Here is a 72,089-nt window from a genome sequence, read left to right on the forward strand (position 1 = left end):
ACCCACAGTGGGAACCTGTCAAAAACCTGCCAGCAGGGAGTGTATTCAGAGATAAACTGGGTGGAGCCAGAGTAAAAGTAAAACAGGGATGTAGCGGGGGGGGGGGATCTGGGGATCCGCGACCCCCCCCCTTCCCTTAGAAAATGAATGGTGTGTGCTGCGCGCCGCCGCACTCAAGCCCATTATAATGGTGGCACTAGTCTGGACCCCCCCTCTTCCTAAAATCCTAGCTACGTCCCTGGAAAAGATTATTTAGTTGTTCTGTGTACAATATGGCCATAGGAGGAGGAACATTTGCATCATACAGCCATTATTTCTCTCCAACTTGAGTGAGGCACATTCTATCAGTTCTTTATCAGCTAGCCAAACCAGAATGGACAGAGCACTTTGTAACTGAGCATCCAATCATTGGCTCAATAACTGAGATTTAGGACAGGGAGAGGGGATATAGTCCAGGAAGAGTCTAGAGATCCAAAATGAAACACCTGTAGGTCTAAAGACCCAAAGGAAGGGGTAGGAAATATGGGCCTTGAAGCTGCCTATCCATACTCAGCAATATCTTGAGAGTAGACAGACCAACAAATCACCTGGTCTGTGAAATCTTCTCTACCATAGGAGAGGGTATCCTATTTCTATTATAATGCATATTTCAACATGTTTGCTTATACTTACACATTGACACATGGAAATGTTACACAAATTTGGGTACACTCTACTTTTGGGGGATTCAAGCAACCTGAAGCTCCATATTTCTCCATATAAGCCTTCATGAGCTCTAAAATCCCTGAAAAAGACTCTCATTTTTGCCACCTTCACAGACACATTTGGGTAGGGACATAAGAAGATCTTCTCAATGGTTGCTCCTCATCTGTGAAACTCCCTTGCCTATTGTCTTTCTGTTGTCCAGCCAAATGAGGCCAGAGTGGCCCCCTGCCTATAGTCCTTCTGTCTGCAGGCAAAGATCTTTTCACACCAGCAACAAGTGACTGGCTGTCAGGAAAGGGTTTCTATCAAGTGTATCTTAAAATAAACATTCATATTTTAAAATCCTTTGTAATCCAATCATATTTTATTATTATAGTGTGTTTAAGTATAATAGTGGTTTGAGTGTTGGACTATGACTCCGGAGACTAGGGTTTGAATCCCAGCTCATTGGGTGATCTTGAACAATTCACACTCTCTCAGCCTCAGAGTATGGCAGTGGCAAACCCTCTCTGAAGAAACTTGCCAAGAAAACCCCATGACAGAGTCACCTTAGGGTTTCCGTAAGCTGGAAGTGACTTGAAGGCACACAACAACAACAACAACAAACTTTTTACTGTACTTTTATAATTTTATCTGCATTTGTTTTATTTTCTTGTAACCCACCTTGGATCCCAGTTCTAAGAGACAGGAGGCATAGACATAAAATCAGATTTGTTATCTGCCCAATGGGAATGTTCAAAGCCAAAGGAATTCCCCCTGCCTTGCCTTCAGCAGCCCAAAAGCTGCAGCCCTCTTCTCCACTCATTTCTTCCCTTCTTTTCCTTGGTGTATCCCCAATTTAAATCTTCCAGTCCGTGGACCTGAACTCATTGCTTGGCAGAGGTACAGTGGAATGCTATGCATGTTTGCTCCAACATAAATCTTGCTGTGTTCAGTGCTTGTTTTCCTGACACATTATGTACACAGTTGATAGGTATTATGTTCATTACATCCACATATATGTGCTTAGTTACACCAAACAATCTGTCAGAACCTGTGTTCAGCTGTTCATAAAAAAGACCTCTCTGTACTCAGTTCTGAAATGAACATAAGTAGCTCTCCCCAGCTGAAACAGCTATTTCTTTCATGGTGGATCTTTCCCCATCTCTAAATAGAAATATTTCTGTACAGATTTCTACTGTCTTTTAAACCCTTGATTCTGCAGCTATGATCAGGGGTCCTTTCACACTACACAATTACAGCACTACATTCCTTCCTACTGTCCCAATTTGACAGGGACAGCCCAAATTAATCTTCTGTCATCCCACTTTTCAACTTGTAAAATGTCCCAGTTTCTCTCTCCTCCTTCTGCTTTGCTATTTGATCTTCAGTTTACATAAATGCAAACTGAGTTAAAATGCAAAAGTAGTTTGCACTCATTTACCTCAGTGGAGGAGATGAGAAATAGGAGGGGATGGAATTGCCCTTCCCCAGGAGGCTCAGACTTTGGCCCACAGGCACACTGCTGCAGCCTCTCCTTGCTTGCATGTTCTTCCTCGATAATAACCGTTCCCATATTTTTCTTACATTTTTTTTATTTTTCACATATAATGATAAATAAAATTTTAGTAACTTTTGCCATCTTGACCACACCCTGATATTGCTTGGTCACATGTTGCAAGTTCTGGTTCTCATCTGGGAAATATTGGAAGATATGGCACTAGTATTCCAGTGTAACTGCCATGGCTGCATTCTATAGAACTCTGGGATTTGCAGCTTGGTGAGGCACCAAAGGAGCTCCCTGGCTGAGGAATCCAGATGCCCCTCCCTAAACTGCAAATCCCAGGATTCTATAGGATGTTGCTGTAGCACAGTACTTCTCAAATAGTGGGGCGGGCCCCCGGGGGGGGCGCGAGGCTAGGATACAGTGTTATGCAGAGGTGTACTTATAACAATTTTATAGACAAATGATATTATTTACAGTCGCGCGGGGGGCGCAAAATGTTTTCTTCTTCCTAGGGAGGGCATGACAGAAAATAATTGAGAAGCACTGCGTGTAGCAGTTAAAGTGAAATTATAGTTCTCTAATGATGTGGGGTGGGTCTAACCAGCCAAAATACTCTGGGCTGCTGCCGGAGTATTGTGGTTCAGGAGCAGCTGGGGCAATGCTGGGTGGCTGTCTACATTATTATTATTATTATTATTATTATTATTATTATTATTATTATTAACAACCTTTATTTATGAAGCACTGTAAATTTACACAGCGCTGTACATACAATCTTTTTAATTAGACAGTTCCCTGCCCTCAGGCTTACAATCTAAAAACACATGACACAGAAGGAGAAGGGAGTGGTGGAGGGAAAGGGTAAGAGGTCCAGCAGTTCCTCTCTACCTCCAAGGCCTGGACCAAGGCAGATGGACTGGATCCCGCTGTGCCATGTGGCACCACCACTGGTGGGAGTTGCTCCAAGGCCACAAACGAGGCGCCCAGTGTCAATCACATGGCTGGGATCCTTGTCAGTGGCGGCGGCATTAAGCAGCACAGCAGGACTTGTGATTAAACAGGTCACCAGTGTCACTCCAGAGTCAGGAATATCTAGAGTAAATGGTAAATCTTTTTAATCTGGTTCAAGAAAAGGATGGGACAGATTCAGTGTGGAACTGGCTTCATGTTTTAAGACAGTCCATACTTGCATCAGGGCATTGTCCCTACATTATGAGGACAGGGAAAACTAGTTCATTTTGCTCAGGTAGACATGCCCATAGTGTGAAAAGGCCCAATTGTGTCATTATTCTCCACTTCCTTGCAATGTTTACAACACAAAGGGGTATGCATTAATAATATGTGGAAATGGAAACATGTACATGGAAACATTGTACATTGCAATGCCGTACTTGACAAAGACACCTCGTCCACATATTACTGTTTAGAATGGCAGATTCTTTAACACTTTCCAGGGCTGGTCTTCTAGGAGCCATGACGCCCCTGTGTTGGCGAGAGGCCCAAACAATTTAATTCCCATTTGTCACAACCGTGATTACGCTGCCATTATTTTTAAGGAAAACACACTTGCTGAAGAGAACTCAGGAAAAATGTATTTGTCATTCTTTCTGAAAGGAAAAGATACACAGGAGGAAAGAAATGTTGTGCCACAAGGGAGTGGAACAACAAAGAGAGTTCAGCAGAAAGTTCAGTTTAAAGTTCTGGATGTTTTTGAATCTGCAGTAAAGTTTGATAGTAATGGGTGTACTATATGTGGCTTCAAGCTTATGCTGAAGCTGCGTAACAAGTAAACAAATGGCATGCACGACTGCGGCGCATGCACCACACCACTCTGTGAGCACACAGTATTTACAATGGGTCGCAAGCATACGTGAAATTTCCCTTATGCAGGAGGGATACAAAACAGATACCCCATATAAGGGAAGGGCCCACTGTATTAGTTGCTTTTATATCCCACTTTCCACCAATGAAATCAAGGTAGCATCCATGGCTCTGGTCTGCCCCACTTTTATCCCCACAGCAATCTCAAAAGGAGAGTCAGACCCAAGGCACCTGGTGAATTTCCCAGGTCAGTAGGGTCTTGACCTTGCATTTCCCAAGTCCTTGTTAAATGCTCTAACCGCTATACATTCTTATACAACATGAAGGTGTGGAGTGGCTCCCCTGGTGAGAGTTTTGTATGGCCTTGACATTAAGGGTGTGGTAGAGAACGCTAATAGATAGCTGGTTTTCCATGTACATGGAACATACATAGAACAGCATTGCCGATTTATCTATTGCAGAGCTGATTTGAAATTGAAGCACAGGCATGTTGTAACTTTAAGCTAACAACTTGTGTGCTTGCTTCTGCAGCATTATTGTGCCTACTCAGCATCAAAGACTGAGGACATATTCATTTTCACACTTTCCTGACTGCAAGCCCCTTTTCCACATCCATTTCTGAATATGACATACATTTAAAAAATATTCTTATGCACATCTGGGAAGTGATTTTTACCCATTATAACATGATATTTACACTTTCCCCTAATAGATTCATTTTGTGTATGGTTTTCCTTAATTATATTACATCTTTGCATTGCCAATTGCTTTGCAACATTCCAAAGAATGCACATTTCAGCACTCATTTGAGAGGTGCGAACTGGGTAACTTTATGTAAAAAGTCAGAGAATGATTTGCTATCCGTCCTTGCATGTTGTGTATATTATTTCTTTTTTCTCTTTGTTGTCTCCCTTACTATTAAAATTTAAATTTGGGCAGAGTGTGATGGATGGATTTTTGTGAAGGTTCTCTTGTAATGAATCATGGCTAGCTAAGGTGTTATTTTTTTAAAAAAATCCAACAAAGCAGAGTGTGGAAACGTTATTTTTGGACTATAACTCCCAGAGTCCCCCAGCCAGCATGTCCAAAGGGTTCTTGGAGTTGTAGTGCAAAACATTAATGTTTCTGAGCTCTGCAATGAATGGACTACAATACTAAGATAGCAGAAGTCCCCAGAATTCTTTTGTCCAAATGAAACTCTCCGATAAAACAAGTTAGCCCAATTTGTGATTAAGCCAAATCCAATGGACCAGCCATAAATAGTGACCTGCCAAGACCTTTTGTCACATGCTTGGATCAGGAAATGGTCAAACACTTGAAAGATCACTTTGCACTAAGCGAGAGCTGGGAAGCTGTGGCCCTCCAAATGTGAGGCTGAAGTCTCATCATACATTCATTAAAACATGGGGAATAATTTATTGACAGTACAAATTGTTTGCCAATGAAATAAACTGTCTCAGAAAGTGAAAAACTCTGTTTCTTTGGAGGCTTTTAAACAGAGATTGGATGGCCATCTCTCAGGAATACTTTAGTTGTGCATTCCTGGATGGCAGAGGGTTAGACTAGATGCCCCTTGTGGTTCCTTCCAGCTTTATGATTCTAAGATCCTAGGTCTGCTGAGGGTTGTAGGTGAACATCTGAAAGGCTAGTCATTTACCACCTCGCATATAAAAGCTGCCCCAAACATCATAGGATTTTTGGGGGAGAGAACCGTGAAAATACAGAGAGAGCCATGCACCCTAAGACCTTCTTCTTGCCATGGTGAGGTGATGGTGACATTGTGTTCCTTCAGACCTTCTGCTTACATGAAGCATCACATACACTACCAAAGGTCTATCCACTTTCCCAGGTCATTGTGGGAGATGGCATGAGATCAACAGGAGTTCTGCCAAGGACTATGGAGTTTGGCCACAGGTTTGGAATCTTCCGAGGCAACGTTTTTTCTGACCTCCACTCTCCCCCCCCCCCCCCGCGCTCCATTTTTTTTTTCCAAACTCACATACACAGCTCTCAGATCGGATGGGGGTATTGTTTCAGAGCTTGAAACCTGTCCAATATTTGGCCTTCATTTCCCAACGGCTCAGGAAACATTCTGTTCTCACACTCTAATGGCTGTTCTCTAATGAGCGCATGAAAATAACAAGAAAACTAAAAACTAAAGCAATTTTGTTTTTAAGAGAGTAGGGGTGGAAGTGGGGGGAAAGAAATGATTAAAAGCCAAGGCCTCTATTTTCTGATTCTGTGAGGAATGACAGAAGGTTTTTAAAAGCTCACCTTTGGAAAGGGCAAACGCTGGAGTCTGGTTCTGCAGTGTAGCGATTCATTTTTAATTATGTGTTTGTGGGTAGCACCTACAGAATGCCAGGAACACACAGATCCACTCTGAGAAACTTCCATAAGGATCAAAGCTTGCAGAAGTTACTTTCTTAGATGAAAACTTCATGAATCCCCCATCCAGCACTTAGAATCCACTGGCCCCTGGCCATGCAAATAGGTTAGCACGTTCTTCCTTGCTTATTCTTCCTTCCTTTCTTTATGCATGCTCTTTTTTTTCACTTCCTCCTTGAGTTTATCAGGCAGCCACATTAGCTTTTTCAGATCTTTCTCTCTTTTTTTCTTCTACCATGGAATTGCTTGAGATTGTACTTTTTGCAATGTCTTCTTCAAGAGACCTCACCTGTGCTGGGTGCCTTTTTCTTTTAGTATCTCTAGCCATGGGATTCTACTCAGGATTTTCCTGAGCTTTCCTGAAATCCAAGGTCATGGTCAACTAAACTCTACTTTGGTCTGTCCCACAAGCGTACATTTTAGCATTACATGGTCACTTCCCCCAAGGTACCAACTGCTTTGATTGCAGTGTCCTTCCCCTCCCTGTTGGTTAAGCTCAAGCCCAGGATTGCTGATCCCCTTTTAATTCGTCATCTAAGTTGCAGTAGCGATATAAAGAATACTCATCAGTTTTCTCATTCTTGATTAGAAGGATGTCTTAAGCCACTGTCCATTAAGAAAATGGGCAATCACTGAGAATTTTTTTTTCACATTTCAGGGGGGAGTTTGTTTAAAATATTGGGTTTGTATGTTCAAAAGAATTATGCAAAGAAAACAGTACATTTTGTATGGTTCTTGGGGAGGATGCAAAAAAAATTTTTTTTCCTGCAATGTTTTCACAATAAAGTTCTGAAGTGTGAAAACTCATTGACAACAGTTCAAAACCTTTTACAGTTTCATATAGAGAGATGAAAACTTTTGAAAGTATTCATGCATGCAATAATAAAATAAGCAATGATTTACATAAGTTGCCATGAAGCAAAAAAGAGGGGACATCTCTAACTCATCAGGAAATCATGACAGGTACCTCAAAAATTGACAGGATGTTTTGCGTTGCCTTCCAAGTTGTAATGCCCAGTTTTAATTTGATATCCTTATTCAAAATTCAGAAGAGCAAAGGCAGTGGGGCTGCCATATCTCCTGGGACAATCATGGCAGATGTTTCTAAATCTGACAGAGTGGTGTTAGCCATTTCCTAAGTTTCGGGTCAACTTTCCAAACAAGCAACTTTCTAGAAGCACAAATTGGGATCTGCCATAACTAATTGGGAAAGATTTTTTTAAGGGCCAGAAAACAAGAGAAACTCTCTGAAGCACTACTTCTAAGATTCCTGAGACTGGGAGAAAAGGGTGTGCAAAACACTGCTGCTAAGATTCCTAAGGTTAAAAAGAAGGCAAGAAGATAGGCCAGGATTTTCTACGGATCTGCTGGTAAGATTCCTAAAATAAAAAGGGGAGTAGTAGAAAAATAGAAGGCACCATGGGCCCTTTGGAGAGGGGGGGTGTTATTAAGTACAGATTAGGAACCATTAGGTATACTTCAGCTTTATCTCTTGTGTGTGTATCTGTGTATGTACATACACCTATATATGCCTACATCTGCTCAAGACTGCTTCTTAAAAGAATAGAAATATCTATGCTAGTTTTTTGCTGAGTGCACAGGAATCTGGTGGCAATCTGTGGGTAATCTTATTTCCACTCCATGTTCTCACAAGGTTTGCGTGCTGCACACAACACAGAGACTATTTTGAAGATTTAGGTCATTCAGAAAGCTTTATGTTAGCATTGCCAGAGAGAAACCAGAAGAGTATAATGCCTGAAACTGGATACTCCTTGTGTTGCGAGGCGGTTCTTAAATTAAGGGAAACCCTTTTAACCAAAAAATGTGGCCACTCTATCTCATTCATCTGAGAAATCTGTGCCCTCAAGTGATGAGGGCTTTAGGCAAATCAAAATCTAAATAAAGAAGAACTCAGTTGGCCAGCACTAATCCTTGGCTAACCTTCATGTAACACAGTGGAAAAATATATTATATGGATGTTGTTACATTCCTTCCTAGAATGTAAGAAGAAAAAATCAAAACTGAATGAGAGGTCTTGATACCAAATGGCAGAATTCCATTGTTTTGTTCTTAAACATGCTCTCATGTCAAGTTAGGGGAAATCATAATTTTAACTGATCCACTAATTACATAAATTGTGTTCCATTGTCAAAAATGCATTTTGAGGATTATGAAACATGGTCTTTAAGTCAGCTAGATGGACTCCAGATCAAATATGTACAGTGATTCAAACTGGCTCCTCCCAAAAGGTAGTTTGGAACATATTTGTAACACAGTATTCTTGCAGGCAGAAGTCCATCAAGTGCTGGAAATAATAGCCCAAATTGTATAGAGAGAACTGAGTGAATAGTACCAAAACTATGTACCAGAATACAGTAGTAGGAGAGGGGAAAAACTTAAATAAGCAGCTAGGGAGAGTGACCCATGGTCTTAGATGTCTCTTCACTAATGTAAAGAACATAGGAAATAAACAAGATGAACTCGAACTCTTAAAAGAGCAAAGCAAATATAATAGGCATCACTGAAACCTGGTGGAATGAGTCTCATGACTGGAATGTAGTAATAGGAGTTTATCACACGGGGGAAATCCCATGCAAAAATGGGGGTTTAAATTGGAAAAAAACTGCAAAAGTGGGTTGATTTTTACACAATGTCATTGTTAAACTAATGTTAACCCAAACAGGAAGTGGAGGGAAAGTAGACAAAATCCCAAAAGTAACAAGGAACGGCTTTTGTTTACTTTCCATTCAGGTATGACATGTGTGAAAATCAACCCACTTTTGTGGGGTTTTTCTACCTTTTAAATCCCGTTTTTGCACAGGCTTTCCCCCATGTGATAAACTCCATAGAGGGGGAATAACCTATTTCAAAGAAATAGGTCAAACAGCAAAGGAGAAGGAGGAGGAGCATTATATGATAAGGGTAAAAACTGAGGGGGAGTGAAACAACATTCTCCTGTTAACTGACACATGACAATGAGCTTTATTTTATTCTAGATTTCTTGCTAATATTTGTACCTGTTTGTAAAAGGTCATTTTGAGTGTGTTGTTTATATTATTATTATTATTATTATTATTATTATTATTATTAACCTTTATTTATAAAGCGCTGTAAGTTTACACAGATGTTTGGTCACCGTTATTGTATTTTATCTTGTACTGGCTGTATGCTGCAATAATAAATGATTGATTGATTAACAGTGATGTACAGTAATTGTGGGGATCTACTATAGACACTCAACTCAGACTGTGGATTTAGATGATGCCTTCCTGGAAAAGATCACCAAACTTTCAGAAGCAAACAGTGCAGTAGTAATGGGAGATTTCAACTATCCTGATATTTGTTGGAAATCAAACTCTGCCAAGAAATAAAGTCCAACAAATTCCTTTCTTGCCTTACAGGCAATTTCATTGTCCAGAAAGTGGAAGAGGCAACAAGGGGATCAGCTATTTATGTCTAATCCTAACCAACACTGATGACCTGGTTAATGGGGTGCAAGTGGCAGAATCCTTAGGTGGGAGTGACCATGTTCTCCGGGAATTTCTTATACAATGGAAAGGGGAAGCCAAGCATAGTCACAAACATTTTCCAGATTTTAAAAATGCTGTTTTCAGTAAACTTAGAGAAATACTGCCAGCAATGCCATTGGCAGAAAGGAAGAAAGGTGTTCATGAGGGATGAGAGTGTGTTAAAAGTGAGGTATTATATGCAACATTTCAAACAGTTCCAATGAGGAGGAAAAGTAGGAGATGTCTACAGAAACCAGGATGGATGTCTAAAAAACTTTCAACTGAGCTAAGACTCAAAAGAGACATGATGCACAAGAAATGGGGAAAGAGGGAAATCACCAAAGAGGAATTCCAACGAATAGCCAGCACATGCAGTGAGAAAGTCAGAAAAGCTAAAACTCAGAACAAGTTCAGGCTTGCTAGAGAGGTTAAAAACAATAAAGGGGGCTTTTTTGGTCATGTCTATAGCAAAAGGAAGAACAAGGAAATGGTAGGTCCATTGCATGGAGAAGATGACAAAATACTAACAGGAGACAGAGAAAAGGCAGAACTACTCAACACTTTATTTGCCTCAGTCTTCTCCCAAAAAGAGAACAGTGCTCAATCTGGGGGAAAATGGAGCAGATGATGCAGTAGGGGAAATGAAGCACACAATAGGTAAAATAATTAATAATAATAATTTGTTTTATTTATATACCGCTATTCCAAAGATCATAGCGGTGAACAGCAAGTAAGCTAATTAGCAAGTAAGCTAATTTGCCCCCAACAGTCTGGGTACTCATTTTAGCGACCTCGGAAGGATGCAAGCCTGAGTCGAGCTTGGGCCCTTTTTGCTGGTCTTGAACTCGCAACCTTGTGGTTTTGAGTGAATGGCTGCAGTACAGGCATTTACCCACTGCGCCACCAGGGTAGTATAGCAATGCCTGGCTACTCTAAGAAATTTATCATCCCAGCCTGCTGTCTCACTGCAATCATGTTAGTTTAAGGAAATGGAAAATATTGATTTGGAGAAATTCGTTATCACACTTTTGTGATACTCTGCAATAGTGCTAAGGTGCTAAGGCAAGCTATGGTTCTACACTTTATCTTCCACATGGCCTCCATAACCCTGTCTTCCTGCCCTATGCCCTACCCAGCATGCCTTTTCATTTTTATTATTTTTATTTTTCTGCAATTGTACAATTATGGCAATACAATGAAATTAAAAAGAAGAGAAAGGGAAAATGGAAAGAGAAAGGAAAGGAGCTTTCTTGAGAATAATGAGAGGGAGAGGGAGCTGGGTGGAGGAGTAGAATCACAGCCACTCACACATATAACTTACTGAAAAGCAGAACTTCAGCGCACTTAGCACATGGAAATTCATAATGGAAAAGCAACACGATTGGGCGGCATTGTCAGGTTTTACCCAACAATGAAAAGGAACACTCCAGGAATTGATGGAATGCAAAGGAGCAGCAGGATGGACACAATGTCATGTGATGAGTACCAGCAAAAGACACTTTTATCCTGCAGAAATTCTGCTGTGCTAGCCTCATGTGATAAAGTCCTAAATGAATACATGTCCCCAGTGCCAGGTGAACTACACTCAGCCCTCTGTATCTACTGATTCTTTATTCACAGATTCAAACACCAACAATCTGAAAAAATCCAAAATGTATAAATTACAAAAAGCAAACCTTGATTTTACCATTGTACATAATGCACACCATTTCACTATCTATTGTATTTTATGAACTTGAGCATTGGTGGATTTTGGTATCTGGGGTGGGGGGTGGGGGTGGTTCCTGGAATCAAACCCCAGCAGATCCCAAGGGCCCACTGTACATCCAAGGGAGTTAAAAGAATTGGCAGTAGTAATCTCAGAACCACTGGCAATAATCTTTGAGATTTCCTACAGAACAGAAATCCCAGCAAACTGGAGAAGGGCAAATGTTGTCCCCATATTCAAAACAGGAGGTGGGGGAAAGAAGGCCCAAACAATTACTGCCCAATCAGCCTGACATCAGTACCAGGAAAGATTCTAGAGCAGATCAATAAACAGACAGTAAGCACTTAGAAAGGAATGCTGTGATCACTAAAAGTCAACATGGGCTTCTCAAAAAGATTAATCTTATTGCTTTTATTTATATAGAGCATTACAAGCTTGGTAGATGAAGGGAATGCTGTGGATGTAGCATATCTTGATTTCAGTCAGGCTTTTGACAAGGTCCCCCATGATATTCTTGCAAACACACTAGTAAAATGTGGGCTAGATGATGCAACTGTTAGGTGGATCTGTAAGTGATTGACCAACGGAACTCCAAAGGGTGCTCAGCAATGGTTCCTCCTCATCCTGGAGAGAAATGACCAGTGGGGTGCCACAGGGTTCTGTCCTGGGCCCAGTGCTATTCAACATCTTTATCAGTGACTTGGGTTATAGAATAGAGGGTATACTTATCAAATTTGCAGATTACACTAATTTAGGAGGGGTGGCTAATATCAGGACCAGAATTCAGAAGACAGGATTAGAATTCAAAATGATCTTAACAGATTAGAAAGCTGGAGCAAAATGAATTTCAACAGGAGGAAATGTAGGGTACTACACGTGAGCAGTAAAAATGAAATGCACAGAGATAGGATGGAGGACACTTGGCTTGATAACATGACATGCAGAAGGGATCAAGGAGTCTTAGTGGACAACAATCTGAACAAGTCAGCAGCTTGATGCAGCAGCTAGAAAAGCGAATGTGATTCTAGGCTGTATCAATAAGAGCATTATGTCTAGATCAAGGGAAGTAATGGTGTCACTTTATTCAAAGACCTCACCAATAATACTGTGTCCAGTTCTAGGCACCACAATTTAAGGATATAGACAGCCTGGAACACGTACAGAGGAGGGGAACCAAAATGGTGAAGGGTCTGGAAACCACTTAAGGAGGTGGATATGTTTATTCTGGGGAAGAAAAGGTTAAGAGTTGGCATGATAGCCATGTTTAATTATTTGAAAGGATGTCATATGGAAGAAGGATCAAACTTGTTTCTGCTGCTCCAAAGACTATGACAAGGAGCAATGAGTTCAAAGAACAGAAAAAGAGATTCCATCTTAACATTAGGAAGAACCTCCTGATGATAAGAAATGTTTGAAGGTGCAATATGCCACCTCAGAGTGTGGTGGAACCTCCTTTGGAGGATTTTAAACAGAGGTTGAATTGCCATCTGTCTGGAGTGCTTTGATTGTGTCTTCCTGTATGGCAAGGGGCTGGGCTAGATGGCCTTTTTGGACTCTTCCAGGTCTGTGATTCTATTCCTCTTCTTCTGCACTTCATTTTAAGAGGCATATAACAAGCCATTATTCTGCAAGCATGGGAAGCTCTGTCTTGCCTCAACCCAAGTTTCTATCCTGCAGGCTAACCCTTTCCCTTATAATAGGTTTTTGTTTTGTTTTTTACTTTGGCTATCTCCTTTAAACTTTGCCCTAATGCTACAGAAGCTATCAGCCATCACTGTTTGGAAAGGAAGGAATCTTCCCAAAGGAATTGGTCTATCTCATTCCCACCCCCATCCCTCAAGGGCAATTCAGAAAAAGATATAAAGATCACACCTAGAACAAGATTCCAGTGTAAAAATCTGACAGAACAAGCTGAACAGCTAATTCAATACATTGTATGCCATCCAGCTCTGATATCGCACAAAAATGCAACTGAGAGTTACAGCACAGCCTTCAAACTTTGCTTCCACAAATTAGACACCTAACTGCTTGGATTGTAAAGCATACTGGATTAATCATGAGTATGAATCAATTTTAAAACCTTCCAAGTGATTTTTAAACAGTTGCCCTGTAATGAATCAGGTAGCAGTTAACCCGCAGATAAGAGTTGTGTGTGTGTGTGTGTGTGCGTGTGTGTGTGTGTGTGTGTGTGTGTATTGCCAGCAGGCAGTTCTATAGAACATGAATAAGGAAGATAGGGCTTTCTGATAACCAAAAGGGAGAAGGGGAGCAAAAGGAGAAAACAGATGGGCATATGCTGATTTAAGATTTCAAAATGCAAGTTTAGGGGAAACTGCTGTAATTTAAACATAAACATGACACATTTCACTATAGGAGGAGGTGACCTTTCTGCCTATAGGAGGAGGTGACAAGGGCGGGTTACAAACCGCCGGGTTGCAGCACTCTCCCGCCGCCGCCGCTTGCAGCGTCCAGGAGCCACAGCAGCCAAACCACGTGTCTCCCGGACACTCCAAGGAAGGAGCGCAGAAATCGCACTCCTTCCAAAGCCAGAGAAAAGGCGCACTATGCGCCGCAGTGCGGCCTCAATACATCACAACTGGTAGCTTTGAGGACCTTAGACATATGGTTCTTTATCTTTAAAGCTGCCTTTGGCTACCCAGCCCTCCAAATCCAGAACACCTTCAAACGGAGGACTTTTGTTCTCTATCTTCTATAGGACCCCTAACTACCCAGAAGTTGCAGTCTAGTTGCATGCTATAAGCCTGCTCTGCCGTATTTGGGGCCCTCTTTCTCATTCTGTTGCACAAGACACTGCATTTTTATCTCAAAGTCCTACAAGGCCATTTATTATCATTAGCCAAATGGAAAGCTGCATCCACACTGCAGATATAGTGCAGTCTGACACTGATTTAACTGTCATGGCTCCATCCTATGTGCTCTCAGAGAATGGTAAATATAAAACTTCAAATCCCAGGATTCTTTAGGATGGAACCATGGCAGTGCAAGTGGTGTCAAATTGCACTATTCCTGCAGTGCAGATGCAGCTTAAGGCAGTTGGTTCCCCCAGCTGGCAGGTGCTGGTGGTAAAACAGAGGCAGTAGCTCCTACCTTCACTTTCTATGTATCCTTGAGCCCCACAGTTATGGCGGGAGATTCTATCCTCCTCCTGTCTTTAGGAAGGATGAAGCAGACACATTAGACAGCAGATTTGGTGTGTCCTGAAACAATTAATGTGCTGTTTTGGTTGTGTTTTGAATCCTGTCAGTGATGGGGAGAGGTGCAGCATTTGTGGTATTTTCTGCCTCAGGTGCCAAAATAACTTGGCTGGCTTTGGGTACCAGGCACCTTGATTTTGGCATGCTGGAGGGGCAGTGTTTTCTGTTCCACTTCAGGCAGCCCAAGGGTTCAGGGCAGCCCCATAGTTAAGGAGGTTTGTGGCAGAATTCAGATAGCTAGCCATGTTAGTCTGGAACAGAAGTATGCAAAGGGATCTTATAGCATCTGAAGAAGCAGACTTAAATCTACGGAAGCTAGGAACTTCTTCCTTACAGTTAGTCTCAACAGTGCTACAAGATCCCTTTGCATGCTGCTATTTTGGTGGCAATTCCTCTGAATTCATTACTACACACTATACACCTGCTTTTCTTATTTGAAGACATCCAAATGACTTTCAGGTGCGTACCAATTGTTGTAGAGAGCCTGCGTGATGTAGAGCTTTGAGCACTGGACTGGACTCTGAGGACTAGGGTTCAAATCCTGGCTTGGCCACAAAATCTCACTGAGTGATCCTGGGCAAGTCACACTCTCTCAACCTCTGAGGACGGCCACAACAACCCAACCCCCCCGAAGAAACTACCCAGGAAAACTCAGTAATAATAAGTCAGAAACAACCTGAAGGCAGACAAGACACTCACATCAATTGTTATACAGTGAATATATTTTATTAGCCACCTTGGGTCCCTCCTGGAGTCCTGGGAGAAAGGCAGCATACAAATGAAATACACTTGCCCCTCCATATTTGCTAGGGTTAGCGGCACAAGACCCCCGTGAATATGGAAAAACCACAAATAACAAAGACACCATGTTTTTACCTGTGAGGACACCTCTCTAGGGATCTCTAGGTCCTCCAGGGCAACTCTGTGGCCAACGTCTGACAGACACTGACCAAAGAACTGCCCTGGAGGAGCTACAAAGGCCTAGAAGAGTATTCTCTCTAGGAATCTCTGGGTCTTTCAGTGGGACTTTTGGTTAAAGTTGACCATAGAGTTGCACTGGAGGACCTAGATATTCCTAGAGAGAACATATTAATCAAATCTGTGAATAATCACATCTGCAAATATCAAATCGGCAAATATGGAGGGATGAGTGTACACTCATTCCTCCACCTTTGGGGCTTTGACTTCTGTGGATTTCAATATTCACGGATTTGATTAATATGTTCTCTCCAGGAATACCTAGATCCTCCAGTGCAACTCTATGGTCAACTTTAACCAAAAGTCCCACTGAAGCACCTAGAAATTCCTAGAGAGCCACTCCACTAGGCCTTTGTAGCTCCTCCTGCATAGTTCTTATGGTCAATATCTGTCAGATGTTGACCATAGAGTTGCACTGGAGGACTTAGAGATTCCTGGAGAGGTGTTCTCTGAGGTAAAAAGAACAGTGCTTTTGTTATTTGTGCTTTTTCCACATTTATTGGGGCCCTGTGCCCCTAACTCCAGCAAAGGAGGAGAGAGGAGTGTGATTAGAAATACATAAAAACAAATATTATTTGTATCTGTGAGAAAACTTCCTAAACATGCCAAAGAAGGCGCAACCTTTCTGTTTTATTTCTCAAAACGCCCTCCAGCAACGAAGATGTTCTCCACCTTTTATTTTTCTTCTTTTCTCCCTCCTTTCCCTTCCCGCCAGAGACAGGCTAAGGGCCAGTCATTCTTTCCATCCAAGTCATGAAGAGGAGGGAAGGAAGGAAGGAAGGAAGGAAAGAAGGAGAAAGGCCGAGCCCCAGAGAAGAGAACATTGAAGGGGAGGGGGAGGGAGGGGAGTCAGTGGCAAAAAGTTGACAGCCTTGGGTCAGCCAATGGCAGGCTCTGGGTGCTGGGCCAGGCCTTGTGTGTGTGTGTGTGTTGTGTTGTGTGTGCCTTTCCCCGCCCTCGCCCATGAAGTCATGCGAGAAATATGCCATTCCTCTCCTAAAGCAAGAGAGGAAAGAGGAGGGAGGGAAGGGAAGCCCAGCCTAGAGGCAGCAAGTGGGGAGGCCTCCAACTTTCCAGTAGGCTCCCAGACAAGGCTTTGCCCACTGCCCACTAGGCTGGGCTTGACTTAGGGCCCCTCTTTTGGGCACCTTTTGCTCCAAGAGCTTCCTAGGCTTGGAGGTGCCACCATGGGGGAAGATGGGCTGCAAGCCGAGAAGAGCAGTGGCTACGTTTCTCCCAGCTCCGAAGGCCCCCTGGATGCCAGGAGTGCCAGTCCGGTGCCCTCCTCGGGCAGCCGCAGCCCCAGCTTGCAGCAGCCCCATCCTCCGGGAGAAGCCAGCCTCCGGGAAGGCTCCCCGCAGCAGCAGGTGAACGCCATCACGGTGCTGACCCTGCTGGACAAGCTGGTGCACATGCTGGACTCGGTGCAGGAGAAGCAGGAGCGGATGGAGCAGCGCCAGGGCGAGCTGGAGGGCTCGGTCAAGGGCATCCAGAGCGACCTGAGCAAGCTCTGCAAGCACCACACCTCCACCTCCAACACGGTGGCCAAGCTGCTGGAGAAGTCCCGCAAGGTCAGCGCCCACACCCGAGAGGTCCGCGAGCGCATGGACCGCCAGTGCGCCCAGGTCAAGCGCCTGGAGCACAACCACGCCCAGCTCCTCCGCAGGAACCACTTCAAGGTCCTCATCTTCCAGGTCAGCATTGGGATGGACAGGCTGGGGGGGAGAGGCAACAGGGGCCACCCATCTCCCAGCTGCGGTTGAGGGCCCTCAAGAGCTTCCCAACTCATGGCCCCACAGATCCTGGGGTTCCCTTGGCAAGATTGGGTTTGGGGGGAAGAGTCACTAAGAGCCACCCAGCTCCCAGGAGGAGAAGGGAGACGCTGTGGTTGAGGGCCTTCAAGACATTCCCAACTCATGCCCTGACATTCCCTTGGCAAGATTTGTTCGGAGGAGCTTGGCCATGGCCATCTGAGGCTGAGAGGGAATAACTTGCCCAAGAGTGGGAGGACCAGACGTCCTTCTTTTTCCGAGACCTGTTCTCCATCTCATTATCCTGACTAGTTACCACCCATTTCCCCAGAGGGACAGGAGATGTTGTGGTTGAGGGCCTTCAAGACCTTTCCATCTGATGGCCCAACAGATCCTGGCAAGATTTGTTCAGAGGAGGTTGGCCATGGCCATCCTCCCAAGCTGAGGTTCAGAGGAGGCTGGCCATGGTCATCCTCAGAGGCTGAGAGAATAACTTGCTGAAGACTAGGGAGACTAGACATCCTTTTTCCAAGACCTGCCCTCCATCTCATTATCCTGACTAGTTACCACTCATTTCCGCAGAGGGACAGATGTTGTGGTTGAGGGCCTTCAAGAGCTTCTCAACTCATGGCCTGAAAGATCCTGGGGTTCCCTTGACAAGATTTGTTCAGAGGAGCTTGGCCATGGCCAACCTCCCAGGCTGAGAGAGTAGGTAACCTTCTTTTGCCAAGGCCTGCCTTCCATCTCAGTCCAAGAACAATTTCCAAAAAGGTCTCCCACTTGACAAAGAAGCAAACATTGATATCACTAGGAGTGTTGCAAGCCTTAGTTTGGTCATGCCCTCCTTTTTTTCTGGGAGGTCCTACATTTAGCCTCCTTTGCCGTCAGGACATCTCATCACCCTGACTAGTCGCCACCCATTTCCCCAGAGGGACAGAAGATGTTGTGGTTGGAGGCCTTCAAGAACTTTCCAACTGATGGCCAATAGATCTCGAGGTTTCCTTGGCAAGATTTATTTAGAAGAGGTTGGCCATGGCCAACATCCCAGGCTAAGTGAGTGAGAGACCTTTTTTTGCCAAGACCTGACTTCCATCTCAGTCCAGGAGGAATTCCAAAAGGTCCTCCACTTGACAAAGAAGCATGCATTAATATCGCTAGGAGTGTAGCCAGCCTTGGTTTTGTCATGCCCTCCATTGGGGGGGGGGGGAGTGACCTACATTTGGTGGTGCTTTGGCCTCCTTTGCCATTAGGACATCTCATCACCCTGACTAGGGGCCACCGATTTCACCAGAGGGATAGGAGATGTTGAGTGCCTTCTAGATGTTTCCAACTGATGGCCAAAAGTGCTCTCCTCTATTTTATCCTCTCAGTAATAAACTCTTCTAGAACATGGCCACATAGCCCAAAAAACCCACAAAAAAACTATTATGGCCAGCAGATCATGGGGTTTCCTTGACGAGATTTATTTAGAGCAGGTTGGCCATGGCTGTCCCCTGAGGGTGAGAGGGTGTGACTCACCCAAGGCAGGGACATGTCCTCCATTCCCACCTTCTGTGCAAGAAGAATTCCAAAAGGTCCTCCATTGGGAGCATGACAAAGAAACATGCACTGATATTTATAGGAGCATTTTGAGCTTGGATTTGGTAGTATCCAACATTTTTCTCTGCAATGTCCTACATTTTGGCCTCCTTGGCAGGTAGGACAACTGATCACCCTGACTAGGGGTGACTCATTTCCCAGGGGGGAGAGGAGATGTTTGTTGGGAGCATTCAAGTCTTTTCCAAAGGATGGTGAACCTATCCTGGTGTTTTTTGGGGGAAATTAGTTCAGAGGAGGTTTGCCATGGCCATCTTCTAAGGGTGAGAGAGAATAACTTGCCCAGGACAAAGTGACCAGATGCCCTCCTTTTCCAAGATATGTCCTCAATTCAACCTTCTGTCCAAGAAGACTCAGAAGCATGTGCTGATATTTATAGTGTTTTGAACATTGATTTGGTTATGTCCTCCACTTTTCTGGAAGGTCCTACATTTGCCCTCCTTGGCAGTTAGGATATCTGGTCACCCTGGCTGGAGGCAACTTATTTCACAGGAGGAGAGGAAATGTTGTGGTTGGGGGCCTTCCAGTCCTTTTCAACCTATGCTGGGGTTTCCTTGGCAAGATTTGTTCAGAGGAGGTTGGCCATTGCCTTCTCCTGAGGCTGAGAGAGTGTGGCTTGCCCAAGGTCACCAAGCACCCTCATCTTCCAAGTTGTAGTCCAACACTCAAACCACTACCTCCCAACTCAGTGAGGGAGGTCATGGGCCTGAATTTGCAGGACCTAAAGCAGAGCAGTAAAGGACAGGGAGTCCTTGGAGATGTCTCACGTTTGCCATGAGTAGGGGCCAACTCAAGGGTAGTTAACAACAATAACAACAACAAATATTCCCTTTATTTTAAAACAACTGTGATGGGAGAGTAAACCTCGTTTTTGTGCTCTAAAGTGATAAGGTGCCTAGTTATGACACAACATCCCATTCTTTATACTTCTGTAGACTATTTGTAGTGGCCATAAATAAGGTGCTAAACCTACGCCATCTGAAAAAACAACACTCAAACTATTGTGCCACACTGGCTCAGAGAAGAAACAGTGGAACTAAAAGTTCTTCCCCCATGTGCCTACTTTCAGAAAATATGGATTACCAACCTGTCCCTTTTGTTGTAGTGATTTATGACCCTGGAGACCAGGGTTCTATTCCCCACTCAGCCATGAAACCTACTGGGTGACGTTGGACAAGTAACACTCTCTCAGCCTCAGGGGAAGGCAGTGGCCTCCCAGAACAAATCCTGCCAAGAAAACCCCATAGCAGTTTCGCCTTAAGTCAGACTTGACTTGAAGGCACATGCCAACAGAACACCACATAGTTTGTGAAGTTGAAGGCTTTCATGACTGGCATCCATAGATTTTTGTGGGTTTTTGGCCTCTGTGGCTATGTTCTTGAAGAGTTTCTTCCTGATGTTTCACCAGAATCTGTGCCTGGCATCTTCAGAGAATGCTTGCCTGGAAAGAAAATATAGTTGTTCAGAGGATAAAATCGAGGAAAGCCTTTATTTTTGAGTTACCTGTCTCATTTGATAGCCTTCCAAAATATGTATCCTAATCCTCTGAGGGGATAAAATGGAGGACAGAATTTATTTTAGAGTTACAGATGTCCCACCTTTCCTTTCCTGTCAATGAGCCAGAGCAGCTAGTGTGGCTCTCCTTATGCTTTCCAGCACCACATTATCCTCACAAAGGCAGCACTGTGAGGTAGGTCAAGCTGCGAGAACATGACTGGCTCAAAATCTCCAAGGAAGTTCTCTGGTTCAGTGTGGAGTTAGATCTCCCCAATCCCAGGTCACTATTTTAAATAGTACACTGGGAACCACAACCAGTACCCTAGCTTTTTGGCAGAAACCTGAGTCATAAACATAATAACATCAACAGCTGCCTCCTTCCCTTCCCTATAGACCCCACGTATTTTTCCTGATGCATTCAAGGTCTCTCTTTCACGCCCTCAACTTCTTCCATCCTCCCAACATGCGCAAAGGAAGCAAACAGAAGGGATCAATCCCAGGGATCAGTTCTGACTGGGAGTCACTGCCTCTGTGATCGTATCAAATGTGAACTGTGGTTACATAGCACATGCTCAATGGCACAGTCTTGATCTTTGCCAGGGTCAAACTGAGACACAAAGAAAGGAATCCTAGTCTCTCAACGCTGAGGTATCATGTCTAGTTCAAGCCATTTTCTGCAAACTGAAATAGGTATGAATCATCAAAACTCTCTGCCTCCAAAATTCCACTAGACAAACAGAGGCCACACTGTTGTGCTCTGGGGTGGGCGAGGATCCGTTAGATGTTGGCACTGCAATCCAGCCCTACCCAGAGACTTGGAACACACTCTCTATTGAATCCTATCTAGTTTCCTTGCAACAAATTATTGCTTTTCCTCCCCCCGTTTGGTTTAATTAGGCAACGATATACAGCTCAGGCATCATCACTGCATTACAGTTTGGTTCTAGGCATGTTTACTCAGAAGTACATCCCGTTGAGTTCAGTGGTGTTCACTCCCAAAGAAACTTGCTTACCATTGCAGCTGTAAATATTCAGTGATCAAATTGTAAACTGCATTAGTAAATAAATTAGTTTTTAAAACATCTTTCATGTTATCCACTGCTTGGTTAAGTTTTGTTTGCTTTTAATCATCATTTTGTGTGGGTTTTCTGTTTGGAAATACAGTCTGTTTGGTTTCTCTGAAAATAATATAAAGGGATAGCAGTTACATTTCTGGAATGTACTTCCTATTTTTGTGCCCTACAGAGAGGTAAATAAGATGTGTTCATCAGACTTCCAAGCAGTTGCAGGTTGCAATCTCATTTGGAGCTATATCCTTTTAAAAATCAATGGTGTTTTCTTCCCAGTTGGTTAGAATTTCTCTGCTGAGATCATAGGCTAGGTTTTAAACTTCACCCTTTCCTGTTTGTCAGCTAATATAATTTTCTTTTCTTGTTTAAAAACCCAATTACACTTTGCTCCTGGCTGTTTTAAGAAGCACTCCTGAAAACATGAGCTGTGCTTTAACAAACTTTGTCATCCTGACAAATTATTTTCGCCTCCCTCCATTTCTCTTAACTGTTGTTTTAAAATATCTTCACGGCATGAATCTTTCTAAGTTTTCCCATTTACTCTGCAACGGGCCATGTCCTCTAATGAAACCTCAGTCTCTGCTGTGTACTTTCCCAAGATGTGGACTCTGGTATCCTGGACATCTGTCTGTAATTTAATGTTGGTAAATATATTATGTTGTGGTCTAGGCGATACAGTAAAACTCAGTGAGTGGTTCAGTAAAGTAAATGCCCTGTTCCTCTCCCAAGAGTCTCCTTCATGCAGTCAAAACAGCTGCCTCTTCAATAGCACCTCCTCTATTGTATACTTATAGAATCCTAGAATCTTAGAGCTGGAAGGGGCTGCAAGGGTCATCCAGTCCAACCCTCTGCCCTGCAGGAATATACAACTAAAATATCCCTGAAAGATGCCCATTCAATCTGTTGAAAACCCTCCAAAGAAGGAGACTCCACCACTCTCCAAGGCAGTGCATTCCACTATTCAACAGTTCTTACCATCAAAAATTTATTCCTAATGTGAAATCTCTTTTCTTGTCATTTGTATCCATTGGTTTGTGTTCTAATATCTGAAGCAGCAGAAACAAGCTGACATCCTTTCAGATATATAAAGATGGATATCATTACACCTTTCAGACTTCTCTTTTCCAAGCTAAACATACCCAGCTCTCTCAGTCATTTCCCATAAGGCTTGGTTTCCAGACCTTTAATTATCTTACATCCAAAAGGGTGGGGTCATCTTATTCTGCCTACAGCAACCCTGGTATAGTGGCAAATTTTGAACTGCAAGCATTTATAATCATCTTTCCAATAGCAACACTGTTGTAGAAAGTACAAAATGCATAGTAACAGCAGTTATTATGTAAGGCGAATGGGTTTTACTTCCACAAAACCAAACTACTCCAGTGGTGGTAGAATTCAAAGATACAGCTGTGGTAGTCTGGAAAATCTGTGTGGAAAGGGATCTTGCAGCACCTTTGAGATTAACTGAAAGAAGTTGGTTGAAGAGCTGTCCTAGACTTAAGTCTTCTTCCTCAGATGCATGTGGTGGAGTGCTGCAAGATCCTTTTGCAAACTATCCCAAGGTACTTTTCTTTACAACAGGAATAACAATATGGGTGTGTTTTTTGGGGGGGGGATTCATTTTCCCTCTAGCTACTATGGACATAGTCACTATACTCAGAGGGGGGAACTGAGGAGTCCATAAAAGTTTCAGAGGATGGTGTAGCCCCTGCTAACCAAAAAGTTGCAGGACTTTAACCCTGCAAGCTCTGGCTCTGCTACACCACTGTGCAGCAGAAATAACAGTGTCCTGTAGCACCATAAAACAAGAAAATGTCTTTATGGGTTAATAAAATCAATTAAACAATTAAAACCAATTTATTGAACATTGAATTACAACTCCAGTTTGAAGGAAAGTCAAACGTAATGGTACTGTTTGTTGCTATTCACCAAATGAACTGACCACAAGAATCTAAAATGTTTGCAGCTGCCCCAAGAAACTTCAAGGCAAGCTTCACTTGTTGGCAGCATGATCTTGAGCTTGCTCACTCAGAAAGATGTCCTACTAAGCCCAGTACAAAGTACAAGTGAGATTCTATGGAAACTCAGCCAGAAATAAACCACATTGGAGAGAGTGAGATTTACTTGTAAGTTAGCAGGCATAGGATTTGGATTTCATCTGTTTAATATATCTGGGTTTTGGATTTCACCTGTCAAATGTATCTGAATTCTTTTATCTCATTTCCCAATCTTCCATCAATAGATTCCATGAATGGAGCTTCATGGAAACAAGTAGCTGGGTTAAACTAGTACCCTTCTTCCCCACCACCTCCAAAACTACACATGGAGTACATTAGCTTCTTTTCTCCACTTCTTTCATTCTAATGTACTGACCAAACAGCATCCCTAAATAGAGAATCAAGTCCTGCCTGTGTGTGATCTTAGGACACCCACATTGTGTTTTAATCACATTCCTATGGGCAGAGTGCCACTGAAAACAGTGTGGCATTCATGTTTACATACAAAAGTTATTCCAAGCGTTCCATGGTAAAAGTGTCTTGATGAGACAATTGTTTATGGAGGCCTTATTCAGATGTGCAACATTACCTGGGTTTTTATTCATGGCCAGAGTTACTTGCTACAAACACTTCGGATATTTAGGTATTTTTGTGAGAAATTCTTTGAATGGACAACTATTCTTAATGCTTTAGGTACCAAGTATGGGAAGTGGTGTCTTCTTTTGACAGATTGACTACTTTGGTGATGTGTAATTTTGTAACACATACCCTTAAGGATGATGGCTGACTACTTCTGGTTAATTATAGCATTTGGAGAACAATGGTGCTAGAAAAGTAATGTGTATGTGTTTATGTATGTGTGTATATGTACACACACATACACACACACACACGTTTTTCTGTACCTTTAAGTCATTTCTGACTTATGGCAACCCTAAGGCAAACCTGTCATTGGCTTTTCTTGGCATCTGCTTACTCCCCCTTCCAATAAATTCTGCACTCCAATGGAGGGATGCAGGGGCATATTCTGTGCTTGAAATGGCTGCCTCCAGATTTGTTTTCTCTAAAAACAGCAAGGCAAGGAACCTAGCCAGGTTATCGGCAAGGAAGCGTTGTCTCACTGGAGCACCAGCTCAGAGAACTGGGAACGGACATCAGTTGGGGAAAGGCTCAGGAAGAATGCCTGGGAAGCTTGTTCCAGCACCCATTTAACCACTTCACCCTGGTAGTGGTAGGGTGGGGTAGACAGTGTGATTAAGAGGCTGGACTGGGACTTTAGAGATCCGGATTCGGGCCCCACACGCAACCTGACTACAAGATGCTACAAAGTTATACAAAAATAGTCTTTGAGGAGTCACTCTTTCTCTCAGCCCCATTGACATTACAGGGTTCTTGGGAGGATAAAGCTGAGTGTGGAGGAAGCTGTGTAGAGTACCTGGAGTTACAATAGAAATGTTACAAATACATAGAGACATTTTCCTGGGTTCAGCTGATACCACCTGTTACTTCTCCTGTGATTCAGGAAGGGAAAATGCAGCAACAGCTCCCTCTCTCTCAAGTGAATTCGTACACACATTTAGGTACACACCATCCGCCAGTTCTCTCAAGCTTATAATATGCAGGGATGTTTTGTGTTTTATTCAGCAGCCGTTCTTCAAGTACTGAAGGGGAAATGATCAGCCACACCCAAACTGCAGATGATTGTTTTCTAAGGAAAGAAACTCTGAAAACTGACTTGGAACATGTGTGGGAGGAGAAAGAGAAAGAATTTAAAACTAAGTAGTTAAGTAATGAATTAACAAGCTATCAAAGAGGGGAAAGATAAGGCAATTTGATAGAAAAAGAGGGAGGGAGAGAGAGCTTCTCTTGTATGTGCTATCTCAGGAGTGAACTGTGGGAATGAACACTGAGCTCTGTTGTATCATGCTTCCAGCGATAAGCAACTTTGTTCCAGCCAGTTCAAGGTCCTGGAACCTCCTGTGCTTCTGTTTCACTGGAGAAGCATGTGTAGGATTCTTGACATTCCCTTAGCAATCAGAAATGCCACAAGAAGGTAGCAATCCTGTCCACACATACCTGGCAGTAAGTTCCACTGAATTCAGCAAAGCAAAGATGCAGGTCTGCATCCAGCACTTTATGTCAGTGGTTCCCAGACTTTAGTCCTCCAGGAATTTTTGGGCTTCAACTTGCAGAAGCCCTAGCCAGTCAACACTTCTGGGAACTGAAGTCCAAAATAACTGTAGGACCAGAGTTTGGGAATCACTGGTCTATGTGTATATTTTTTCCAATCCTAGGGTGACATATGTCACTCCCGTGTTTTAAGACCAGCATGCACAAGCATCTCCAAAAGATATCAATGGATTTATATCTCCTGTCTATAAAGAGTTCAAGGGCTTTCGTCCTTCAGAGAGTCTGTCCCAAAGGTTGCCCCAACTCTTTCTAGTATAATATGAGAGGCAGCCTTCATTTTAAGATCTTGAGAGGAAAGAAGATAGCAAATTCTGTAAATATTCCAGCCTTAGCCAGAGGCTCTCAAAGCTGTCAAATGTAATTGGTTTTGCCAATTGCACTGCGCACTGAGTAACATTTTTTCCACTTTATGTTTCATGGTATGTGGCCTCTGTTGTTTATTTGGCCTGTCAGGACAGTGCCTGATTTATGCATAAGCAAAGGCATCAGATTATGATGTGGCTTTAAATATTCCCTTCCCACAAAAAATGTTACAACAACTGACATCTTAAGATAACATGGTACCACAATATGTTTCAGACTATTCATTTTGGGATTACTAATTGGGGGGGGGGGGGGAGTCTGGATTAAAGAGTTGCAGACAGCATACCCACTTAAATGTTTGTCAACCTTGTAACTATACCAGTTTTTACCATGCTGTCAAATAGTCATCACTACCCAGTTCTTACAGAAGTATTTATTAATTGTTTCTGTGTCTGTTAAAATCCCACCATTCCACTGGATAGCTTATACTTGATCAATAGAGCAGAGCAGTCCCTGCCCACAGTTTAAAAGGCATGACACAAAAGGAAGGAAGAGGAAAGAACAAATTCTTAACCAGATGGAATGGAACACAGCTCAACAAAAAGAAAGAGCTACATGAAGATGGTCTTTCAAGCAGAGCTAATGGCATGGGCCCACTTTCCTTCTCCTTCTGTCACAGCTGATGCCTTGTGACAGTTGAAAGAGGAATCAAGTGGAGCTACTTATTCAGCAGAGCTGATGGAAAGGCCTTGCTTTCCATTTCCCTCTGGTGCATCTTGATGGAATGGCAGTAGAGGGAGGAGCCTGATAAAGCTGATCTTTCTATAGAGTTGATGGAGTAGCCTTGCTTTCTATCTTCCCCTGTCCCTAGTTAATGGCATGTGCTGAAACTATCAAATGTTTCCTGGTGTATATTAGCTACTAACTTTATACTGTATAATGTTTTTTCAGTCATCAGATAACTCTTTTTCCTATATGACTAGAGACATATAGTCACATCCATGACTAGAGACAGTTAATGCAAGCAGATATTGTTGTTACCGTTACATTTATCTAGTGATAAGGAAGGTTTGAATACTTCCTATATATTTTTTCTGTAATCCTTACAACAACCCTGTAAGTCATTAAAATTCTCTTTTTAATAGCTTTGGGTATAGGGTTATAGGGTTCATTCTGAGAAAGAATAGCTTTGCCTAGCATCACCTAGTACATTCATGAAGGCTCCAGAGCTTAAATCTTGGGGTTTTGTGTTGGCTTTCCTCTGAAAAACAGCAAAACTTTTGCCATAAAGTTGAGAATGATGAAAATGCAGTAGAGCATACAATGTGGTGTAATGAACAAAGAAGAAAGCATTCAGGCTCACTATTCCCAGATATATCACGATTTTATTAAGAATCTATTAGAAGATTCCATTTCCCCACCTCCTTATTCGCAGACTTATTTGGCTGCCGATCCATCCAACATTATCAAAAGCACGAGCGCTGAAAGAAATGTTTGTATTGTGTACACCCTCCTCCTGCCTGGCAGATGATGTTCCATTTTCTACATCAGTGCCCACACACAAGACCCATTCATTGTTGCTCAGGCTAGAATATAATCGCATGGAGGCACATTTTCCAGATCAGGAAAGTGACAGAGACAAGTATATTGGTTTTCTTCTACAGTGCTAACATGTAGAGAGCTGCCGGAGTCTTGGGGCCTATGTGAAGAGAAAAGTGAGAAATAAATAAATAAATAGTTTTGTTGAGTTGCATTGGCATAACAGTCAGTTATACCAGCATAAGGCGTTTTTGGAGTAGTGCATAGCAACAGGGATTGGGACAGTGCAGCAAAAGCCATATTTGTCAGGAGCAAAGCTGCCTTACCAATTCTTTAGCTGCTCTGAAGCTGACAGGGCAGTTTTCTCTTCTGGCAGAGATGCATTCTGATGCCACCACCATCCCCAATTGCCACAGCACCCATGGCTACATCACCTCTGCTGCCATGGTGAGGTAGCCACCCTGCAATTCAAGCTAAGCTGGACAACAGAGTCTCTGTATATATACAAAACTTCTTACTCTGCACTTGCAGAGGTTATGGCCAAATCGAGTCAGTTACTCCCATCTAGAATAGACTTATAGTAGAAATCAAATTGAATGTTGAACCAACAGGTAGCTAACTTTTTGAGAACTGGTGTAATTGGTGATAGGTTTACCATCATATACATTTACAAATAAGCAAAGAAGACAAATAGGACTGAGTGTAGGTGTAATATTTGATTTATTTTAAACCTTGTACACAATATTTAGAAGAGGAAAAATAACACTGGATGTAAATATTTGTAAGGAGGTAAGAACTTACTTGAAATTTAAACATATATAAAATAACAGTGTGACATAGAAGGACAAGGATTTGAATGCTACACAGAGAGAAGGAAGAAATAAAAAGCAGCATATTAAAAGCAACTCATAAGATGGAAAGTCAAGGAAACACTATGCAAATCCCATGTTTAAAAAGAAAATTATAGGTAAATCCAATTGCTTCAGTGAGTCTACTCTAATCAGAACTAGCAGGTCAATAACTTCATTACATGATCTGAAAATAAGTCAGAGGATTTCTTGATCCTGTTTTGTGTTAGCTATACACTACATGTCATGGACAGGGAACCTTTGGCTCTCTGTATTACAGCTCACTCAATCTCTTGCCTTTAGACATTGCTATCTGTGGCTTCTAAACTGGCATCCAAAACATCTGGAGAATCAAAGTTTCCTCTTTCCCAGAGTATACAATTATCTTGATAAGTCTTAAATGCTAATATGTACAGCAGGGATGGGAATTGTGTGGCCCTCCAGATGTTGTTGGACTGCGATACCCAGCAGCCTTAGCCAGTACGCTCAATGGTGAGTAATGTGGGTATATTAAACAATATCTGGAGGACTTCATAGTTCCCACCCTTGAACAGAGAATATCTTGATTTATCTCTTACACTGTTATTCTGCTTTTCCTTCCCTAAGGAACTGAGGGTGCTCTGCAGGAAGCATATATCTCTGCCACCAGAGCTGATAGATTAATTGAAATAAAGTGATTGGTCCAAGATCAGAATTAGCAGTTGAGTTGGGCTTTGGGACCACGAATCACAGAACTGTAAAGCACCTTGTAGCCTCTCTAGTTTAACCCTTTGGTTGGTTCAGGAAATCTGAAGCTAAAGCATCCCCAACAGATCTCAGTCAATCTCCACTTAATCCATAGCTATCGTTTAGTGCTTATGGTATTATACTGGAACTTGGAAGATACAGGCTTCCCTCTCTATTGGACCATAAAACTCACTGGGTGACTCTGGGCATGAGCTACCTCATAGGGATATGGTTGTGTGAGAATAGGGAGTGAGGAGAGACATAAGGGCTCAACAGATCACCCCTAAGAGGCGGCCTCCAGTTGCTCCTTTCCTAACTGAATCAGGGCCATGGCAACCTCAGGCGCTGTGTCATCTGGATGTAGCGCTGGAGGCTCACCGTGACACCATGTGCCGTCTGGAGTGGTGTGCAGCGTCAGGGTGCCATGGGGGTAGAGTCAGGCATGTGTCATGAGGGCGCTACACCCCGACTGCCCCCAGGCTGGCTTTTCAGGCTGGTCTGTAAAGGCCCATATAAGGCACCTTGAACTCCTTGGGCAAAGCTTTCATAAATTGGACAAGCTTTTCCAAATTGAAAAAGCACCATTCCTAGGCTTGTGTCAAGGTGTTGTAGTGTCACACATGGCTAATGTAAGTAGTTAGCAGGAAGATGTTAGCAGCACTGCTTTATTGATTCTGGAAATGAAAAATTTCTTTTTTGGACAAGAACTCCAAGAATCTCCTGGCCAGTCTGTCAAAAGGCCATGTCACATGTGACATTCTGTGGCCTGTTGTCCAAAAAAGTAACTCCTCCAAGTTCTGTTCCAGAGAAGCAGTGGGCATCACTGTGGCCGTTGGACTGACTTCAAGTTCTCATTGCAAAGGATTCAAAATCCCACTGGCAAGAGAGATCTGTTCCTCCCCAGACAAGCCACTGGGTGAGCAGAAGAGAAAGGAGGGGGTGATAAATAGAGAAAGAAGTGGTAGATATAGAAAGAAACTGTGTTGCATTGTTCACAGCTTACCAAGTAACCCTCACCAAGAAAAAAAGAAGTTGCCCACCCTACTCTAGAGTAAACAGCAGCATTGTACTCCACTCTCCATGTTTGTGTAGAGAACATTCTCAGAATTCTAGTTCAGCTCTATGATTTGTAGGAAGGCAGTTTCTTTTGCTGGTTAAAATTGAGCTCTTGCCTAGTTATAAATACCAGCTGCTCTTGATGGTGTGCCAGCTGAAACTTTTGGGGACCAATCTGGCTCATTCAGAAGCACAGCTCTTTTGGAAAACAATATGTGCTTGTAAAACCAGACTTGCATTTTTATAGGATCAACAGTGTTGCATTCCATCCCCTTTTTAAGCATTGGTCTGGTCTATGCAAAATCTAAATTTGCAGCAAGTATACAAGCCATCCCAGTTAGTTATAGGAAAGCTACAGCTTTAAATGGAGGCAAAAGCTGTTTGACTTCCCCAGGTTTAACAAAGAAAGAGGCTTGATCTGATTCCATGTTAAATACCTCTTACGCCATTAGATGATAATACTTTAAATAAATTAGACAGGTCTTTGGCAGAAATCACTAGCTAACCTCCTGTCTTTTCCCTCTGGGAGGAAAAGACTCCACCTTGCTTATTGTTCTCTTCACCCCACAGTTCTCAGGATTATAAAACCAGAAGGGGAAAAGATCCTCACAAGCTCATGCTTTCTCCTTTTTAGTGCTTTGTCTTTTCTGTGCCTCTGCTATTTTAAAATAGAAACTCTGAATAAACAAAGAAAGCTAGTATAAACAACCCAGTCCTAGACACTTTTGCTTGAAAGCAGTTCCTTTAAATTTAGAGTTCATTTTTATGTCAGTGTGCGTAAAGCTAATTACTTCTTAAGCTTTTATTTGGATGGAATTTAAAATGAGTTGAAAGCGGTGTGATAACTATATTTTGCCATAGTGACTGCACTTACAAATCAAGACAAGCCATGAATTGTTCAAACCTGGTTTGTTACAATGTGAAAACCTGTGTCTGGTAACAAACTGTGTTTTATTAATCAGCCGCAAATCATGCTTTTTGACTCACAAACATGCCTGTCCCTACTTTTTCTTTGAGCTGCCCATCCTGAAATGGGAACTCACAAAAGAAACGGATGAGGAAAAATAGAAATAGGGATGACAAACCATGATTGGTTGGTTTGGCTGCCATGCCACTTGTACCTTAAGTAATAAACTATGGTTAAAACAAATAATGTGTTGAGGCATATAAATCTTATATGTTCACTGAAATCTCAGATCAATACTCCAGTTCATGCAAATGGCCCATAATGTCACTTGATCTGTATTATCATTCTGCAAGGATGTGTTACTTTTAAATTAGGAATTCTTTGCAACATGCAATGGCAAAGGGAAAGTTGACGAAAAATATGAGGTGGATAAGACAGAAGTCAAATTGTAAGGCAAAACAAGAAAGCCTGAAAGGTACATAAATTATCCTTTCCTTACCAGTGATGACTTCTGAAACCAAACCCTCTTTTTCTGATAGCAAATTCCACTACAGGCCCATCACCAAAAACATATCTGTTCTTTAGGTCTAGAAACGTTTATTAGCAGTGAAACTGTTTTGCCTCATAAATCATGCTCCACTCTTGTCATTCAGATTTTTTTAAGGGTTAAAGTCAACTGATGGGAAGCAACAGAAGAAAAGCAATGGAGAGAACATGGTATTGATACAAAAGAGATGTCACGGTTTTCTGAGCTTTAGTCTTATAGGCGGGATACAGACCGCCCAAAAAGGGCGGTCTGTCGCCGCCTGCATTTCCACCAGCGGGAAGCCTCAGCCTCCAAACGGTGAGGCTTCCCAGTGGCGGAAAAGGAACCCGCAAAAAGCGGGTTCTTTTTGCGTTGCGCTTGCGATGCCCGAGTGCACAAATGGCGTCCGTCGCATCAAAATGGCGGTGCCCATATATACAGGGCGCTCCCATTTTGATGCCCCCGTCACGTGCTAGGGGTAAGGCCAGTATGGATGGCCAACCCCTAGCACGTGACAGGGGCGGCGAAAAAGGCCCATTTAAATCGGGGCATAGGAACAGTACAATGGTAGTAAATTTTGGCTAATAAAGATTTTTTTACAAATATTTTTTATTAGGAGTTCTTTCTAGGCTATCCATAATCAGCAGATCAAATAGACCTGTTTTAGTGATGGAGGGGAAAATAAGAAGAAATACATATAATTTAGGGACTTGCTTTGTTCTGTTTGAGGATATCTTACCCCAAACCATCACCACCAATATTCCTGGTTATGTGGTGATGACAATTTGGTTAGACTCTAGGCATGATGACAAACCAGGAACAAAGGTTTAAAGACAAAAATGTATTATTGCCACTTGACAAGACAATATTGGTTAAGCTAGCGATTATGTTCACTCTGTGGAAATTCCTCATTCTGTCAGTGGCCCACTATACCCAGGTTACAGACAAAACCCCAAACCAGCTACTATAGAAGCTTTCTCTGCATGTCTGACAGGCTTTTGCTGAGCAGCCAGACTAAATGTGCCAAATAGCTTCTGGGCACCAGAGTCGTAGGGGTTGATACTGGTGGGGGATCTTTCAGAGACAATGACAATGGCACCATAGCTAACACTTGTTAATACAGTACTTCACAGAAGGAGGCATGGTAAATCCCTTTTGAATGCCTTTTACCATGAAAAGATATGTTGCTGCCTTCTGTAAGATGGCCGCTTTCCTATTTCATATTCAGAAGCCAACTGAACCAGTAGCGGAATCTCATTTAAACACTGATGATGGGAGAATGGCCTCCACAGCCTCTGAAAAGCAACCAGCTAGTTTGGGAGGGGACAGGGCCAGCTGAGTGGGACATGTAAGTCCATTTTCCAACAGGAAGGAACAACAAGTAGTTAGCTCAGGAAGAACAGCCCATTTTTGCCCCAGCACCCTTGTAGACATCTGCCCCTTCAGTCTGCCATGGTAGGACTAGTCCTGACAACAGCTCCTCATATGTCCCTGTCTAGAACAAAGGGATCTGAATTGTTCTAGACAAGAACACTTACCAGCATCTCAAGGTCTATTTTATACACCTTGACAAGTAAAAAAGGGCACTTACTGAACACACAGGTTTCCCAATAGTCCAACACTTTTCCCCCCAAAGATTTCAGGTTTAGCCTGTGATCCATCTCCTTTGGGCACAGCTTTCCTACCTCAGAAGAGTGCTGTCTTGCAGACTCTGCGCCTGAAGCGGCTGGCTCATGAAAAAGTCTTACTCCGGTACTTTATGTCATACATCTCAGGGCAAAGATACTGCCAAGCTTATAGGAACAACTTAAATATTCTGCTCTGGAAGCCACACAGCCTTTTCTGCCAAGCATGCCTGTGCCCAGGGAACAGACTTAGCACACCCTAGAATATATTATAAGCACTGCTATGAGATTCTGGGCTCTTTTGTTTTTTCCCTTCTCATCCAGCAAAGGCCTTTCCAGACAAAAAGCCTTCTCATCTATTTTGATTATATGAGCTTTAATAAAGAAAAGACCAATTAAGTTCTTTAAACCGCACCCTAGTTTAATGAACTGAGGAGAAGAGCATTGTCCACAGGATGAAAAGCTAAACACACACACACACTCAAAAGGTTATATTCAGTTAGCTTTCAGAGTCTTTCTGAGAAATAAAGCATGCCTGTTTTTCCCTTCCCAAACAATATTAACATCTGTTTTTCCTATAGAAGACAAAGGACCTGTGTAACTCCAGGGCAAGATTTTGGTTTAGTTCTTAGGTCACAAAATACACACACACACAAGGAGAGAAGATTAAATGTGATACTGTATGTTCCTCATAAATACATTCCTTTCCCCTTACAGAAAAACAAGTGGATACGAATATAAATGCCTATGTTTTGGGGGTTTGCTGGACTACAGTTAATTCCAGTGTTCACTTACATTTTATTATTACGATTTATTATTTCCTTATTTAATTTATACCCTGCCATTCTCCTAGCAAGGGATTCAAGCCAGTTTAGAAAAGAATGAAACAAGAAAAAATTAAAAACCTGTTAATAACATAATTGAAACACAGTTTAATAAATTAAGATATTAAACTGACATTAGATTTTAAAGAGTGTAAAATAATTTCATAGCAATACCGTTAAAAATGGCAATGCATTCAAAAAATGGCTCCTTGCCACCAATTAATCATTATTATTTATTATCATTAAATTTATTTATATCTCACCCTTTTCCCAAAACTGGGACTCAGAGCGGTTTACAAGATTAAAACAGTACAATCAAAAGCATAGAGAAGTGTTATATTAAAACAGAATTAAATTATTAGAATATTAATATAGATTGCATATAAAAGAATAAAATATAGTTAAAAAGATAAAGGGTTTACAATACATTTAAAAGAATACAACACCCAGACTGTTCTTTTAAAAAAATTCTGTTTCAAATGCTTTCTGAAAAGGAAGGTCTTGGCCTGCCAGTGGAACAATAACAAAGAAGGGACCATTCTGGTCTCCTTGGGAAGGGACAGGGGTAGGCAACATTTTTGAGCCAGGGGCCGGGTTGCTGTCCCTCAGACAACTGGGGGGCAGAAGCCAAAAATAAATAATTAAATAATTTTTTTAAAAAAAATTAAATAAATAAAAAATAATTCCTACATACACTGCACACATCATATTTTGAAGTAAAAAACAAAATCGGTTTCAGGTGTCTTGCACCAACTATACTTCTCAGAAGTGTGTACTTGGTCAAGGTACTTTGGTTTTTCTTCACTGCGCATGAGTTTGGTCATGCCTCAGAAGCTGGCTGATATCAATATCACCACCACCATCATCATCATCATCATTGTTAAAGCAGACCTGTTAGCATTAAAAGCACTGAAAATACACAGAAATGCACTTTGGAAAGTCACACTGTCTCGCCTTCAGAAAGAGTGAGTGCATGCCTCAGAAACTGACTGATATCATTATCATCATCACCACTATTATTGTTAAAACAAAGCAGACCTGCACAAATGGAATAGAAATCCTCCTCCTCCTCTTCCTGCTACTCTTCTTCTTCGTCCTCCTCCTCCTTCTCCTCTTCCTCCTCCTGCTACTCTTCCTCCCCCTTCCTCCTCCTCCTTCCTTCCTCCTCTTCTTCCTCCTTCCTCCTCCTGCTACCTCCTCCTCCTCTTCCCTCCTCCTCCTCTTCTTCCTCCTCCTCTGCTGGTCACTGCTGCCTCGCCAGGCCTGGGCCAGCCCACGTGGGGACCAGAGGAGGAGCTCCTCCTCTTGAGCAGGGGGCAAGGAGAAGGAGGAAGGGGGGGAATTGCTAAAAAGGCTTGGAACATGTAGTTTGCCAGCTCAAGGGACTGCCTGTCTATCTCGGCTCAAATGCTAAGGATGCCTGGACTTGTGCTGTTGTCTGTGTTTTGGAATTTGGGAGGGGAGGGGTTTGGCCAGAAAGGGAAGTACATTTCTGCCATCTGTCTAGGAATAATGCCAAAATGTCCTCCATTTTTTGTGTGTCCTCCATTCTAAAAATATGTCCTACATTTGGGGCTAAATTTTGTCCCACATTACCCTACATTCCCCCCCCCCCCCAATTTGTCCCAGTTTGGAGGTTGACAGTTATGGCAACCCTACCCACGGCAGCCCAATATCAGAAATGTTGCATAGTAAATTCTTTTCCGACCCATGGCTTATAAAACCTGGTTCCTCTAAAATGTACCATTGAGGCAAGTTTTTCATAATACGTGTTGTTTGCACTTTGTTTGAAAAAATCTTTTTAACTCCCCAAAGCCTTTACTTTCTTTTCCCTTCCTCTTCTCTCATTTAGATTTACTGTACTGTTCTGCTTGGCTCCTGTGTCTTTCTAATAGAACGGCAGGAGTTGTTATAAATGCAGGCACAGAAAAACCTAACAAAACACAGAAATGACTGTTTGCAAAGCCTTATTAAGCTTTGGCATTGTTCCTTTTCTGCTTTGTTGGAAGCACATGACCTGCATGATTTTTTGCCTACTTGGGTTCAGAATAAACGTCATTCTGCCAGTCATACAGCCCAGAGATTCAGCAAATGCCCATGTTGCCATCCAAAAGGGGGAAGTGCTGTCAGATTTTTTGAAGACAGTGTGCTATTTAATAACATGTGAGAAACAAACAAACAAAAATATCCGAGTAAATTAGAGCTAAGGGCCAATGAATTGGTATTCAGCGCTATTCCAGATACTGCAGTTAGTAAATATTTGATCTTAAAATGAAAAGGCAAGAAGGAAGGGGGGGGCATAGGGATTTAATTGTTTGGTTGCCTTTTATGTTGCTTAGGCTCAAATAAAAAGAAACTGACAAAACACCTAGACATTTAAGTAGGAAGAGTTGGAAGGTTAAAGATTCAGAAAATTATAATGTCTATTTAAAAAAAAGGGTTTGTGAAGCAGTTTATGAAATCATTAGAGCTTATACACAGTAAACAAATTCAGAAATATTGCCACAGTTCTGTCACAGCTTTGTAGCATCTTGGAAGGAGAACTAATTTTCTTCCTGATGCATGGTTTTCCACATAACAGAATAGTTTTTGAAATGGGAAATTGTATCAAATAAGCAAAAATTAGGAGAGTTTGTTGGTTTGTTTATCTCCAAGATCCTCCCAGCCAGCATAGGCAATAGTCATTCTGGCTGGGAGTTTCTGGTCAGTATAGTCCAGAAATAATAACCTATAAGTAGTACTTGGGGAAAAATATTTCCAAGCTCTGTCTACAGTTGGGCAGGTGGTATTACAGTCGGCCCTTCTTATACACGGATTTTTTATAAAGGATTCAAGCATACATGGTTTGAAAATTTTCAAAAAAAGTATAAATTTCAAATAGCAAACCTTGATTTTCCATTTTTTATAAGGGATACCATTTTGCTATGTCATTATATTTAATGGGACTTGAGCATACACTGATTTTGTTATAAACTGGGAATCTTGGAACCAAACCCCAGCGTATAACAAGGGTCCACTGTATGATGTGTATAATTTGAGAGGATTTTACACTTCAGTCTTCAGGGACCTGCTTCAGTCCTCAAGAACACATTTTCCTTCTAGAATCAATGCACCAATTGAAATAAACTTCTAAACAAATTTAGAATACTTTTCTAGTACACAATGCACTTTGCTAAATTTGCAAAATGAAAAAGAACATATATTTTAATATCTTCTTGGTATTTTTTGCTTTATTTATTTTCTGCATTGAAAGGTTATTTTCCTTGCAGGCAAAATCAGCAATATGGGAACTTTTTGAGAACAAATCCCCAGTTAAGCTTTGTGTGTGTGTGTGCGCGCAGAAAATGTTTAAAAAGGTAAAGGTAGTCCATTGACATGAATGTCTAGTTGTAACCGATTGTAGAGGGCAGTGCTCATCTCCATTGCTAAGCCAAAGAGCCAGCGTTGCCGGAAGACAACATGGTCATGTGCCCAGCATATGACTTCACCAAATGCTGTTACCTTCCAACCAAAGTGGAACATATCTATCAAATTGTATTTGCATACTTTCGAACTGCTAAGTTGGCATAAGCTGGTACTAGTGACAGGAGCTGACCCCCTCATGCAGTACTCAGGCCGCAAACTTCCAACCTTCCAATCATCAGAACTGTCATCTTAACCATGAAGCCACCACATCCCTTAGAAAATGTTTAGAGAAATAATATTTCTATGAATTTCTATATTTCTAATTTCTACATATTTCTATATTTATAATTCTACACAGAATTAATATTTGTACAATGAAATATTATTTTACACACAGAAAATGCTTTTTTCTGCACAGAAAATGCTATTTTCTCTACAAAACAACCACATACAGATTTTGTGCAGAATGAGTCTCACATTGCAAATAGCCTTTGAAACTGGCATGGAGTTGAAAGACTTTCTTGTAGTGGGAAGAAAATTGCTAAAATTATTAATTTCTGCCTTTGAGAAGAAACCTAGTCCCTATCCCTAGTTCATGATATAATAAAGTGTGATGAGTGGGTAGTGATTAGTACAATTTAAAGTGTTTCTCTGTATTAGACTATACGATCACTTTACATGTAATTTAATTTTTTAACTTCAAACAGCATTGCCAGATATTCAAGTCTTGATTGGATGTACAAACATGTACAAGTCGCAAGGAAGTTTAGGCCAAGGAAAAAAATAGTATATTTAAGAAACATCACTAAGCATAACCAAATTAAGGTTGTAGTCATGTATACCTTTACCTGGGAGCATTTCCCATTATGCCGGGGCTGGGGAAAGTGGCCTGAATTTCACTTGCATAAGCCCCGAAACTTCCCTGATGAGTGCAAAACCACCCATCCTTCAAAATAGATTTTTCCCTGTATTGATTTTTTGGATGATTTTTTTTCCACCTAGTAACCAGCCAAAAAACTCCACACCCAGCTGCAGCTATCCCCCACAGCCTTCCAAACCTTATTTAAAACTTACAGAAAGAGCAAAAATTGGCCCAAATTTGACTGGAAATGGCATGATGTTAGTTCCAGTGTACCTGAATCATGATAGTTTGTGGTCTGTGTGGGCACAGGGACAAAAAAATTGGCCCCATCATCTATCTGTATGGTTGCCCGCCTCTACATACCATGTGTCTTACTTCTGAGTAGTCATGTATAAGATTGCTTTTTAAGTCTACAAGGGGTTCAGACAGCTTTGGCATGTGCCAGTGTAATACAAATGAACATGAAGTATTTAATTGCCTTGATTTCAAGAGTTCCCTAGAAAGGTAATAAGCCGCAGATTGTAAGCTTGCTAAGTATCCCAAAGTGCTCTTCCCAGAAGTTGCCCAGGATATCTATCAGTAATCATGCCCAGCTCAAGAATAAATCCTAAAAGTATTGTGTAAAATGCCATCTTAACAGTTGAGTCAGTATAGGCTTGGGACTACTTTTTGTAATATATTTTTGAAGTGTGGTGCACATACCTGTGTAAAAAATAGACATGTCTTGCTTTTACTATGAGATGTGCACTCATGCATGTCTTGCGACTTTCCTCTTAAAATATCAGCTTGTCTATATTTCAGAGGGATTCCGAGACGATGTAATTTATACATGAATGTGACTTTTAAAATAAGTATGTTAGAATACAGAAAACTGCCTTTCTGGTCCATCTAGTTTGATTTGTCTACACAATGAGTGAGTGGGAAACTGTGGTCCTTCAAATGCTCTATTGGCCTGCATCTCCCAGCATCCTTTACCACTGGCTATGATGTATCCATTGGGCTGATGGAAGTTGCCATCCCACATGTAGAAGACCTCACATTGCCCATCCCTGGTTTCTACTAACTGGTCACAACTTTTCAGGAGTCTTCCCAGTCTTACCTGGGGATGCCAAGGTTCAACCTGTGTCTTTTCACTAGTAATGCAATGTTTTACCACTGAGGTGGGGGGCCTTTTGGGCTTTTGCGTTGGGGGGGGGGAATACCTCACTGGAAGCACACACAGGTCCTCCATATGATACTAACAGTATAAGTATAATTATAATTCAAGTTCCTTGAATTTGGCCCCAACCTCCTTAAATTAAGGAGTGCCAAAAAAACAAGCTTGTTTCTGCTCCTCCAGAGACTAGAGCATGGAACAATGGATTCAAACTGCAGGAAAAAAGATTCCACCTAATCATTAGGAGGAATTTCCTGACAATAAGAGGTTCGACAGTGGAACACACTCCCTCGGAGAGTGGTGGGGTCTCCTTCTTGGGAGGATTTTTAAGTAGAGGCTAGATGGCCATCTGTTGGAGATGCTTTGATTGTGTTTTCCTGCATGGCAGGGGTTGGCTTGGATGGCCCTTGAGATCTCTTCCAGCTCTATGATTCTGTGATTCTATGAAAAGCATGAGGGCTACAAGAGAACCAATGTTCATATGGCTAATCTCATTTTATTGCCTCAGACCCTGTACAGGCTGGCCTGAAAGGCCAGCTGGAGGGTGGAGTTGGGGCGTAGCGTCTACACGATGCACACCCAGCTCTGCCCCCAGGGCAGCGTGACATCATGCACTGCACTACAGAGCTGAAAGAGTGCCGTAAAGTTGCAATGCTGTGCCTATGGTGCCCTTTCCAGGTCGCAAAAAGGAGCTGCTTTTTGCAGCTTCTTTTCACACCCTGGAAAGGCCAGATCGGGGCTGCGACATGCAGTTCCTGCATCCCCCATTCTGGCTATAAAAGGGGCAGCTGGAGGCTACCCCTACAGGGCTTTGTATACACTCCTTAAGTTTTGTTTAAATTGTCCCTGCTGTTTAAACAACTACTGGCATACTGAGGACTGCAGACTACCTATGGTCCCTGAAGCATTCTACCGTTCCTCCCAAGATCTTCAATCACCCCCATATTTCACATATTTTATTTTCAATAAACAGGGCTTTTAAAAAAAAGAAAGGTACAATTGGCGTTCCATATCCCCAGATTTTTCATCCACAGATTCAACCATCCATGACTTGAATATATATATATTTTTAAAGAACTCCAAAATAGCAAACCTTGATTTTGCCATTTTATATAAGGGGTACCATTTTATACGTGTACAACGGGACTTGAGCATCCACGGACTGTAGTATCCATGGGGGTCCTGAACCAAACCCAGGTGGCCAACTGTATGGAAGAAAATTCAGATATGTGATGCCTCTACTTGTGGTCTGAACTGGCACAGTACCAGGAAGCCTGGGTGATGGTTTCACTACTTGATCAGGACTAGACATGTGAGAAGGATTAAAATCCCTGAAAATAATTTAAAACACTCAAAAATAACCTAAGAAAAGAAATGCATGGGCTGGGGCCACCATAGGGAAAAAGGAAAGTGTCAATGGAAATATGTACAAATGTTAAGAGACAAAAAAAAAGTTATGCCAGGAGATGTTGCAAGAAATAGCAATCATTCTTAACTGCTGTGGCATGCAATGGGGTAATACTTGCAGCCCAGAACTATCAAGAAAGTCAGTATTCTAAAAGAAGTGTTCTCCATATCAAGAAGAGGCTGTTGAGAAGCAACTGAAGTTCTTTCTCTATAAGCATACTTTCAGTTAAGCATACTTTAACAGTTAAAAGCCGGACATGTGTGGTCAAGCAACACTGGAATATAGTCAAGATGTCAAAAAATATTTATGACAAAGAGCAAATAAGCTCAGAGTGGCTGCACCATTTTGCTTTTACTTGAATCTACTGGAGAGGGAAGAAGGATTCCCCTTCCTCTCCTCCCTTCTCCCCAGCAAGTTAAATGGTGCAAATGACTTTTGCATTTTGAAATCATTTTTCAGTAACTGAAGTAAAGTTAACAACAAAGGGGTAAAAGTGAGAGAACGAGAGAGAAACTGGGATTTTTATTTTAAAAACAGCTGAGAAAGTGGGACAGTAGAGTATTAATCTCTGTCCCAATTCTGGGGGGGGAAACAAGATGATGAGGAGGAGGGGGGACAGGGGGGAGGAGGAGTTTAGGACTATTGCCATATCAGGATGTTTGCAGAGTATACACAAGCCAGTATCTACGTATGTTTAAAAAGCCAGTTTCGCAAGCTATGTCCCAGAAGTCAGAAATGAAGCCAGTAGCAGGCCTTCATTGCCTTCAAGCCTAGAAAAGTCTATCAGTTTTAACAATATCTCTTGAAGCTATTCCCTCCCTCCCAGTCTGTTGCCATTTCTGGTATCTGCATATTCTCAAGCATTTATGTCACTGCAATGTACTTGGTTTGTCCTTCTGAACCAGATAATGCTCATGCGATAAACTTGATCTCACACTGTGAAGAAGCAGTGAAGAGGAGTATCTTTAGACACAGAACTAGGTGGGCATGCCAACTGAAATATTGTGATTGCTTCAACCCTGTTCCCAGTGAGAAACTAATTGCAAAACATCACAGATACAATGTGGCATCTGCGAATTACTGAACAGAAAGTGTGATCCTTTGCCAAAATGATTTCTTGGTGGAAAGGTTATTTGGCAAGGATTGGCCCAGGATGAGTTTCTGAATGTAGTGCAGATGCCATCTTGCACTCAGTCAAGCTGTTTGACTTTTTTAAGAACTCATTTAAAATACTGGCACAGAATATATAAAAATGAAAGATATACTATATTGTTTGGGGGTTTTTTTCTCATGATGTTCATGGGAGGAACGGTCTTCTAAAACAAAGAGAAACCTGTGACGTTCTGCAACTAGTTTTCTGTCATGTATGTTCCAGCAAGTGAATTCTTAGGGGAAAAAAGGCATAAAGCAAAGGCAGAGAGCTTGTAGGCCACCTGAATAACAGTTCTCAGTTTGCCAGCCCACTAGCTATGCTAGGTAGGACTGATGGGAACTCAAGTCCAACAACATCCAGTGGTTCCTCATCCATGATTTAAAGTGGTATGCCTGAATAGGACACATGAACAGGTAGAAGGGAAATAGAGATACACATGGCAGCATCATTCTTCACTTTTCTGTATTCCTGATGTTGAGTGAGAAGATCTGAAGAGGGCTTCTACAAGCATTTCCTTGAACAGAAGTAGAACATGCTGAGAAGTTAGGAATTCTGAGAAAGTGTTGAAAGATGGGGCCACCATGCCCAACAGTGTGTCCCTTGTATGCTTTTCTGTACCCTGTTTTGGCATCATGTTTAAATAAGGCTTAACTCTCTCTTCAGGTAAAGTGGGTTTTGGTTTTGTACACAGTGGTTCAGCTAGTCCTAGTGATTTCAATTGCTTTTTAAACATTTAGAAAATTTGGTCCCACTTTGGGGGCAGGCCTCCACCTCTGTCAAGAACCCAAGTTCCCTCTCAAGGGCACACTTAGGGCACACTTACACCATTATGTTTATCACACTATACTCTTAAAGTGCTACTATTCCACTTTGACTCCTCTAGCTGCCTCCTGTTGCATTCTGGGATTTGCAGTTTTAAGGAGGGGTATTTAGAATTCTCAGGCAGAGAGGGAACTGATAATTACTCATCATTTTTATCCATCATATCTACAACCTGTTGAAAGTCGAAAGAGAAAAACAAGAAGACGCAAAGAAAAAAATCAGTGGAAAAAAATGCCTAGTTGTTTATCACGTGTGACAAAAAGTAACAAAAGAAGGCAAAGAAGGCAAAATATCCTGCTCTGCTTTCTACTCAGCACAATCACCAAAGTCCAGGCTTCTCAAATCCTATTTAAAGTATGGGGGCGGACAGGAGGGAGACAGGGATTGTGTTGTGTAGATAGGCCTGCCCAAATGCTCTTTTGAGCCACTTTACAGGAATTCCAGATTCTGTTCATTCTAATTTTAGTGCTTGTCAATTTATGCTTGACTTCTTGTCCAACTCTGCAACAGTTTAATGGTTTCATTTCCCCACTACAGTCCTTCGGTTTCCCACTGCATATACTGTACAAAAATGTTGCTATTCCATTTGTAACAAGTAAAGCTAGATAGTGGACGGATAGAGGGATGGGTGAATGGGTAACTGAGCACTCTAGTTAGCCTTGGCCCAATGATGTAAACCAGTGTTTTTTGAAAAGCTATTTGATATGGAAGAACAGCAACATTTTTTCTCAGTATGGCAGGGAACAGTATACCATTGGCAACAGTCATTGCTTTCCTTCCTGGAAACTCTCCAGGGACCAGCAGCTGATGCCCTGTGGATTGGTAACATTCCATAGACCACCAGTTTGAGTAGTACTGATACAAAGTAATAAGGATGCCACTTTCAGGCCCTGGCATCTTCAGGCAGAGCTGGGAAAGATCCATTTCTGGAGAGCTGCTGCCAGTCAGTGCAGCCTTTCCCAGCCTTAGGCCCTGAGATGATATTGTCCCACAGTTCTCATCACACCCAGCCAGCATGGCAATGCTAGTGGGATTTCTAGTCCAACAATATCTTAAGGCTGCCAACATTGGGAGCTCCTGATATACTGAGCTGTATGTATTATACTCTGACTCTGTGTAAGGTAACTTCATACACTCAACCACCTTGTTCCAAGGCCAGAGTTTGACCTAGGTTGAATATTGTGGGCATGTCAAAGAAATGTGTTAATCTGATCAAATACTGGGGGATTTAAACCACATATCCTGAACTAAAGTGAGACATCCTAGGTGAAAGAGGGTGCTCTTGGATACAGGCTTAACAACTGAATTAGAAATCTGGGGCCAGAATCCTGTTGGGGGCTACAGTTCCATAACATCAGTATCCAGTAAAGAGTTGCTGTTATGTTGCTATGCAGGGGAACCAGCAAGGTGACCAATGCACATTGGGACTAATGTGCACCAGTCTCATTTTGCATTAGGACACCAACGAGGGAGTGCCAATGCACATTGGCATACTCTTCTGGTGTCACATTATACATCTTCACAAATCACTAATAGGGCTCCTTAGCAGCTCTGCTACATAGCTATGTATACATAAAGTTACACAATGTAGGCCATGATAGAGGATTACAGCCCAGTACTCTTAGCTGTTGAGAAGCATGTGTACAATTGCAAAAGTCTATATCATTCTGGTTAGGTTTTTTTCTGGGATGTTTTATATTGTCACGGGATCTTCTAGTGATAAAGATAACATGAATTCCACAGTGGGAAGGGACTTAGCCTCTACTACTTTTCCACTTCTAGAGATTTAGAGCTAGTGGAGAGATAATCACATCAGTGGCTTGACTATGGTTCATTGCTGAATTCCAGTCTTGAATCATGCAGGAACCCTGCCATATTCACAGTTAATTTCAGTTAAACCCTATAGTGGGATTTGTCTTCCAGAAGGGTGGACCTGAAAGGGAAACAGGAAGTGATCCTGCATCCAGCTCCTAAATGCATTAAACTAGATCTGTACTAGCCCCCAATACAGGAATGCAAAACAAATTGAATTGAAAAATACTGTAGTTGACAGCTCATAAGCTCATTAGTCTCTTACACTGCGTAACAGAACAATTCCATAGGAAATAAGTGATTGTTCCTGGTTAAATATACTGTGGCAACAACAAAAACTTACTTAACTTCCTTTACCTCATTGCTTAAAAGAAAAATATTGATGTTGTTCAGAACTGTGATTTGTTTATCACATCTGTGTCACACGAACTCCTAAATAAACATATGTCAATTCTTTACAGGAAGAAAATGAAATTCCTGCCAGTGTCTTTGTGAAAGAGCCTGTTCCAAGCATTACTGACGGGAAGGAAGAATCTGTTGACGAGAACAAAACTCTGGAGGAAACACTGCACACTGTGGAGCTGTCTTCAGAGGATGAAGTGCCCCATGATGACGGTGCAGAAGATAGCATGGATGAAAAAATAGAGGAGACAAGAGCTGAGAAGATCAAGAGGTCAAGTCTCAAGAAGGTGGACAGCCTGAAGAAGGCATTTTCCCGGCAAAATATTGAGAAGAAGATGAACAAGATCGGCACCAAGATTGTGTCCGTTGAACGGAGAGAGAAGATTAAGAAATCTCTCACCCCTAACCACCAGAAATCTTCCTCATCAAAAAGTTCATCTTTCAAGGTCTCTCCCCTTACATTCAATGTGAAGAAGGTTCGTGATGGAGACACTTCCATGGAAGCAGAAGACAAGCCAGAAGATGTTTCTGTCAGTGAGCACACAGCAAATGATGAAGAGACCTCCTTCACTGAGATTCACTCAGACCTGGCATCTCCCATTGCTCCAGCCGAAGAAGGAAAAGCCCTGGCTGACGCGCTGGAAAAAGAATCAGGAAGTGAAGGAGAAGCAGCAATCAACAACAACATTGAGCTTGCGATTGTTGAAGAAGGTGACGACTACAGGGCTTCACTAGAAACCAGGCAGGAACTTTATGATGAAAGGAACAAACCGATCAGCAGTGAAGTGGAAAAGTTGGAGGAAGAATCGAGCCAAGCAGCTGTCCTCCACGTAGACCAAACCGCATAAATCTTCTGAGCCTTTTTATGTTTCTCTAAATTCCTACTTTTTTTAGCTACATCAATAACCTGGGTGTATGCCTAATACACGATAAATGGGGTAATAGCGAGTTAAAGTAAGTTGTTACTGTTTTTAAGGTAGATTTCTTCCTGTGTTTCATTAGAACTGAAATCCATAGTGACAGTGAGATCTGATACCCATGATCATTTAGAGTTAAGTCTGTTGACATTCTGTAGGCAACACCAACCACCATGCTCCATCCCTGCCACTCCCTCAACAGATTCAGTTATTAGATAAGAATTGCTGCAGTTAATTGTAATGGGACCGGAGGCTTAGAGCTATAAAACAGTGTTTAAAAGAACCGGCAGAGAGAGCTAAGCCAGCTGAAGTACAGCACAGCTACCTTACATATTTCATCCTTTTAACATTCATTTAACTCCTCCCTAAACAATATTGGGAATTATAGTTTACTGCAGATGCTGAGAGTTCTCAGAGATCCTTAGCTCCCACTCCAAGAAACTTAAACCTTGAAGGTTCTCTGGGGAGAAAGAATGTGTAAGGCCAAATCTGAGATACAGATAAGATCTATAGCACCCCACTTTTCTGTGTAGTGTTCATTCAGATATATTCCATGGAAGTTTTTTTCCCTTAAAGGCATGCTGCTCAGGAATAATGAATTTGAGGGAAAGGGTGAGCCCCTGTTGAAAAGGACACTAAACTGTGCTCAGCTTTGCTTGCCGGCCCCGAGAAATAATCTGATTTGGAGGGAACTGGAGAGGATGCTTGCTGTGCCCTCTTTGCAAGTTAATTAGCTGCTCTCCTCCTCATTGCTTTTCAAAACTACATACCATAACTTGTACGCTATCTGCTATTCCTTTTTTGTGATTTAATTTTGTAGTTTGATCTATTTCCCTCCCTATGAAACATTTAAACTTGGTTCCTTGGGTTCCTTTTTTGATGTGGTAATGCCCACACACAATGAGATCCCCCACTTTAAGCATCAGCCTTGTAGGGTAGAGATGAGAATCCTTTGGTCCTCTGGGTATTGTTGGACTCCAGGTCCCCGCTCTCCTCATCTCACTGGTGATGTTGGCTAGGGCCGATGCGAGTAGCAGTTCAGCACTACTTGATGCGTGACAGGATTCCCACCTTTGCTGTATAACAAAAGTCTATAAGACAAGTCCCTGAAAAATAATCTCCCCACCCCCATAGGATTAGATAAACTCTCAGTCCATAAGGATGTGAGCCACTAACTTACTTGGATGTCAGCTTAGTAAGGACCCTATTAATCATAGCTTTATTAGTCTTTACAATGCCATGTCCATTCTTCTCAGGTGGAGGTTTTGTTTTGTCTTTTAAAAAAATAACATTATTGGAAATACAGTGCAGTCCTATGACATGTCTACTCGTATATAAGTTCTGCTGGGTTTAGCAAAGCTTACTCCAAGGTGAAAGGCTTATGGCCTTATGAAGCAGGATCAGTTACGGATGGCATAGCAAGGACCATTTTGAATGAAGACCTTTTCCACATGTCCCTCCCACAATGGATAATGATGGCTTGGCATGGGCCTCTTAATACATGGATGAGCAAAGTGCAGCCTGTGGGCAGCATGTGGCCCCCAGAGCTGTATCTGTGGTCCTCAAGAGCCACCAAAAACTTTTTGTTTATTGTTTCCAAATCCTCCAAAATGCTCTATGGGGGTATTTTCACTGTGTTTTTGGCTCTCCAGGGCCATGTTAGGTCCAAGAGACGTCCTATTCCCTGGAGGTAAATAGGCAGTGATTTCTGATACTTGCCTTTTGTTTTAAAAAAAGGCCCTTCCATGGCTTAAAATGGTCCAGAGACTCGTAAAAATAGGGTGGAAATGCTCCATGTGCCCCCAGGGTCGTTTTGTGGCCATATTATTATATTTTACTTTTCAGTTTTTAAGTTTTTAGAATGAGGGTGGTGAGGGGCAGTCTTCCATGGTAGCTTGGGGAGGCAATACTGCCTCCTAGCCTCCCATAGTTGCCCACCCCTGCTTTAATCCAATACATATCCATTTATAACCACCAAACATCTTTCAGAAACATGCCTTGTCTCAGCATCTGAATTTTAGAGATTTCAGGCCATACAGGTTATTCCAGGACAGTGATGGGGAACCTGCAGGCCTTCCAGTTGTTGTTGAAGTCCATTCAGTCCAAGCCTGCATGGCCAGGGCTCAGGCATGATGGGAATTGTCTCAACATTTGAAATCCTACATATTCCTCATCACGGACCTAAGATAAAGAACCCTGAGGAACATAACAGAGTTAGAAATTTGTGTTCCTTGGGAATATTCCAGTGGGGGTGAGAAGAGTGATATCCTGGGAATGTGTATCCTGGGAATGTGTATTTCTTGCAAAAGATCTGCATTTCCACCTTTTCTTCATGTGGCCACATTCCCAAAGGAAAACTATGGACAGCAATGTTGGACCTAATGATAAGTGGGAGATGGGTGATACTTTTGACTGAGTAAACAAGATGGTTGTTTGTATAAACTTAGCACTGTCTGCATATGCTCTCTAGTATAGTTTAGCTTTTGTGTTCCAAGTATGCTGATTCAACAACTAATGTATATATACATACATACATATATATATAGTATATTTCAAGAGAGAAAGCTTTTAAAAGAGAACAGTTTTTAAATAAAATGCTGTTTCCTTACTCAAAATGACTATGTTTAAATGGCAAAAGGGAGACATATATTGTAATCTAAGCAGTTTGTAGAAATAATTATCAAACAGATTCTTCTATGCACCCAACTACTGTATTTTAAGAGTGCAATGTGAGAAACAGGTTGGAATATTGCAATATAATCTAATAAAGGTAAAGAGAATACAGTATATGATATTTTTTAAAAACAGAGGAGGGAGTTGAATAGTAATGAATTCAAAACCAAGCAATAATAAGTGAAGTGTTTATCATGGATGCCTTTTCATTCTGCACCTGCACAACTTTATAGACAAAGGTGTTTTGGAAAATATATCTATAAATTATTTGGATGCATATGAAATAGAGGATGAGCATAATCCTAAGTAATGTGCACTGTAGCCTCCTTGATTTTCATGGAACTGGAGTGTACATAACTTCACTGGCCACTGTCCAAAATGAGGAGAGCGATGGAAAACATTGAGGAATGTTTGATCCTTCATACATCTGCTCAGTGTTCAACGGTGTGAAGTAACTCTAGTAAATGCTGACCAGGAGGTAACAGGCCAGGGAATTTAGAAAATCTCCCTAGTTTGGGAAATGTACCAGATGCATGACGATTCAATTTATAGCTTTCCTGACTCTTTTTTTATATCCTTTCCACATTTTGAACATTCAATGTGATCGATTGGATTTATGTTCAGATGGGAATGTAAGTGCCAGTTTTAAAGTGAGAAGAATGTTTACCATTTGGGCTAGTGAAATCAGAAGATTTTATACTTTGTTGTGCGTTTTTGTGTGTGTGTGATTTGAGTTACAAAAGACAGTGAATACAACCCACCAAGATTTTCTTCTGCACTAACTCAGTGTAAAATCTGCTTGTTCACAATGTTGATTCATTTCAGGAGGCCTGAAAAGTGTGAAGGTTGATTCCCAATCTTTCAGTATGTACTGGACTTCAAAGTGAGACAGCGTCTGAACAGCGTCTGAATTCTCTGCAAACATTATACTTTACAACCAAAAGCTGGACATATTTAGAAATGAAACCACATTCCTTCTGCATTTTAATTCTCTTTGAATCTTCATTCCATTAATCACAAAGGTAAAACATCAGCCGACATGCAAGTGCCTAACAATCTTGTTTTATTTGTATGCAATGTTTTTTCCTTATTTTAATATGGATAAATCTGCTTTTTACATAATATTGCACTAAAGCCTTGCTTTTTTTTTTTTTTACCCCAGGATATATTTAGAACTGCAAGTTAAGAAAATCTTCTTTTAGAAAATGTATCTGTGATAGGGAGCTGTGCCATGTGGTGAGCTTCCCATTAGCTATACATGTTACTAGATGTTTGATCAGAGTTAATTTCTAAGCAGGCCTATTGACTGTTAAACTTTTTCTTTAAAAAAAAAATCAATATTGTGAAAGTTGCAATCAGTAGGGGAAAACTGTGATATAATCCACACATTCATCTTATTTTGAATTAACAACTGTACCTGTTACTAACTACAGATGTGATCAAGTAAATAAACATCAAATTGAATTAAGTGACATGTGTCTGAGCAAACTTATTGTGGAATATGACACGAAAGGCTCATGTTGGTAACAGTGGCTGCATCTACACTGGAGAAGTAATACAGTTTAACACTAATTTCTGTAGCGTCATCCTATGGCATCCTGGGATTTGTAGTTTTACAAATAGCCTTTTCTGCCCAAGTGTGCTGATGTCTCACAAAACTACAAATCCCAGGATTTGGTAGATTGGAGCCATGATAATTAAAGTGGTGCCAAACTGCATTATTATTTGTACAATGTAGATGTACCCATTGCTGTCATAAATATCTGTTCCTTTGAATGATGTTGCACAAGGCACTATCCTGTTTCTCTACCCACTTCTGCCACATCATCACTCCCATTGTGCAAGAGTAGCCAGGGGCTTCTAAGCATGGCTCTGTCCTTCTGGCTGTTGGTTGCTTGCAGAGGTGCAGCCAGTTACATTCTAGCTATCCTTGACCAACCAGGAAAGAAGGGTTAGCTTTAAATTGAGGGTGGAGGCTGTTCAAAACCAGATGCTTCCTGATCAGTGGCTGAGAGAATGGAATCATGGCTGAAAGCCTCGAGTCTGCTATTACACATCCGGAAAGAAGTGAGGGCAAGGGAGATAGCTGCCTCTGATCCATCTGGCAACAGTAAAATTACTTGGCTGGGACTTTGACTCAGCCAACATTCTTGTTGGGTTGAGAGCTAAACTGTAGCCTTGCATTTCACATGTTGATTACAGCTTTTTAGAACATCAGCTGAATGGGGAGATGATAATAAATGTATCATAACAGGCCTGGGGTGACTTGGCCCTTTGTTTGTTGCTGTGGTGCTGAGAACCTTCCCAATTCAAATATCAGTGTCAGAGAAAGGACTTTGCTCAAGATTGCCAAAGGAGAGGAAAAGGTTAAATTCCTGCATGCAATCTTGATCATTTTCAACCCCCTCAATACAAAGAGGATGTTATTTGATTTTATAAAAACACATTTAATATCCAGTCAAAGGAAATCTGTGCCCAGAAGCAGACGTCTGTGCACACAACTACACATGCACATCCAGATATGCACTGCTATTGCAGTGGTCATTTGACCTCATCCATGTACCTGGCTGTATCTTTTGATAACAATAGAGATGCTCATCCCCTTCTGAGAAGGGTATTGCATGTGACTGAAAAGCTAAGTGCATCCCACAACTAAATAGACGGAACCGCATCACTCTTTTCTGGGTCGAAAAAGGAAAGCTTAACAGGAAGAATCTTAAGCAAGAAGTTGCACAAAGTCTTCTCTCCCACTGTGAAGAGGAACCAGCGCAGTGGAGTGATATGAGCATTGGATTATGGCTCTGGAGACCAGGGGTCGAATCCTGGCTCAGCCATGTAAATCCACTGGGTGACCTTGAGCAAGTCACAATCTCTCAGCCTCAGGAGAAGGCAATGCCAAACCTCCTCTGCAAACAATCTTGCCAAGATCACTTTGTGACAGGTTTGCCATAAATCAGAAACGACTTGAAGGCACATAACAACAACAAACTGAAGTTCACAAAGCCTTCTTAACCCAGTGAGTTCAACCCAGTGCTTAGGAAAGTTACTTTTGGGACTACAGCTCCCAGGATCCCCCAACCAGCTTGGGAATTCTAGGAGTTGCAGAGCAAATGCCACAATTCAAAAAGGACATTGAGAAACTGGAGTGTGTCCAAAGGAGGGTGACTAAAATGGTGAAAGGTCTGGAAACCTTGCCCTATGAGGAACGACTCAGGGAGCTGGGGATGTTTAGCCTGGAGAAGAGAAAGTTAAGAGGTTATATGATAGCCCTATTTAAATACTTGAAGGGATGTCATATTGAGGAGGGAGCAAGCTTGTTTTCTGCTGCTCCAGAGACTAGGACCCGGAACAATGGATGCAAGCTGCAGGAAAAGAGATTCCACCTCAACATTAGGAGGAATTTCCTGACAGTAAGGGCTGTTCAACAGTGGAACACACTTCCTAGGAGTGTAGTGGAGTCTCCCTCCTTGGAGGTCTTCAAACAGAGGCTGGATGGCCATCTTTCGGGGATGCTTTGATCTGAATTTCCTGCATGGCAGGGGGTTGGACTGGATGGCCCTTGTGGTCTCTTCCAACTCTATGATTCTATGAAAAAGGGGGGAGACTGTGAGGAAAAAAAGTGACAAGTGGATAAAGGATTAAGCATCTTCTTGCTCCTCCACCCAGATGTGCTTCTGTTTAAAACTCTCCTCCTCTTGGAAGAAAAAAACAAAACAGACAAGGTCATCAAAGAAGGGATGTAAAGCTTCATAAATTTCATTTGCACAGTCAAGAATGAATAATCTTATCACACTTTTGTTCTCACTGAGAAAGATGTCCAGAACAGTGCAGTTTTTAAAGACAATTCAAAGTTCATGATTTAATCTGTGCAAAATAAAATAAAATATCATAAAATAAATGTAGGTAAGTATCTTCTTCCCCCACAGAAGACAACATTTTCTGTACAGAAAGTAACATTTCTAGGCAGAGAACAACTCCTACACAGAAAACAGGTTTGCTTCTGAACAGCAAATGCAGGGATTTGTGCAGAAAAGCAGTTTTCTGTGTCAAAAATGCCTTTACTGTGCAAAAAAACCCAACACCTGCCACTGGATTTTTCATGCAGAATAAGTCATGAACTGAGAAGATTCCAAGTCATTTGGATTCTTCTTGTCAGGACTTCCCAACACTTGAGAATAATTTTGCAATAATTTAGAGAATATTTTTCACTTGTTTCCATCCCTACCTCTGAGGCTCAGATTCAGATCCCTGCTCAGCTGTGAAAACCACTTGGTGACTTTGAATAAGTCTCAGTCTAATGTACCTCACAGGTTTCTGTGGATAAAATGAGAGGGGAGAACTAAATATATACTACCTTGAGTGCCCTGAAGGAAAAGAAACCATTAAAGGGGCTTCATAACATACTCCCAGCTATAGTTGTATATAAACTCTCAGGTGGACTGGAGTTTCTGATGTTACATCCCATTTGTCTCAACTCCATTACTCTCATTAAAGAAAAAGAAAGAAAACATAAGAGATCAGAGCACGACTTCCAAAACGTAACTCACACAAGTATCTTGCCAGTTCTAGTGTATGTCATGTTCCACCTGCATTTTTTGATCTACTGAACTAGTCTTTTAATATGTACCTTAAAGAGCTCTACACATAGAAATGTATTGAAGTGGACATTCTGTTTATTCACACAGATACTCTTGTGTCGCACTGAGTGCCACACAGTCTTTAAAAGGCTTAATTTTACTGACAGGACAAAGCATGTATGTTTAACCTTCATGGGATAGCTGTCAACTTCCAGCAACCCTTTAACACTTGCCAGGGAATTGAACATCATGTTTGCATTTCATTCTCAGCTACCACCCGTATTTGTTTATGCTCCTGAGAGCTTTATGGCAAACTATGGGGGAAATGGCAGGCAACAGACCTATTTTATCTAGCTTTTCTTAGGTAACTGAGTGAAAAACACACTTCAGATTTCAATAACATGAAAAAGAAAATCCTTGCCATGGCAGTTAAACAACAAGAGCTGTCAGCGCTTTCCACATTCAAAGTTAAAAACAGCAGTGTGGAATTCAAGCATGGAATTGGTTTCTAAGGCGTTTATCAGACGAGGTTTCTGCAGCTCAGATCCAGGGCTTCTGCGGATCGGGCAATTCACATTCACTGTTGCTCTTCCGAACTGAGGGGAAATCGAATCGAAGGAAGTCACGTGATGCGGATTCAGGCAAAGCGGAGTGAGTGCAAATTGTATTTCCACACTGGTGCATACCATGGGGGATTCAACGATTCGAATTGGGACCCTTGCACATGCTCAGTGGGGTCCTGAAGGCATCCTGAACCTTTGCACTTCCGGGATGAAGAAGGGAGCCTGGCTCCACTTTCATGCAAATGCTAGCCTCACCTGAATGATAGCTCCCCCCTTTTTCTTCCTCCCTTCTAGTTTCCCATCCCTGGCAGCCAAATTCAAAGGGTCCTCCGTGTCAGAGCCCTGATCCAATTCATCCACATCAACATCTATCCCAGTGGTCCCCAAACTGTGCCCTTTAAAGGATCCTGGACTTCAGCTCCCAGAAGCCTCAGCCATGTTGGCCAATAGCCTGGGATTCTGGGAGCTGAAGTCCAAAAGCCCTTAAAGAGCTATATCTTTATCTATATATATCTACATCCATCCTCCTGTCATTCAGTTGCCTTCTCTTAGGTTGCATCCATACTGGGGAGATAATCCAGTTTAACTCCAGTTTAACTGTCCTGGCTCAGTGCTATGGAATTCTGGGAACTGTAGTGTCCAAAGATATTGAGCCTTCTCTGCCAGAGAGCTCTGGTGCCTCAGCAAACTACTGTAATAACCTAAATTATTATTATTATTATTATTATTATTATTATTATTATTATTATTATTATTATTATAAAATAATAAACTATTATTATTATTTTAAAAATAAAATATTAATATTATGGGAGTTGGAGTTTGTTGTGGGGTCCTTGACTCGAGGCTATGGAATTCTGGGAGTTCCATCTCTCTCTCCATCTTCATGTTTCATTTCCTTTGCATCTATTTCAAAAACATTAGTATACATCCTTAGGATAGATGTACATGTGGATGAAATGGATGGGGCTCTAACATGGAGGATCCCTTTGGATTTGGCTGCCAGGGATATGTGTGTGAGAGAGAGAGAGATAGAGGCAGGGAGGGAGAAAGCACTCGCTGGCCAGGCTGCTCTGCAAGGGAAGGAGAGGGAAGCAGAGAGAGAGCTCCAATGGAGCGCCAGTTGCCCTGAAAGCGAAAAGAGCCACTGGAAGAAAATGGGGCAAATTGCAGCAGGGCATCATGGGAGATTTGCAACCTTGGGGGTCTTGCAATGGTGTTCAGGAGCACAAGCAAATTGGGATTCCACACCAGACCAATTCACAGTGAGATTGAACAGAGCCCCAATGCGAATCGCGTCAATCCCCTTATTTAGCGCACTCGCCAAAACACGTCAAAATGAGGAGCCAGGAAGGATTCAGTTCGGGAGTCCCACGGAAGGGGCTCACATTTAAAGCTACCAGGTATGAAAATACTTTCTCGTTATCATGTGAATGCGAATCGCCCGATCCACAGAAGCCCCGGATCTGAGCTGCAAAGACCCCGAAAGCTCAAGGTTCAAAATAAAATTCACACATGAGTGGAAATTTATTTCTACATTTTAAAAGGAATATTTGTGACAAAGAGATGACAATACTTCCTCCTTTCCTAGCACATGCTCTCTCACACACTTACATTTTTATAAATACACAACTCCTGGCTTCCTCAGGTATGCTAGTTTCTGAAATAAACAACCTGCTCTCCCACCCTCCATACACAAACACTTAAAAAAAGAAGTTCCAACCTAGTAAATCCAAAGCTTTGCACTTCTCACTGATTGCCGCTGGAAATCAACAAAGGACTGAACCTTTCTTGCTGTTTGGCAGAGCTGGATAAACTTCACAGAAATAGCAGCTCCCTGTGCAGAGACGGAGCCTGCCAAATTTCAACTAAGTAAATACGGTGGGGTTTGTGCTACAACACCTTCAAGTGCTTGTTTATGTGTTATTTAAAGAGTACTGCTGATAACCTTTTCTGAAAGAATTATTAGGAAAATTGGATGCCATTTGGAGGCATGGTTTCCTTTTGCAGAGTGGTGAAGCTTGAGGATGGGGCAAGGGCAGGTGTGTAACTGTGGTCTTTATAGTTTGGGGTGGTTTTCCCTGCTAACCAAGCAAAAATGACTGGCAACCTGTTAGTGAATTACAATGATGGCTACATGATGAATTCTTGCTCATTGCGAAGGGAGAAATTTACTACATCCTTCATAGAACACATGCAGGAGTCGCCTTACTTGTGGCGCGGGGAGGCTTGACATTTATTAACTGGTGGAGAGTGAAGGGCATTGGAGAACCATATGGCTCTGACCCCATAATCAGATGCAGAACAAAGGAATCCTCTAAGCTAAGACTTCCTGGGATCCCAGAGGACCGCAGTGTTATAGTACATGTGGCATATAGCCAGACAGTTCTCCAGTGCCTCTACTCTCCATCAGCTGCAAGTGGCCATGGAGGGGTGCCACAGCAGTCAGATGAGTCCTGCAGGAGTGGAGAGAGGAGATGTAATTCTGTCTCAGCAATACTTTATGTCATACCTTCCCATCCAAGATGTCAGCCAAGGTGTTTATTTCTCCCAGATGTTTGTGGACAACTGTTATGAAAATAACGCACATCACCACGGTGGTCCTGGGTAAGAAAACTGCAGCATTTCAGGACTGTAAGCAAAGGAACTAAGATGTAATCATGAATGAAATACAGTTACTTTGTGCTCAGCTGGCACCAAAATCACAACACAAAATAAAAAATAGAACTGGGAATGGCATAGTTGTGGAACATACAGTGCCAGAAGCAGAAAGACGTGGACATCTATAATTTTTCAAACAAGCACGCAATGCTGCACCCTCCAACATTGCACAGATGCAACAAAAACAGTGCTGAGCATTCCTGTTCTGTGAGGCAGAATTTGACCAAATCCAGAGGACATCACTGGTTCTCTCAGAGTCTTTCTTCCTGACATGTACATCCCAAGGAAGAACACCACCAGTGCTTTTGCTGACTGGACAAACATGTCTTATATTAGAAGGGCTCTGGTGTGCTAAAAGCCCTTACCATTCTGTTTCCTGACATGTTAACTCTAATCCTAAATGTCACAGCACCTGCCGCTTCCTCTTCCTCTCTCCCTGTGTGCATACATGTGCCCTTGGGCCATAGAAGGGCCTGCAGTCCCATGAAAAGAGCCAATGTGCTGTCCTAAAGCAAAACAGCATGCCAAGGATGACCACACACAAGCTAACAAAAAAGAGGGAATGCATCAGCAAAAATCAAAGCAAGCAGAAGGAAACAAGAGAATATGCATTTACATACTATTTCCATATGCTAATTAAGATTATAGATTAATAACAGTTATTCTGTATCTTCTCTTTATCTCTTTTGGCCTATGACCGTAATAAAGGTTCTATTCTATTCTAAGGTTATAGATTCACATTCAAAAGGAAATGCTATAATTAAAACGAAATACAGTTGGCCCTTGTTATCTACAGATTCTGTATCCATGGATTCCACCATCCCGCAGCTTGAAAATAATTAATTTAAAAAGTCCATTTTCCTATGCATTGTATATAACGGGACTTGAACATCCATGTATTAGTATTTTGGAGTCCTGGAACCAAACCTCTGCAAATAGCAAGGGCCCACGGTACATCTCACTATCTTGGAGATTAAAGACTACAACCAATTGATCAAGCTTGCTCAGCCTGTTGTCCAAGTGCTCACATCATCACCCTCCTTCCTCACCTTTCCCCATTAAGTGATTTTTTTTTCTGTTCCAGCAGGCATTTAAAAACAGATTATTTGCTAAATAATGTTTTGCATTTTTGGAGTGAGATTGGCAGGTGTGTGTTGTTGTGCACCTATTTTTGCAGCTCATCAAATCAATACAGTTACTACAGCATCACCTGCTTTATAAACTTGTGATAAATATATCCCAAATCAAAAAATCATGGGGAAATAGACATGAAGGTTTATGTGCCTAACTATATTTTTTATTATTTGCATTATTTTTAGTAGATAAAGATGAAAGAACAGTCAGGCAGAATTTGATAAAGTCTAATCCCAATAAACCACTACTAGCTCTAAAGGGCAATATGGTAAAAAATAATGTTTGAACTGAAAGATACCGTTTTTAAAAAAAAAAGTGCAGGCAGAAGGTAAATTCAGGCAACATATGTAAATTGCAGCTTGTACATCCAACAAATGAAAAAATACCTAGCATGGGTAATGTATAAGGAAAATGTACCTAAAGAACAAATCATACTTATTTTAACCTTGTGTGTCCTCAGCGTCTGATCAGTAAACCTGCTGCTGGCAGCAACCAGGTTTCTATCAATGACATAGTTTTTCCTTTGATTGGGGCTCTACAAAGCCATGCGTAGTTTGCAGAGTGGTCTGTATCCTGGGATCTGGGCAAGCATGCCGGACAATCACTGTTGCGCTATGCTCCTCTAATCCGTTATTCTTGGTCCACCAACAGAATAAAAAGGATTCATTTTGTCAGCAAAGCACAGACGACGCTACTGCGGAAACGCAAGCTTTAGTCTGTCCCATCTCTTGCCATCACTGGCAGCCTTTCAAGCTAAAGTCTCATCCCTAGGGCTTTTCCTTATGGTAATTAGATTACAAAGGAGGGGAAAGAGACCAGTTGCTTGTTTGTGTGCATGTTTTCAAATACATCCGCAACTCTGGCTTTATGGAAGTCGCAAACCACATTTAGGACCTGGGCCCTGAATGAAAAGGATGCACGAAAGGGAAGTTGTTTTAGTTTAAAACCAACTTTCTGATTACAATGTCCCTCTAAAGCAATGCCAGATTGTGCCATCTATACTATAATTTCAGTAAAAAGGATGTTTGTATACATTTTGCTTCTCTATGTCCAAACTCCCTGCCTGAAAGTGGAAAGAAAGCATTTAAAAGAAAGCATGCCTCTTGTATCATACCAGGTGCTGGGATCCAACTCTTTCCTTCCTGCCCAGCTTGTTGACATTCTGAAGGCATTAGGATGGCCAGAGTGAGTGAGAAACAAGATGGTGGATGTTATGACCACTGGGTTTCACAGCATACTTCTCCTGTCCTATCCTAAATTGTTTCCTCAGAACTATCTCTCTAATCCTTGGTCCTATCACTGACTTCAGTTTCTCTACTATTAAGTGTTTTTTATATTCTTGGAAGTGTGTTTTTGATGTTGTTACTTATAAATCACTTCAGATCATGCCTTTGTGAACAAAAAGAAAATAACTTTTATTTACAGACAGAACTTACAATAGTACCGTGGAGCCTTACCACCACCACTACCACCACCTCTGCCGCGTAAGGCAAAAAATGTGTATGCTCAAGCCCAATTGAATATAATGGGGCTTGTGCTTGCGGTGCAGGAGAGCACTTGCACCATTCATTATTTGTCACACGGCTCCAGCGTAAGCTGAAAACCGCATATAGTGGACCCACGTATGGCACAGGTGCACTGTATCTCTTTTAAGGAGGCTCCTCCCTCCTTAACTGTCATATTTCAGCCTATGAGGGGGAGAGTAGGCTGGCCCAGCTCCATTAGGGCTAGCCTCAAGAAAGAGGCTCCTCCCTCCATAACTGTCATCTTTCGGCCTATGAGGGGGAGAGTCAGTGTCTTTCCACAGTGGGCCACATAGGCTTTGGTCTAACAGCAATCTTCTTCAGAATTTGGCCTCATGCAGTGCAGGAGGCACTGACAACCAGTCAATAGAAGAGAGTTTATCTAAGGAGCTAAATCAAGTACCTTGGATTGCTCTTTTAAAGTTTGAACCAAAGCCCAGAGCAGATTCAACACTTCACTAACATGGAAGCCACCCATTCTCACTCACAGTCAGTTAAAAGCGTTACTTGTTGAGGTGCAAGCAGAGTTGGCTCAAATACTTTTGTAATTTGAGCTGAAGGACAAGATGGTAGCCCTACTGGATTCAGAGCTGAAATGTACTCCAACACCGGCAATGATACTGACATTCTGCTATATCTGAGGGCACAAGACTGGCTTATGATAGGGGCACTGGGTAGTCATCATGGCATACACAGCTCTATCTGGCAACCCCACATTGCCTTTATGTGCCCCTTAGCATCTGCTGCCTCAGGTGTTGGCTTCGCTGAGCCTAACCATAAGGCCCACCTTGGCCGCAAAGTAATATTAAACTTCCCCAACCAGAGTGAGTCACTGAGAAATCAGTGTGACTCCAGTGACCAAATATGCTATATTTCCCTACTGAGAGTCATCCCACATGTTCCTAGTCAATAGAAAGCCAATTATAGTATGAAGACAATTTTTTATGAAGTAGTTGTGAAAGAAAGGCTTCTGATAGTATACTCCTATATATGACTATTCTAAAATACGGCCTAGTGAGTGCAGTGGTGTGTGTCGGTATGCAGCCTAAGGTTCTAGCACTGAGGAATGAAACCTTCACCCTACAAGCATAGTCATGCCACTTTGGAAGCTCTTATCCAGCCTGCTGGTTGACATGCCTGCTTTTGAAACCACTATCCCCTCACCTCTGACTGCTTGACACCTCCTTCAAACATCCAGTTTTTCTCATTCTTGACATTCTTACTCCTCAGCTTTCTTCCATGGGAGGAGACATTCGACATTATCATACAAGCTTCATTCTTGCTGCAATTGCATTAGTAAAAGGAAATGGATATATGCCAGTTAAGGATCATTCATTATTGCCTATCTCATTAATAGTGCAACTGGGGCTGTTTTGCCATCAATGACCCCCAGCACTTTCTTCCGCACTCTCTGTGAGCCACTTTGTGTCCCCTTCTAGGAGAAAGACATCATAGTAATTTAATTAATTTATTAATTAATCAGTTAACCCTGCTTCCCTGTTTTATGCCCTAGCCAGTGTGAGTTTGGGGATTTCACTGTTATTGTTACTGTTAAAAAAGGAAAAAAATAAAGAAAAACAGCCTGCTTGAGAATAGTGAGAGGGAAAGGGGACAGGGGAGAGGAGGGGATACTGACACCATGTGACTGCCCAATATTGAAAATGCCACAAAAGTCACATTTTGCACCAGAGGACTAATGGGACAGCAGTGTGATTGTGAGCTTATTGATGGGTTCTCATCATCAATGAAAAGGGACTCTCCAACAACATCTCATGGCAAAGCAGTGATGAGATGGAAATGGTGTTATGTAATAAGTATTATGAATGATGCTATTCTCTAGCTTTAATGCCATTTAAAGCTTCATGTGATTATAGTGTACAATAAATAGTGTGCAAGACAGGTTCAAAGGTGAACTGAACATGACGCAAAATTAGAGCTTGGAAAAGTTGGTTTTGAGGACTACATGACCCAGAAGATCCAAATCAGCATCGATAGGGCCATGCCAGCTGGGGAATTCCAAGAGCTATAGTCGGAAGAAATACCTTTTCCAGGTTCTGGTGACAACATCATGGATGCATGTGTGGAAAGCCCTGACAGTTGATCCATTTCTGGGTCGGCTTACTCACTCCTCTCCCTTTTGCCTTCATCCCCCTCCAGTGTATTCCCACATCAGATAAAAGAACCAGCTCTCCTTGAAAAGCACAGTGTACTTTCAGCCTCATTGATTTAATGCATTTCGTTTCTCCTCTGCAATTGAGTTGCCTGGTCTAACAAGATGCATTCCACTGTTGATACAAACTTAAGTTTGGTTTGGGGCTAAAGTAAAGTTTGGCTATTTATCTTCCTTTCAAATCAAGGATTAATATCTGCATGACGGCTGGCACAGAATTCCTTTTCCATAGCAACACTCCAGGGAACACAAACTATGAGTCACCAATTCTCTCCAGAAGACTTTTTCACTCTCTCTCCTTCTAATTATGATCAGCCTGGAGTTCAAAATATACAGAGTTTTCCACTTTTGCAACTTTTGGTTCGGCCTCTTCATACCAGGGAGAGGGAAGGAGGCCTTTCTTAATAAATACTGCTTTGTATTAAGGGAGGGTGGCTTAATATAGACATCTGACCCCACCCTCCGGGCAGAGCAGCTGGGAGCTGCAGGCTGAGACAGCTCTCAGGTTTGTGCTACCTAATAAGGCTACCCCAAGGGCTAATTCATAACAGCCCTGCAGGAAACCTCATTAGGTTGTAGCAGGTCCCTGCAAGTGCATATACCACTCTAGGAGCATCCCTTCAGAAACAATCTAAATTCACCCAAATGATACCCTCATTAGAAAACTATTTATTCAGACCTCTAGCTAGCCCAGTTCCTAGAGTTCAGTGCCAGTTACAAAGACCAAGCTTCCATGGACAGAAAACTTTCAAGCTCCTGCTACTGATTAGCAGGCTTTGTGGCTAAGTTTTAGCAGGGACCAGATACATCAGTGGACAGGAAACCTGGTTATATTATACAGTGGCAGCAAAGCCTCTGGAATTCACTGGTGGTCATTGTGAAGCCAGAAAGTTCACAACCAAGAACTCAGGTAACCAAGGGATCAGTGGTGTAGTGACTTAAAAGTTAAACTATGACCCTTGAAACCAAGGTTCGATTGCCGGCTCAGCCATGAAAACCCATTGGGTGACTTTGGGCGTGTTACATGTTCTCAGACCCAGAAACCCCCATGATAGTGTCACCTTACAGTCACTATAAGTCAGAAATGACTTGAAGGCACACAACAACAACAAGCAGCAGCAGCAGCAATCTTGTGAGAGGAAGAGAATGTGTGGGGTGGTTTGAACCATACACAGTTTTACACCCAAGCAAACCATTTCTCTCCCTCTGCTCACCAAAGCTGGACTGGAAACACAGAATATCACTTTGTCTCATTCTGACTCTTCGTAAAAGTCTCCTTCTCCTACAAAATTGGTTTCATGTTTCATTCCCTCTCCTATTTTCCTTTATTTCCCCATTTCTCCTCTTCTTTCTCTCTTCATCTTTCTGTTTTGCCTCTTGTCCTCCTCACAAGGATATGCAACTTTTCAAGAAAAGTTACACTTGGAAAAACACAAAAAATAATGGATGCATTCATTTCAAGGGGGGAAATGTCATGTTTTATTAAAACAGTTAAATTCTGTAATGAAAAAATGGGTTAACAATGTCTAATTTGGGATTGTATTATGAAACATTTCAAATAGAATGACTATCTCAACTTGTTACGGAAGCAAAACTTCCACTAAAAGAGTATGGAAATTAGGGATAACCATACAGATCAGATTTCCCCCTTTCTTATTAATAACAGTGATCAACTAGATATTGAAAATCTATTCCATAAAGAATCTCTCAGAAATGGGGGGGGGGATGAGATTAAATTCATACAACTAAACATTTCCCTTTATGTCCTTTCTTCATCACGTCCCAATTCAACATATCTGAAAATGTCAATTATTTTAGAAACCAATTGGACATCAGATTATTACAAGTTAAAGATTTGTTTTACTTTGGAAAACTGATTGGAAAGCAGCAATTATTATCCAAAATACATAATGTAAAAACTATATGGCTTCAGGCTGATTAGATACTTGCACTAGCAAGAGAATTTGGGAAAGAGAAAAAGGATTTAAAACCACTAAGAGTGATAGAGTTTGAAAAATTCTGAGATATCTTTGGAAAACATCCTAAGTAACATGTTGCCTGATTATATGAATGGTTCATACAGGAAAAGTTGACTGTGTATTGAGCTAATAACTATATGGAAAGCAGACCTTATGATTAAAATATCAGAGGCAGAATTGGCACAATGTTTGGCATTTTCAGTATTATAATCTATCTCTGCTCTAACTAGACAGAAGACATTAAGACTATCACACAAATGGTATCATGCCCCCAACAAAATGTGTAGAATAACAAATATCATTTCTCCTTTATTTTAGGGAGGTTGCAGCTCTAAAGGCTTCTTTCTATACAACAGGTTGCTGTGCCCCAAAGTAAAGGAAAATATTGAGAAATGGTCCTGGATACAATCTCCCAAGTCATATCAGCTGATATCTCGTCAGTTATTCCCAAATAGAGTAGACTCATTAAATTGATTATTGAATAGTGAGACAACACATGAGTAAATTCCATTGATTGAATGGATCTACTCTAGCCAGGACTAACAACAGGATTTAGGCCATAATTTACTGCAGCAGATTCCTACCCTTGTTCACACACAAATTTTATAACCATATTGCTTTCACTAGCAAGTTTAGAGATTGCTGCAAAATGGAAAAGTCTTCCCAATTTAATGATAGATGGATGACCAGAGTTCACATCCCCACCCAGCCACACCCTCTCAGCCTTAGAGGAAAGCAATGGCAAACCCCTTCTGAACAAATTTTGCCAAGAAAACCCCATTGCCTTAGGTTCTCCATAAATGGAGAACCTAAAATGGCTTGAAGGCATACAACAACAACAACCATCTGGTAGAAAAGAAAGTGGAAAGTGGTATTAATTGAAAAGTTAGCTTACGTTAGAAGAACAGTTAACATAATTCAGAGACATATCTGTGTCAGTCTGGAATATCAGTATGCAAAGGGATCTTGTAGCACCTTTGAGAATAATTGTGTGAAAGAAGTTGTAAAATAAATTCTTGTAAACCTGACCTACTTCCTCAGATGCATGCAGTAAACTAGTGGCCAGGAAGAACCTTTTTAATCAGACTGTATGAATAGCCATGGCAATGCAACACTTGTGGATATGGTGATGAGGTGACACATTCAGTTTTAACAATGCTCATTGATGGATTTTGAAAAACTCTGAGATAGCAGGAGAAACATGTTGCCTAAGGACATGTTGGGTGGATGACCACAGGGATGGTGAAGAGAATTTTGGAATGTGGTGTGTACAGGCTGGGAACCAGAAAGTAGATGTTAAACTGTTTTTAACTGAACTCTGGTCTCCAGAGTCATAGTCCAATGTTCAGATCGCTACACTATGCTGGCTCTTTCATAAGGGCACCATAAGATGAAGTTGACATGATGACAAGTATCAACAACAACAACAACAACAAAGAGTGGCAACAAATGTGAATTCAGCAGCCATTTTTGGTAGCCCCCATTTGATTCTATTATTATTATTATTATTCCCCTAGAAGCATTCTGGGAAAATGACAGCAGCTAGGAGGGACATCCAACAAAATCAGCTCTACTGCTGGCATTGGCAGAAACAGATAAACTCCTCTTTCTGATGAATGAGCGATAAATGGCTACAAATGACATACTCATTTGTTACTCAGTGCCTTTGTTTTGTAACAAATGAATACTGAACTAAATGGCTTGTGTGTTCCAAAACAGTCACACTTCTAGTAGGTGGCTAAGGTGTTGAGTGGGCAAATTAAGTAGAGATGTTCTCTACTCTGGCCAGCCACCATGTTCAGTCACACTAGAAACAGATCCATTCCAAAGGCCACACAGCCTCTTTCCCCTTTGAAAGTAAGCCCACTCCAGTCAAACCCGGGAGCATTAGCTCTGCCAAAGTTAATGCATGATGTAGAATACACAGCATCTTTTTATGCTCGATTTGGAAAGATTATATTTTGGCCCAAACTCCCAGCCTCTTTTCCAGTGTCTCCTGCTAACTCAATTGAATATTTTGGTGGATTCCTAGAGATCAAGCAGAGTGCATTCATAGAAAGACCCAGCATGCTATAAAAGTTCAGACAGTTAATTGTGCAGCCAGAATGACTACTGTTTGTTGGTTTAAACCTCAATCACTCAAATATTCACTAGAGAACCTTTGGTATGCCGCTGTCTCAGAGCTTGGAAAACTTGCTTTTTTTGACCACAACTTCTAGAAACCTCCAACCAGAATGGCCACTAAAATTAACTTAAAATTCAATTAACAAAAAAGTTTTTGGCCACACTCTCTCATAGATTCACCCCTTTAATCTGAAATTTAGGGATACTGCAACATTGGTCTCCTTTACAATCTGTTGTGAAAATTACTACACCAGCAACAAAATGAGATGAGTAGCATTGGGAGATGACAGAATGGCTGCAGCACTTTAGAAATGTGAATTAATTCACAGAATCAGTTGTACTGACAGCCCTCATCTCTCTGCTTGTCTCCCATTGTTACGTTCTCAGAATGATCAAATTATCTCTGAGAGTAGTTTCATGTGTTCCCCCAAAAAACAAAAGAACAAGAAAAAAAGCTGCAAAGGTTATTTGGTAAATGGAACCAAGGAATTCTCTTTCATCGGAAAGGAGAAAAATGAAGAAGCTGGTATTAAAGGTTTCTTGGGAAAGGAAACAAAAAGAACAAAGAAACCAAGGCAGCTTGTGGAAAGAAGTGAAGAATAAGAAACAACCATGCAGCAAGGCAGAAGATTTTCTCACCTTTTAAGAAGAATTACTTCTCAGATTCCCTGTGGATCAATTGGTATTTTGGTGACAGAGAGTTATTGACTCTGTGTCCTGGTTTATTTGTTGTGGACACCCAACAGTGATTAGAATCAAACTGTGGCACTGTATTTCTTCTCTGAGTTCAGTCTTGAGCCAGATTGATTCTCTCAGCCTGGACACAAAGTCTCTCTGGGCTGTAAAAGGTGACTAACCTTGTCTACCTATCAATGACACTACCTTTCTACGGTGGTGGGATTGTGTGCTTCTACAAGGCAAGAGGCAATGCTGATGGTAGTAGTGCTGCTGGTAGGGTCTGCCATGTCAGACAGGCTTTTGCTGAGGAGCCAGACTAAATATGCCAAACAGCTACTGAGCAGCAGCAATAATGGAGGAAGACTAGTGGATGAACCCTCAGAGAGAAGCAGCAGTGGCAACATAGCTAACAAGCCAAAAGGATGTTCAACTGTTGATGTGCTCAGAGGGGAAAAGAAAGTCTGAAGCTGCTTTCCTTTCACCTGTGAGCACATTTTCTTGGCAAGATTTATTCAGAAGAGGTTTGCTATTGCTTTTCCCTGAGAGACTGTGGCTTGCCTAAGGTCAACCAGGGACTTTCCATGGCTGAGCAAAGATTCAGATCTTGGTCCTCGTCCAACACTCAAACCACTACATCATTCTGATTCTCATGGAACAAATATACTATTGATGTATTAGTTAGTTCAGATGCTTTCTTTCGTAGAATCATTTTTGTTGTGGAAATATTGCTTTATCCCAGAATTCATGCAACAATGGAATAGAATGAGCCAATAAAATGCAGTGGCAATCAGTGTGCTTGTCTTAAATATGGGCTACCTAGATTTATAATCTTTCAGTTTTATGAACCGTATTGGGCTGTCTAGGGAAGAACTGTAGTTCAGTGATAGAGCACATTCTTTGTTTGCAGAATCTCCTTGGCATTTCCAGGTGGTGGTGGTGGTGATGATGATGATGATGATTTCTTATCTGTGCCTACCCATGGATTGAGATGGGGACAACAACAATTATCTAACAACAACATCAATTAAAACATATTGGTTAAAACATACATCAATTTAAAAAGACAAATAAGATGTGCACATATTAAAACAGTCCACATCTAAAAGTCATCATTTAAAATTCACAATTTAAAAATTCTCTGGATAAGCCTTCCAGAAGAGACTAGTCTTCAAAGCTGTCGAGTCTCTTCTGGCAGGACATTCCCAGTCTAGGGGCGGCTGAAGAAAAGGTCCTCTGATAAATAAATAATAATAATAAATAATAATAAAATAATAAAGTTTTTATTTCTATCCCGCTCCTTCCTGCGATCAGGGCGGCTTACAACAAGTTTAAAAACAACAATACATAAAACATTAAAATACAAATACATCAGCCCTCCACTCAAACAATAAAAATAACAGGCAAAAAAAAGCCCCATAGCCCAACCTCTTGGCCACAGAAGAGGTTTCACTAGCAGGCCCAAGAGTAGACATTTGACTGAGACATTGCAGAACACCACTCAGAATGGAAAACAGATAGACAAAAATCTGGCCAGATCAAAGGGAAGCATCTTATATTTCTACCCTTTTGTCCTAAGCCATCTAAAATTCATAGACACACACTTGTAGAGTGGCTAGATCTCCTGGCCTAGCCCTGACTCTCCAGTTTTTGTGGGTCATCTCCAGACAGGAGACAAGGGTGCACATTCCTCCTTTTTCATTTTCTTTTTAAAGTAGGCTCAGCTCCAGCCAAAAGGAAAGGAAAGATGTAAAAATCTCCAGCTCAGCTAGTAGAGCAGTAGCTCACTGCAATTTGTTGTTCCAATGTACAAAACCTATCCAGGGGAGCAGAAGTATGTACAGTCAGCCTTCCATAACCATGGATTTTTTTATCCATGGATTCAGTCATCCCCCTCTATTCTGCATCCACCTTTTAACTAGAAACATGATAATGGTGGTCGTCTTAAGATTGTTTCTGACTTACAGCAGCCCTAAGGCAAACCTATCATGGGGCTTTCTGAGGCTGAGAGTGTGTGATTCATCCTAACTCATCCCATGGGTTTCCATGGCTGAGCAGAGTGTTGAATCCTGATCTCCAGAGTCATAGTCCAGTGCTCAAACTTCTACACCACACTGGCTCAGACTAAATTAAGAGTTCTTTATCATGTAAATTAAGTGCGTAGGAATAATCTAATTTCACTTTGATCTGGGAGCAGCCCATTTAGCTAAGATTTCTCTTTAATTTACAATCAGAAAAATAACTTCTGTTTGTGTGTGTTTGAATGTGAGCAACTGTGCTTGGTACTTAATGCATAACATTTAATGACATCCCCAGGGGTTGTCCCTAGGTCTCTGGGTTTTGGTTCAGAAACCAAGGGCCTGGGATAATCCTGAACTGGCAACCCTACCCACATGCCACTCTGAGATCTCTGATGAAAGGAGCCTAAGTCAATGAACAGTGTTACGGAAAAGCCATTTTTCCTCCCCTGCCTTATTGTGCTTTGGAGTGGTATTGGCTGCACAAGTGTCACAGGCAAGTGTTCAGCTGTGCCTTTGATACTACAGGAGATGAAAACAGCAGCCAAAGCTGTCTAGTCTGAAGGCAAAATCTGAAGTCTTGCAGCTCACTTTGAATCTTGAAAGGGGACTTTGTCACACGGTGTGTTGTCAGTTTCTTCATCCCTAGCAGCAGCCAGATCTTCAGACTTTGCCTTCAGAGTACAGGGGAACTGGCTACTGAGGTGAAACTGACAAGCAGCCTTTCCAGACTTTGCTTAGAGATTACAAAGTTTCATCTCCTGTTATTTGAAAAAGATGAAGGCCTGTTCCTAGGGTTTTGTTTCTTTTTCTTCTTCATTCCTTTCCTGCTCCTTCTTCCTCCTCCTCCTTCTCCTCCTCTTCTTCTTTTTCAAAATATAGGTTAAATATGATGTGGGAGAATTGCTTAATATTACTTTCATCGTGCCTATCATCATCATCATCATCATCATCATCATCATCATCATCATCATCATAACCTTTATTAGGCATCTCAAAAACATACACAATTAAAATTATAACTAAAATTATTTACATAGATACTTTAAAATTCCTTCCTTATACAAGTTATTCTATGCACTACAGCTGTTCAAATTGTGCCAAATTTTTGTTGCCTCCATTAGAAAATTTGCCATCAGTCGTGTAATCTGCTCATTACAATCCTCCAATAAATGCACTAGAGTTCTATCCATTACACAGTAATTCATTTCCATCAGTTTCATTATCAATTTCTTTCTCGGTTTTTGATACAATGGGCAAAGAAAGACAATATGTTGTAGGGTATCTGGGGATGCTTCACAAAAACATAAACGGTTAGCAAATGGAATTTTCATATATCTCCCCTTAGTAACACAAGACGGATGGATGTTCAGTCTTGCAAAGAGGAAGGCTTTCCTCGCAGCCTGAAGGGACAATGATTGGAAATACTTTGGTATCTCACCACAACAGGGGGGAATGCCAAATACAAAAGGGGAGCATACTCTGGGAGAGGTAGAATAAATTTTCTTTTTCCCAACTCAAAAAACAATCCTTAATTGTCTTGAAGCACTCCTGCTCCGTCAATAGGAGTAGAGAGTCCAAATTTAAACCCTTTAGTTTTAGATTATCTTCAAAGGTTTTTGACCACTTAGTATAATAGTTATCAGATAGAAGAAACCAGATTAAACTAGATTTATTTGGTCTATAGTGGATTTTAAGCCAATATTTATACGCCATCAACCAGGCTGTGGTCTCAAGTGTATCCAAGCCAAGCTCGTCATATAACGTTAAATAATGAACACATGTCGGAATAGATAACAATTTCCTGCAGAACCGAGTTTGTAGATTTTCAACCTCCTTGTTAAAAGCTGTTGCCCATACAGATATACTATATAATATTAGAGGTCTAATTTTAGCTTTATAAATTTTCAGGGCTGCAAGGACATCTTGGTTTCCCTTCTTATAGTGCCTATCAGTTTGTAGATTAACAAATGGGCAAACTAAAGTGAGAAATATTTTGCCTTCCCTCCCATCTATAAGTCTCTTTCATCCAAAAACCTTAATTGCATATGGAATGCCGATGCATTGGTGATTTCAAAAAGACACTTAAAAGTACTTACTTGTGAGTGTCAGTGATACAAACAAAGAGCCAGACTTAACTATAAAATCTGTTGAAAAATATCCACAGAGCAAATGAGCAAAAGATTAGTTAAATGAGGTTTGTTGTTGTTGCTGTTGCTGTTGTCTTGCTGCTGCTATTGTATGCCTTGAAGTCATGTCCAAGTTACAGCATCCCTAAGGAGAACCTTTCATGGGGTTTTCTTGGGAAGATTTGTTTAGAGGAGGTTTGCCATTGCCTTTCCCTGAGGCTGAGAACATGTGACTTGCCCAAGGTCACCCAGTGGGTTTCATGGTTGAGTTGGGAACTGAACCCTGGTCTCCAGAGTCCCAGTCCAGTACTCAAACCAATATGCCCTGGTGGCGCAGTGGTTAAATGCCTGTACTGCAGCCATTCACTCGAAACCACAAGGTTGCGAGTTCAAGACCAGCAAAAGGGCCCAAGCTCGAGTCAGGCTTGCATCCTTCTGAGGAGGTTGCTAAAATGAGTACCCAGACTGTTGGGGGCAAATTAGCTTACTTGCTAATTAGCTTACTTGCTGTTCACCGCTATGATCTTTGGAATAGCGGTATATAAATAAAACAAATTTTTATTATTAATTATTATGCCATACTGGTTCTCTTATTAATATTATATTTATTGATATATTTAAAAACCAGTAGCTCGAACAAACTTGCCCTTACTTGCTAAATCCAGCTTTCAGGTACCTATAAGATCTCCTAATTTCAAGCAAAAGATTTCAGACCAACAACACTGACTTAGAGCACCATCCTGCACCATCATGCATACCACCATGTGAGAAGTTTGAGAACCAGATGAGAACAGCCAACTCCTTTAGTGTGGATTGCAGAATAACTCTCAAATGTTTGTCTTATTGGGCTTTTGAGGTCAAGAGAGGAATAAAATAGTCAATAATCCTTCCCCAAAGTCTTTCACAACTAAAATAATCTGTCAGGTGACATTATCATATTCAATGTTGTTGTTTTTAATGAAAGAATATAGAAAAGCTTGTACAGGTTGAGTCTCCCTTATCTGGAATTCTAAAATCCAAAATACTTCAAAATCCAAAATTGTCCACATGGATGGCTCAGATAGTGAGTCCTTTGCTTTCTGATGGTTCAGTATACCCAAACTTTGTTTCAAGCACAGCATTATTAAAATATCATGTATAAAATTACTTCTAGGCTATGTGTACAAGGTGTACATGACACAGACATCAATTTCATGTTTAAACTTTGTTCCCATCTCCAAGATATCGCATTAAGTATATGCAAATCTTTCAAAATCTGAAAATATCCAAAATTCAAAACACTTCTGGTCCCAAGCATTTGGAGAAGGGAGACTCAACTTAGTTGTTAGAATGTATAGCTTTTATCAAGGATTTACCTGTGCCACAAAGAAGCACAACAAAGAGTAGGAGATTTGAATGTAAGAATAAAGAATGAAAGGAACAGAAATGTCTGTGGAACAGAATTTTTAAAACTTTGAAAAATCAGTGAAAGAGATCACCTCTGTCTCTCTATGTGTGTGTGTGTGTGACTGAGCTTCACCAAACATATTTCTGTTTCTAGAAATTCTCTTTGATTGGTTCTCGAAAGCACAGAGATGATGGCTGAAGTCTGCTGCAGAGTAATAGGGAAAAATAATTCCCTCATAGGCAGCCAGCTGCCTGCATTTGTTTCAGACAGCAAT

General features: G+C 41.5%; 1 protein-coding gene across 2 annotated transcripts; it reads left to right on the plus strand.

Moving 5' to 3' along the window:
* Positions 1–16,734: 16,734 nt before the first annotated feature.
* On the plus strand, positions 16,735–50,343 carry CAVIN2 (caveolae associated protein 2). 2 transcript variants are annotated; one of them, XR_006104995.1, is made up of 3 exons: positions 16,736–17,504; positions 45,345–46,239; positions 49,701–50,343. XR_006104995.1 is itself a non-coding variant. In XM_042478941.1 (2 exons), the coding sequence occupies exons 1-2, from the start codon at positions 16,998–17,000 to the stop codon at positions 46,131–46,133; spliced, it is 1,296 nt and encodes a 431-aa protein (XP_042334875.1). In that variant the 5' UTR covers positions 16,735–16,997; the 3' UTR covers positions 46,134–50,343. The 2 variants fall into 2 exon arrangements, 1 of the variants encoding a protein (XP_042334875.1); XM_042478941.1 differs by having other exon boundaries at positions 16,735–17,504; positions 45,345–50,343.
* Positions 50,344–72,089: the final 21,746 nt, after the last annotated feature.

This window comes from Sceloporus undulatus, chromosome 1, assembly GCF_019175285.1.
Source record: "Sceloporus undulatus isolate JIND9_A2432 ecotype Alabama chromosome 1, SceUnd_v1.1, whole genome shotgun sequence".
Classification (NCBI taxonomy): domain Eukaryota; kingdom Metazoa; phylum Chordata; class Lepidosauria; order Squamata; family Phrynosomatidae; genus Sceloporus; species Sceloporus undulatus.

Coding starts and splice junctions, on each gene's coding strand:
- CAVIN2 (XM_042478941.1), top strand. CDS start 16,998: ATGGGGGAAGATGGGCTGCAAGCCGAGAAGAGCAGTGGCTACGTTTCT. Junction 17,505..45,344: donor TCAAGGTCCTCATCTTCCAG/GTCAGCATTGGG, acceptor AATTCTTTACAG/GAAGAAAATGAAATTCCTGC.